Source organism: Homarus americanus, unplaced genomic scaffold (genome assembly GCF_018991925.1).
Source record: "Homarus americanus isolate GMGI-L3 unplaced genomic scaffold, GMGI_Hamer_2.0 scaffold32583, whole genome shotgun sequence".
NCBI lineage: Eukaryota > Metazoa > Arthropoda > Malacostraca > Decapoda > Nephropidae > Homarus > Homarus americanus.
This window is the reverse complement of record NW_024713129.1, coordinates 10,293,756-10,365,844: the sequence shown is the minus strand read 5'-3', so window position 1 is coordinate 10,365,844 and position 72,089 is coordinate 10,293,756. Positions and strand designations below refer to the sequence as shown.

The 72,089-nt window shown below is 38.3% G+C and overlaps 2 protein-coding genes across 11 annotated transcripts in view; one reads left to right on the top strand and one right to left on the bottom strand.

Annotated features, from left to right (window-relative positions):
- Window positions 1–17,968, bottom strand: part of LOC121866829 (protein SREK1IP1-like) — a 20,721-nt gene extending 2,753 nt beyond the window's left edge. The window contains exons 1-3 of one of the 8 annotated variants that reach the window (XM_042366604.1): window positions 17,947–17,968; window positions 11,629–11,756; window positions 7,940–8,047 (exon numbers count right to left, since the gene is read on the bottom strand). In XM_042366604.1, coding sequence (XP_042222538.1) covers window positions 7,940–8,047; window positions 11,629–11,745 — 225 coding nt within the window. In that variant the 5' untranslated portion in view covers window positions 11,746–11,756; window positions 17,947–17,968. The other 7 variants (XM_042366599.1, XM_042366613.1, XM_042366581.1 and 4 more) reach the window with 7 other exon arrangements.
- An 8,754-nt stretch (window positions 17,969–26,722) lies between these two features.
- LOC121866799 (CDK2-associated and cullin domain-containing protein 1-like) lies at window positions 26,723–71,640 on the top strand. Of its 3 annotated transcripts, XR_006089029.1 has the most exons (7): window positions 26,732–26,950; window positions 30,658–30,896; window positions 31,651–31,746; window positions 36,187–36,289; window positions 43,472–43,587; window positions 47,016–47,139; window positions 52,312–52,424. XR_006089029.1 is itself a non-coding variant. In XM_042366538.1 (6 exons), exons 1-6 carry the CDS (start codon window positions 26,878–26,880, stop codon window positions 71,350–71,352), a joined length of 972 nt encoding a protein of 323 aa, XP_042222472.1. In that variant the 5' UTR covers window positions 26,723–26,877; the 3' UTR covers window positions 71,353–71,640. The 3 variants fall into 3 exon arrangements, 2 of the variants coding, with proteins under 2 accessions (XP_042222472.1, XP_042222478.1); XM_042366538.1 differs by lacking the exons at window positions 47,016–47,139; window positions 52,312–52,424 and adding an exon at window positions 71,008–71,640 and having other exon boundaries at window positions 26,723–26,950; XM_042366544.1 differs by lacking the exon at window positions 47,016–47,139 and having other exon boundaries at window positions 26,733–26,950; window positions 52,312–52,587.
- Window positions 71,641–72,089: the final 449 nt, after the last annotated feature.

Genomic DNA, 72,089 nt, shown 5'->3' with positions numbered 1-72,089 from the left:
GGGCTGTGGGTTCGAATCCTGGCAGGTTGAGGTGTTGATTGTGTGTGTGTGTGTATATATATATATATATATATATATATATATATATATATATATATATATATATATATATATATATATATATATATATATTAAATATTTTGTACCAATATTACTTACTTCACAGTCAAATACAGTTGTACCCCACTTAACGCGGTCAATTGAACCCAGAGGGTCCCGCGTTAAGTGAAATCCGCGTTAAGTGAACAACAGAACATATGGGATTAATTCCAATAGAACCCAGCCCGACCCCCAAACTCCACTTTTTGACGACACATAACTATGTTGTAGTAAAAATTCTATCTTAACTTTATGATGGTATGAAAAACAAGTAATATAGAAGAGGTTAGGTTAGGAAAGATAAAGGTTAACATAGGAAAAATGAAGGTTACCTAAGAGAAACTAAAAGTTAGGTGGAACACTTACGGTAGTAGAAGAGATGGGTCGGCATACGGGGATGGAGGCTGGTTCCGAGGCAGAGGGCAGATTACTGGCCCTCAGGTGAATCACCATTACTAGGTGAATCAACATCACTGTCACTTACAGTTGTCAGGGCTTCCCTGACAAATCCCTCAAAGTCAACTTCACTTTCACTATCACTGGCTTGGGCTGGCTGTGGTGGGTTGCGGGCGAAGAACTCGGTTATGCTTTGCTGACGGCTGGTGTTGATGTTGTCGTGATACACCTTGATGTACGGCTCCATAGCCTGCACCAGTCGGGTATGGAAGACTTCATAGCGTTCATCGTCATTGTCGCGGGAAAGGACGGACTTAATTTTTTCTGTAAACTCTATGACACACTTAATATCACTATGACTTAAACTAGGTTCTTCGGAGAATGACGCACCTTCTTCCTCCTCTTCACTGGCGTGTTCTTCTTCCAACATCTCGTCGGCAGTCACTTCAGGATCTTTGATCACCTCCAGGATGTCTTCGTTGGTGGTCTCGGAGAAGCCTTCAGCTGTAATATTGAGCGCAGCTTCTCTGGCAAGGTCCACTGCTACTGCAACAGTCTGAACCTGACCAGTCACAGGTTCACTCCTCCTCTCACCTGGTATGCCATGCAACACATGTCTCCATGCGTGACGAATCGTAGCAATAGTCAGCAGATCCCATGCCTCCACCAAGAAGTCTACAGCTTGTTTAACGTTAAACTTCTTCCAAAATTGTTTGACGAGAAGTTCTTGAGTCGCCGCCTCTTGTTCCTTGTCCTCGTCGCTTTTGCTCTCGCTGTCGGTGTCACCCAGCTTACGCAACTCATCCTTGGTGTTGGTAGAGTCGTTCAGGAGCTTGAACTTCTTTGCAGAGTACGCAGCTTTCACATTGCAGATCAACTCCTGGTCCATGGGCTGGATTAATGACGTAGTGTTGGGAGGAAGGAAGACCACTTTTACGTTGGGGTGACGATCCATAAGTAGGGGCGAGTGTCCAGGTGCGTTGTCAAGGAGCAACAAAATATTGAATGGAACATTCTGTTGCTCGCAGAATTTCTGCACGTCAGGAACAAAACAGTTGTCAAACCAGAAGAGGGACAGAGAAGAGGACATCCACGCCTTACGTGCGGTTAGCCAGTGGACATTAAGCTTGTTCATGTCCATATTCTTGTAGGCGTGCGGCTTGCGGGCTTTGTGAATCACCGATAACTTTGGTTTACAGGTACCGGAGGCATTGGTGGTAAACAGGACGGTGATGCGTTCCTTCTGCAACTTCCGACCCCTTACCTTGCTGGCAGACTGGACAACGAAGGTCTTGGAAGGTAACTTTTTCCAGAAAAAACCAGATTCGTCCATGTTAAACACCTGGTCGTCACTGTACTGTCCTTCCTCCATAATCTCACGTAAAAACGGAGGAAAATCTCTAGCCGCCACACGGTCAGCACTCGCTTCCTCACCACCAATGTTGATGTTGGTGATCTTGTTCCTCTTCTTAAACCTATGCAGCCAACCAGAGGAAGCATTGAAGGGTTTGGGCTCTGCAATTCCCAGTTTACGTGTCACTGCTGCGTATAGCTCACGTGCGTACTCCTGCACTGAGCGCGTGTCCACCGCCATGTTGCGTCGCGCCTGACGCACCAAATAACTCACCAGCAAATTTTCCACTTTTGCCAGCACCCTGTTCTGGCAATACCTGATAGATGAAGCACCTGCAGACTTTGTGATTTTCATGTGCTCTTTGATCTTGGCTGCATCCTTCTTGATCGTACGAATCGTAGATTCGTTGACGCCATGCTGGCGCGCGAGATCAACTTGCCGTCTTCCTTTCTCCAAATCTTGAACAATTTGGTACTTCATCTCGTAGCTTAATGAACGTCGTGTCTTCTTTGGCTTAGTGCCGCTGGGTCCAGGTAAGGAAAGGTCTCTCTCTGGGGGCGGTGGTGGTCCGGCGGAAGCCATTTTAGGGAACAATGGATGCGCGTTAACCCGGGGTGGCCTTGAGGGATGAAACTGCCGCGGCTAGGTCAAGCGTCGTCTCTCCTCCCTCCCCCCCTCCCCGGGATGGTCACGTCATAATACTTTAAGCCAATTACAGCTAGCAGCAGAGGGGGGTAGGGATGCATGGCCAATCACAGTCCGATACGTCCTATGACGTCAGTGATAACGCAACAAAGACACACACTGCGCAACCTTACCGCGCGGCTTGCCCAAGCGGAGGGAGGAGGAGGGAGAGGCAGGCAGGCGGGCGGGCGGGTGGCGCGTGGGCAAAATCTAAAAATAGCATCTCGAGCCGGACACTCACCGCGTATATGTGGAAAAATCCGTGTTAAGTGAAAGTTCAGCTCTGGCAAGGCACCGCGTATATGCGAAAACGCGCTAAGTGAAACCGCGTTAGGCGGGGTAATACTGTGTGTGTGTATATATATATATATATATATATATATATATATATATATATATATATATATATATATATATATATATATATATATATATATATATATATATATATATATATATATATATATATATATATAACGAATATAATTGGTTCTAGAACCTCGTTCGTTATAGGATCAATCCGTCCCAGGCCCCCAAATACAACCACTTAACACTGAAAAAAAATGTTGGAAAATGTAAAAAATACGGTACTTTATCTTACCTTAGTGTTGTTCAACATGCAGGACAGGAGGCAGAGGAGGAGGGGGAAGGAGAGAATTATGGAGAAGAGGTGGAAGGAGAGGAGTCATCCTTCCTAGCCCTCTTTGGTGACTGTCTTACAGGCACTTTGTGTGTAGGGTCTTTTGTTACTTTTTTAAAGAAGGAATCCAGGGTTGGCTGCTTCAACCTTGATTTCTGGACCTTCCAAAAGTAGTTCATCACAGTGTCATTAAAAATACTGATGCCCTTTTCCACAGCACCAACATCAGGATGATAATCCTTCACAAGCTTAGACAGTTTGCTCCAGCACCAGAACACATCCTTGAGATCTTTGGCTGGAATGATGCGGCTTTCCTCCTTGTCCTCATCCTCCCCTGACTCCTCAGAAGTTAAGCTCCGCTTCAGTGTCTCGTTTTCCTCTTTGTGAAGCTCAAGCAGCTCCTCAGTGGACAGCTCATTACTGTGCTCATCCACCAACTCCTCAACACCATCATCATCCACTTCCAGGCCCATGGAATTGCCCAGACACACAATTTCATGTACAACAGCCTCTTCCTCTAACTCTTCAAAGCCTTCAAAGTCTCTTTGAAGCACACATTCAGGCCAAAATGGCCTCCAAGCAGCACAAAGACACCTCATAGAAACCTCTTTCCAGGCTGACACAATTAAAAACACAGCGTCTGCTATATTGAAGTGGCTCTTCCAAAATTCCTTCAAACTAACATCACTGGAAGAAGTGGACGCAAAACGTTTTCTAAACAGTGCCTTTGTGTACAGCTTCTTAAAGTTTGAAATTACCTGTTGATCCATGGGCTGGATGAGAGGTGTTGTGTTGGGTGGCAAGAAGTGCACAGTGATGATGTTGAACTCCTCTGGCAATTCAACCATCAAATTAGGAAGGTGGGCTGGTGCATTGTCCATCACCAATAGAGCTTTCAATGGAAGATTATTCTCCCAGAGGTATTCCCAAACACTGGGTTCAAACACCTCAGTCACCCACTCAGAGAAAAGACTCCTGGTCACCCAAGCCTTTGGGTTTGACCGCCACATAACACCAAGGCGGTTCTTCCTAATGTTTTTGAAAGCTCTGGGGTTTTCTGCATGGTACACAAGGAGTGGTTTTATCTTGCAGTCATCAGAAGCATTCGCACAAACAAGGAGGGTAAGCCTGTCTTTCATCGGCTTATGGCCAGGGACAGAAGTTTCCTCCCTTGTAATGTATGTACGGCGAGGCATTTTTTCCCAAAAAAGTCCAGTTTCGTCACAGTTAAATACCTGCTGAGAAATAAAGCCTCCCTCTTTAATCACATTTAAAAAAATGTCATGGTGTTCCCTAGCTGCTTCCTTATCTGCACTAGCAGCATCACAATGTCTCACAACACTGTGTAACTTGTTTCTTCTTCTGAAACCAGTAAACCACCCCTTGGTCCCCTTAAACACTAGCACAGCACTATCACTTCCACTGGGAGTCTTGCCTTTAAGGTCCTCAAGCAATTGTTTAGCCTTCTCACAAATTATAGCTCCACTAATGCTATCACCTGCCATTTCTTTCTCCTTTATCCACACTAAGAGTAAATTTTCCATCTCTTCGATCACATTACACCTTGCTTTGCTAAGTCTAGAGATTCCCTTAGCCACTTGCACAGTTTTTAACTCCTCTTTATTCTTGAAAATCGTACATATAGTCGATTTAGCCATCCCATATTCATCACTAAGTTTCGCAATGCTTGTTCCATTCTTACGTTTCTTCATGATTTCTTTCTTAGTTTCAAGGGTTATTAGCTTTCTCACTCGCTTTGGACGATTCATTGTTACAATTGTACACTTGTATAACAAAATAGTTATACAAATAACACGAATTTCCACATCAAAAGATGAAATTTCAACAAGTTCAGTGGTGCACTGACTACACAATGAAACAATGATGGTGCCTTACACTCTTGCTGTGAGCCGCGGTACATCAATATTCATGCGCCAAACGAAATAGTCCCGTATTCATCCGCGTTCGTTGTAGGAGTTGCGTTCGTTATAGCATACCCCACTGTGTATATATATATATATATATATATATATATATATATATATATATATATATATATATATATATATATATATATATATATATATATATATATATATATATATATATATATATATATATTACACCAACGAGATTTTTGTTTAAAAGACACACTTTTTATGACAAAAATATACTCAAAATTACCACATGCTTCCAGACACTAGCCGATGAGTTGTAGCAAAGGTTTTGAAATCAGCCCTTAAAGACTGTTACCTCATTACAGTACTTAACAACTACAAGTATTCTCTATACAGTACTATAAAACTATTGATTTAACTAATATTGTTGATATATTAAAAAAAAAAACTCCTGTACAGCGGTTTGTTGACTAATGGCAGCGGCAGCGCCATCTATTGAGGAATTGCTAAAGGTTGTCTGCTGGTCTCAAATGCAGGAATGTTTGTTTCTTTATATGTAGGCTCTCATATTTGGACACCTATTTACAGTAGGCTCTCATATTTGGATACCCATTTAGACTGTAAAACCCCACAAAATTAAAATCTTCCAAATTTAAATACAACTTCGTCATCCAGAAACATTAATTAAAACATATATGAACAGTAAATAAGTGTTGCTTTCATATTCTTATGTAGAGTAATGATGATATGTTTACACATGTGCTCACTTATCTACATGGATCTCACTTTATTTTTACCCTTAATTGTTAGCTACTTCCATTGTTCCATTTATTAACATTAAATAACATTACTTAAAACAACCATACTAATTTTACTACAGCTACAACCAGGGTCTTATTTTTTTCAGTTTTATATGTAGAACCAATCAGTCACTGGTTTGTAAATAACAAAACAATGGCGGTTTTATTCTCAGATATTAATGAATTGTATTGTTCAATTTGCACACATAAACAATAATTCAATCAAAAAGAAATTCAGAAACATTAATTAAAACATATATGAACAGTAAATAAGTGTTGCTTTCATATTCTTATGTAGAGTAATGATGATATGTTTACACATGTGCTCACTTACATACACGACCTCACTTTTTTTTACCCTTATATGTGCTGATAACCACAAGGAAAAAAGAAAAAACACATTATAGAATCTAGTCTCATTAAACACACCGAATCCATTAACATGAATTTGAGTTATGGTATGTACAAATTGGACAATTTTGTAATTAAGAAGATTTGTAACCAGGTGAGAAGGTTGGGTCAGTTTTTCCCTCTGACCTAACTACCGACCGCTGTGTGCTTTTGTGAAGATTAGTAGGGTCATTACCTATACTTGACCTCTGTGGACTTGATCTCACCCTCCTCTGTATATATATAACTTGTTCTGTACTTCTCCTTAGTTTGTACTCACCCCTGAAGATGTGAATTACACCAAAGCGCTTGGTAACTTCGTGTTTTTCCTTGTGTTATCAGTATATACCTGGATCACGTGACCTACAGTGATTTATTTTGTATATATATATATATATATATATATATATATATATATATATATATATATATATATATATATATATATATATATATATATATATATATATATATATATATATATATATATATATATATATATATATATATATATATATATATATATATATATATATATATATATATATATATATATATATATATATATATATATATATATATATATATATATATATATATATATTAGTGTTGTACATTGATTTTAATTTAACGCTGTCAATGGATGGCAGCAACTTTTTGATAACGCTGACACCATAAATTTTTTGGGTAGGTGACTTATAGGTGATGCAGTCAACTTTTCACCCGAGCAGAGCATCAAGCGTCAATTTGTTCGTCAACTTCTAAAATTTTTTTATTTTTCCAAGTTCGATTTTCAATTATCTTGTTATAAAGACAACCGACAAGGCCATGAGGGAAGATACATTTCTAATGAAACATGCTTCTGCTCATATAAGGAACAATAATCATCCAATAGATTGGGAAAACAGTTTAGAAGCATATAAATCATCATGTGTCACAGAAAGACTTCGAGTTGAAGCAAGAAATGTATTTTTTAAACCTTAGTGATGGTCAGTACAATACTGATAATATGTTACACAAATTTATTTGTCAGTGGCCCAAGTTTAAAAATGCTTTGAAACCATGAAAGGTAGATAGATGATTAGTGGGTCTCATATTTTTTACCTGACGTTACATGACTAGTTATGTTGCCCGTTCATATAATCTCTTCTTATGTTTGCTGTGTGGTTGGTGTGTGGATTAGTGGATGTCATGTTTTTGACCCACCCCATGATTTGTAAGGTCACCCTGTGTACATAAGCTCTCTCCTCAGTCTTTGTAATTCAGTTGCCTCACTGTGTTCCTCATGTCTCATATATATATATATATATATATATATATATATATATATTATGATAATATATATATATATATATATATATATATATATATATATATATATATATATATATATATATATATATATATATATATATATATATATATATATATATATATATATATATATATATATATATATATATATATATATATATATATATATATATATATATATATATATATATATATACTGTTTCATTATATTAAAAATCTAACAATAAAAGCAAATTTATTAAGAGTACCTTAATATTTTTAATTCACATACATAATCATTCCTTGAATTGCTTATGATACAGTTAAGCAGAAATAAACTTAATTTTTCTTAAGGCAACTTGGTAGTGGAAAATGAAGGATTTACCTTTGCTAAAAGTTCTTGAGTGTTGAGTTGTGTAAGAGGTGTCTCATGATCACTCTCCTCTGATGATGTTGATGAAACATCTAGTACAACATCTTTCTGAGGATCAACCTATGAAGAAAAAAAATGGTTAGTCTTTTAACATGCCATTTTGATAAACCTAAAATGCAGTACTTTTCAAATTTATAAAAGTTAACATGAATAAAATGCTGTATATTACAAGTATCACACATTTAGCATTAACTTGGTTTAGTGATAACAATATTTGACACCTTCTGATATAACATTGGGTCAAAATGCTTAAGCGATAGCTTGACTTAGCTACTAGGAGGGAAAAACTAGAGATGAGATAACCTGTGAGATGGCATGTTGCCTTTTCTATAAGTAATGAAACTACAAAGTTTTTGGAAAAAATCATTACAATAATACTGGACAGTACACAAACATGGCTATAAACAAAACAAAAAATGAAGAGCATGGGTGAGTTGTGTGTGAAGTGAACGTATTTGTGAAGGCAATGGGATGTAACAGAGTCCTGACTCCTCCCAATGTGATGTCATGGCATTCACACAACGCAGCACGGCAGCAGCCACATGTCTCGAAGTCAACTGGGTGACTGCCTGGCTGAACTGTGTCGCGTTGCCAAAAGAATGGTTTGAGTATGGAAGGAGCTACTTTTTGTACAGTACAGTCTGGTTTAGCGGTTAATTAAACCCATGGAGGTCCACGTATAAAGCGAAACGCGTAAATAAAATAACAGAACATATGGGATTAATTGAAATAAAGACTGGGCCGACCGCTAGACTACCCTCTCGGGGTGGGGTCCATGAAGTCTTGTGCAGAAAGAAAAAAAAGCAATGGTTCCTGAGCACGAGTGAATATACGCGGAGACAGTGAGACTTGACGCGGCGGTGGAGAGCAAGGGTGGCAGGGGGGGCAAGGATGCCGAGACCAATCACAGCTCACGGCAGAGAGGGTGCGTGGTAAGGATACGTGACCTTTCTACAGTCTGCAACGTCACCGCACGAGTCTGACATCAGCACCCTGCCCTGCTGCTTGCGCGATACATGATGGAATTTACCCTGTAAATAATAATTCTTCTGACAGGTGCGCCGTAAATGGCTTTCCACATAAAAAATATCCTCGTAAAACAAGACTATACTGCACATAAAATATGGTATTGTATTTCATAATATGCGATGTATCAATTTCATCGTTCATCATATACATTTTTTTTTCATTTTTGGCATACAGTATATCTCGGCCTACAAGGCGACGGGGTGTAAAAGACGGCCCCCAAAATTTCCATTTAAAAAGTAGCTTTTGAGCCCTATTCGCTGTATAAGACCGGTACCCCAAATGTGACACTTACCATTGGGAGCTTACTGACCCAGTAGTCCTTTACCAACCATCCCATTGACCAGTGCTGTTTACACATCCTTGGTTTTTTAAAATAAAGCCAATTCACTTCAAGTAATGGCATCAAACGTTACCGGTTGATGTAGTGTAAACACGTGACTCACTTAAAAGTTTGTTATTTAACTTGAACTAATGTCGGTGTCGAATACAATTGTTTCATTTACTTAAAATGGATTTACCGATTTATTTGTTTATTTATATCATACTGTAATATATTAAACACACTGGAAGTATTTTCTTTAATTTATAAGCTTGCTTCAGCGAGCTACAGTATTCTAATTCAATAGTGTTTCATTAGGATTTGAGTGAAAAAGATTACTGTACATACTTACTACATACATTTATTACACATATATATATATATATATATATATATATATATATATATATATATATATATATATATATATATATATATATATATATATATATTCACAATATTTTATAATTGCAGTCATGTACTGAATATTCTATGTAAAAAATATAAATTTTAAATGAATTATTTCTAGTGTGGTCGACTTCCTACACAAAGACGGGCTATAAATAGCCGTCTTATCTCCCCTCTGTTCTGAGAGAGAAGGTCTTGGTAAATAACTTTTGTTTGTTTATTTTCATTGTTTGTCAAATTTATCATGTTGTATCAAAGTAATATTACTAAAAGTTTTAGGCAGCTACCAAACAGGGAGATTCTACTGCCTGGGAAGATATTGGAAGCATAATGTATAGTATTGTCTAATGGTAGACCCTACTTCCATATGGCATCACGAAAATTGTGACCAAGTCTTAGGTTGCTGATTTATCTTACTGCCTCATTTACACACAATTGCTGAGTTTCAATTGTTTCTCTTCCTTTGACAACACAACATACATACAATATAATGTTTCACCTTTGATCTTTTTTCCATTTATTTATGGTTGGTTATTTAAAATAATGCCAATTCACTTCAAGTATTGGCATCAAATTTTACCTGCTGTTGTACACTAGTGACTCACTTAAGCGTCAGTTATTTAACTGGAACTAATGTTGGTGTGAGTAAAATATTTCCATTTACTTGAAATAGATTTGCCGATTTATTTGTTTATTTATTTAGCTATAATATATTGTAATACATTAAACACACTGCAAGTATTTTCTTTAATTATATACTTGTTTCGCGAAAAAGGGAGGCTACCATTATACCTGGTAGGTGAAGTTGACCAGACATTTATGATCATTAAGGACCAAACTCCGAATCCATGACGTGACTTCTGTTAATCATTCTCATCCTAAATTTACCACTGTCGGTAGTTTCAAGAATTAACGCAGTCATTTACTGAATATTCTTTGTAAAAAAATTAATTTTAAATTAATTATTTATAGGAGATAAGTATTATGATCAGTAAATATACAGATATGCATTACTGACCACCTCCGAACACAAGGACGGCTAAAAATAGCCACAGGCGGTCACTGTCAAGGTCGCTTTCCCTTTCTCGTTACTGGCAAATAGGGGGGGGGGGGTGATGATGATAGCAGCTGTGTTTATTACCGGGGTATATTGTTCTTTTACGGTATGTTAGACTGGTTTATAATACATTTTTATTATTTTAATATACCAGTAATCTTCATTTTAATCCAGCTTCCCAAATGTAAGTTTCAGTATAAAATAATTAGTGGTAGGACCTTGTGAGTGGTTTACCATGTTTCCATCACCACTCTTGACACGCTAAACCGCAAAATTTAAGAGGTAAGAATTTTATCTCTGGTGCTTAAGACGACCCCCTAACTTTGGGCTGATTTTCTTTTTGTTCAAATTCCGTCTTGTAGGCCGAGATATACGGTATGCAATTTGCTCACTAAATTGTTTAACTCTGAACTACATCATCTATATAGAAGCTTGGTGTTATTAAATCAATTATTTAACTTTGAAAACGTTTAGAACTCATTTATTATTATTGTTAGGGAGTACAGTACTGCATTTACCGTCCTGCCGTTTGAGCCTGTTTGCCCTCCATGCTTTGCTGTTATCCTTCGTTTAGCGATAATTCACTTAATGTTACGTTTTTCAAGAACATAACCCACATCATTAAACGAGGGATACCTGCACAGAAATTTACAGCATAACATACTGGATAGAATAAAGTACATAACTACGTACACTTGATGACTAACTTACAGTGCTCCTCTGGGTGACTATTACTGTTTACAGTAATGTCTAAATTTATTTCCAAACTTCACAATTTCAAGATACCGATGTAAATTCTTACACAACAAAACAGGGAAATTTACAAACCTTAACAAAATTTCTACATTGGTATGTAAGATGACCAGGATATCCACATTTCTTACATGCTGCTCTCACATCACCCCCACCTGTTGGCCCAATGCGTGCCAGTAGTCTATCCTCCATGGCTTATAGATCTGTAATACATAAACAACAAGTCTTCAATATTTCAATACATTCTCATACTTTCATCCTTTTACCTCTGTCATATGCAGCATATTGTTTCCCTTAATCTAAGTTAAATTAATAGACTACAGTACCCTGTACCTTGATTTTCTTAATATAAGATTACTGTTCACCAAGTACCCAATACTACAATACAAAAGAAAGGCTAGTGCAGCTACAGAAAAACTCATTTAAATCAGGCATGGGCAACCTGCGGTCCGAACCATGTCTTTGCGCAGCCCGTGTAGTGATTGAGAAATTCTATTTTATGTGGCCTGCAGTTCAGGTAGATGCAGCCAGTTTATGGTGAGTAAAGCGATATTTACTAAAAGAATACTGTAATCTTCACACACAAATCATTACTGATTCATCTCCTAAGCATAATTAACTATGAAAACGTAACAGTGAAATAAGTATAAATAGTCAACAATATACTGTACACATTTCAACCTGGGTACGTTTACGGACAAGTTCGGCACAGTCTGTGTGACGGATTAGCTGCTATGTGGCAGTGGGTCACTTGGGAATTAACTAAAGTTGGGTAAATCCAAGTGGGGTTCTATGCGGTGGTCACACGGGTCAAAGGTAAAGGTCTCTTCCTTGTTGACAGACTGTCTCTCTTCTTGGTACTTCATCCTTCATACCTTTTATGCCTGGCTGTCTGTTCTCTCTATTTATTCTTGTCTGATTAGGTCCACACACACACACACACACACACACACACACACACACACACACAACAACGTCAGCTAGAGAAGGTACAGAAAAGGGCCTGCAGAATCATGATCGGCGCTGACTACTCCGGCTACACCAACGCTCTCTCCATCCTGGAAATGCCATCCCTCAGTGACCTCCACCACCAAGCACTGGAAAGGTTTGGCAGCCAACTATTGCACCACCCTCATCATCGCCGCCTCCCACCCACCTCGCGCAGTCCGCCACTACAACAAAATACAGCCCATAAGAGCCCGCACCTTTAGATATACGAATAGCACCATCCCATCCATTGTTAAAATAATAAACAATGCCTGATTTATGTACTGTACAGCCCTGTAAATGTATTCAATGCATATTTCTAAATCAAATGTAAGTGTATATTTTCAGCCAATGGCTGCAACTCTATTAATAAACCGTTTATTATTATTATCATCATCACACCCCCCCCATCAGTCCTTATAGCACGCGGACTTCCATGTACAAACAATACCTCACTAGTCGGGTATCGAACCTTGGACCTCTGCGTGTGAACAAGAATCGCTACCACTGCGCCACAAGGACAACAAAAACAATCCTAGGCTTTGTTATATTCCACGCAATGGCCTGTTCATCATTCTTATTAAGCGCCATGAACTTCCATTGGGGATTGCCCGTGCCAACTATGTGGTCGGAGCAGCATTTTGCAGAATCCAGCTAGGAAACACGAGGCTAAATATATATTTCATCAGTCCATATAGCACGCGGACTTCCATATACATAGATGTGCCTATAGGTTGTTTCATTGTAGTTCCTCAGGCGTCAAAGTTAACAAACGTATTCACAGACTGCTTCACGCATCTTCTGCTAAAAGCCAAGAAACATTAACATACTACTTAAAAAATTATTATGTTGAATTTGTTTCATAAATGGGAAAAGAGTGTTACCTGCATTGTTAACTGAAAATATCGTAAGGTAGACGTCACGGTAAACTACGCTGTATTTCAATGTCCGTGCTAATACAATATTAACATTACTTTTTGGTTAGGTAGGATAAAAATTTTGGTGAGTAGGCTTGCAGAAAAATACCTAAATCATAATGCAGCCCATGACTGAGGAAAGGTTGCCCATGTCTGATTTTTTTTTTCATTTTTCTCGACGTTTGATCATAAATCACCTGTGGTGAGTGGACAGGGCATGAAAGAAGGGGGAAATTATCGGGTAAAAACATGACAAACAGTGATCATATGACAGTAATTTCATGTCTCTACATGCTTTGTATGCGAAGAAATTGTTTATTTACCGTAAATATTCCGCCGTTCTTTCTCCAGCGGCATCTATTGTTCTCATTTGCTCAAGGTATAAATTTGTGAACCCAGATTTGTCAACAAATACAGTAAAATAAATGCTAGAGGACCTTATCAGGGGTTTTAATACTGTATATATATTGGCTTGATTGTCTTTTGTTTTAATTTAATAGGATTCACTTTCCTGTTTCCTAATCTTATTGTTCTCCCTCAAGGGGACACTTAGTTTCTTATGCAATTATGGCATCATTTTCCATAAGTTATCTCAAGTTACATATCTGTGTTTGTTGAGGATCAAGAGTGTCGTTAAGGACTTAACACTAAGTGATCATAGACTTAATGGAAGGATGTGCAAGTGTCCAAAATGCAGCATGGAACAGACATTAAAGGAAAAAGGTAAAATTTTAGTTTTGGTCATCCCTGTACGTATTTAGATATCCAAAGTAACCTAACCTAACCTTATTTAACCTAAGTGATTCCCCGGATGAAGAAAACTAAAATAATTCCCGGCAAAATACTTGTTTAAGTGTAACAGTTGGATGCCATCAATGCACTCGACCCACCTTAATATTAAGGTATGTGTCTTTTGCTGTTATAGGGGTCCGGAGATGCATAGCCCCCAGTTAGCAACTTAATATGGCTAAACATTTTTACATAGTAGGAGTCTTGGGGCAGACCCCCCACCCCACTTAGAAAGTTAGGTAAGGTTAGGTTAGGTTAGCTGAGGTCAGGTTAGATTAGAGTGTGCATTATTGTTCCCATTTTCTTATAGTACTTCATCATGCAAATAACATCTACAGAAATTTTGGAGGAATTCCATAAGTTTCTTCTGGTGATCACTGTCTCCTCCACCTTTACCATTTTCTCTAAGTGACAATCAAAAAAAGGTACATAAACATAGCTAGCGGCCAAAGTTCAAGAGCTGCTGCTCCTCCTATCATGAAAAGGATACACCCCATTTAGTCACCAACCCAGCTTGTCGCCAAAAAACCAATTTCGTCACCAACACCAAATCTGTATCGTCACCACTAACAGACTGTTAGTCGCTGGTATTAGAGTGATAAATTGTAAGTTATTATTTTACATGAATAGAAATTACACATGTATACAGACAATTCGAGAATTATTGTGTTATCATTATACATGAATATTAATTACTTAATAAAGAAAATTATTAAAACATTGGTAAATAAACAAAATACAGAACAAATGAAGGTGATTTTTTCTTCTTCACCACCTTGGTTGATTTGCAATTACAACTAGTTGCTGAGCACAAGCTAAATCATGCACAAGAATAGCAAATCATGACAAACAAGTCCACGTCTGGAAGCTGTGGGATGAATATGAAGAAAAAAATATCACCACTTCTAATTTCCTAAAAAAATCAGTCTTCTTCCAAGCTTACATATGTAATAACAATGTTTCAATTATTTTTTAATTTTAGTCTTTCACATATTGTTTAAGTGAGATGATTGCAGGCGTACGCATTAACAATGTTTTTATTTTTGTTTCATTTTAGTCTTTAAAATCTTTTTAAAGTGAGATGCTTGAAAGAGAAATAATGTTTTATTTTTTTATTTTCGTCTTTAATAAATTGTCTTAGTGAGATGCTTGCATGATCCAATGTATTGTTATGCCAAGGCATAATTTTGAAATACAATTTTGTAATCTCGGTGTTTTGATTATTTTCTATCTCAAGCAACAGTTATTTTGGCAAATTTTTGTGTATACTGTATATTGATGTATTAATTATGTAAGAATTTTCTGGAATGTATTCCCCTTTAAATGGTGATGGGAATGAACACGGTGACTAAATGGGTAAAAATAGTGGTGACGAAATGGGTAAAAACAGTGGTGACGAAATGGGTAAAAAATGTGGTGATGAAGCGGGTTGGAGACAAAATGAATTAAGAAAGCTTTTCTATTTAATGGAAATATTTCCTAAAGTTCCTGGTTAGTGTGGAGTACTGTCATCAAGTACTGAAGATCTAGGTAGCTACTGTACACTCAGGAGCAGGGTCATAATAACCTGGTTGACAGTTTTGTAAAAGATTCTGTTTAACCAGTTGCCCACCACATTTCCACCATATCCATCACATGTCCACAAGATATGGACCAGATGAATAAGGGAGACACCCGTCGGATATGTATAGTAGGTGATCATGGTGGTCGTCTGGAGTACATTTACTATACTGTAACTGACTAGAATCATTTACAATATAGAAAAATGTCCATCACATTAGTTTGACCGTAAGTGCCTGCCAAGCGATCCGACTAATTACCCAAATGTAGCCGCAATGAAGTCAAATAATGGTCCTACATGAATAAATCGGACTGCCAATCACTTCTCGACTAGTATTTGGTGTCACGAAGTCACAAAAAATTGGTAAACTTAATTTAATCTGAGTTAATAGATCGAGTGTATGTACCTAACCTAACACAACTGAGATTAAATTAAGTTTACCAATTTTTTGTGACTTTATGACACCAATTAACAATCGAGGTGATTCACAGCCCGATTTACGCTTGTAAGGCCATCATTTGACTTCATTGTGGCTACATTTGGCTACAATTGGGTACATTAGGGTAATTACTCGCTCCCTCGGTACAAGCATGCGATCTATTAACTCAGTTTAAATTAAGTTTTCCAATTTTTTGTAACTTCGTGACACCAAATACTAGTCGAGAAGTGATTGGCAGTCCGATTTATTCATGTAGGACCATCATTTGACTTCATTGCGGCTACATTTGGGTAATTAGTCGGACCCCCTGCCAAGTCATATAAGTGACCTAAATAGACAAACTAGATCTATATACTTGACAGTGAGCTGCACCAGCAGTACATCACCTTCTGACACTGCCCTTACTGACAGTTCAGTGCCCTTACCTGGGAATAAGCATCTCATGGCCATGTCAGCAATCCTTAGTAGGGATGCTTTGCTGTTTACTATTGTTGTATACCTCCACTGTCTAGCGGTCCGACTAATTACCCAAATGTAGCCGGAATGAAGTCAAATAATGGTCCTACATGAATAAATCGGACTGCCAATCACTTCTCGACTAGTATTTGGTGTCACAAAGTCACAAAAAATTGGAAAACTTACTTTAATCTGAGTTAATAGATCGCGTGCATGTACCGACGGAGCGAGGAATTACCCAAATGTAGCCGCAATGAATTCAAATGATGGTCGTACAAGCGTAATTCGGGCTGTGAATCACTTCTTGATTATTATTTGGTGTCATAAAGTAAAAAAAAATTGGTAAACGTAATTTAATCTGAGTTGGGTTGGGTTAGGTTAGGTTAGGTTAGGTACATGCACTTGCTCTATTAACTCAGTTTAAATTAAGTTTTCCAATTTTTTGTAACTTCGTGACACCAAATACTAGTCGAGAAGTGATTGGCAGTCCGATTTATTCATCTAGGACCATTATTTGACTTCATTCCGGCTATATTTGGCTACATTTGGGTACATTTGGGTAATTAGTCGGACCCGTCTAGGATACATTGGAAACTGTATACACTACCTTAGTCTATACACACAACTGTATACCTGCATTGTCTTAGCTAAACTGCATACTTTACATACATGCCAAACCAACTGTAAACTTGTATGACGACCTTAATGATATTATTATTATTACTACAACTTACAGAAGCTTTTTGGATCCTTTTCGTCCAATACCAGAGACGATAAGTAATACTGTACACGTGTACCTACACACCTAACATTACCTGAATAAATATATATTTTTTCCTCACTACAACTGCACATAACTCTATTATTACCCGACGGCTTATTGGCCAGGTCTTACAGTAATAATTACCAGACTCCTTGTTTCCATTCAGTCCCTAGTGCAACGTCTTGTGATTGAACGTTTAAATATTAAATACACATAGAACTGGCGACGTATATCACTAACAACCGACTAGTTGGCAGTAATTTGGTTGAGATTTCAGTCAGGAGATGGCAGGGATGACGCCTTATTGTGTGACTTTTTTACTTACCCCCGTTATCTACATTGTTTATGTGCATTACTTGTATACCTCCAGCCTATGTGTATTGTTTGTATACCTGCAGCCTATGTGTATTGTTTGTATACCTTCACTGGCTGTGTATTGTTTATATACCTGCAGTCTGCTGAATGTGTAGCGTTTGTATACCTGCAGTCTGCTGAATGTGTAGTGTTTGTATACCTGCACTATCTATGTGTATTGTTTGTATTGAATGGATGCTTGCAGTCTGTTTTTATATACATGCACTGCCTATAGGTATTATTTTTATACATGTCGTACATGTTGTCTATGTGAATAGTTTATATTCCTGCACTATTTATGTGTATATTTTGAATATGTCAGTGTATGAAGCATTTTTTTACGGGGATTAGCTCACCCCGACATAGGTCACTCGGGGCCTCGGGGCGAAAATGTACTACTACTACTACGACTACTATTACTTTTTTTTTAAATGGCCTCCATCCTCCCCTAATAGCCATACCTTCGCTTCCATTTTATTGCCTTAAAATTAATTATCCTAATACATAAGTAGCTATCCTAGCTGTGTTGAGTTAGTTGAGCCACAGATCTATGCGGCATTCAGTGACTGTTGCCTCATAGTCAATATCTGCAACTGTTGCTGGCTTTGGGGCCGATGCTCTCGTTCCCCTGAGGCAGAGCAAAGCCGACTTAAGGAGAGAGAAGGACAGTCGACATCTCATCCAGGCTGTAACATAACCTCTGGGCTGCTGCTTGTGTTAGGATAGAACCTCCGTGAGTCTGGCATAGAAGTATCTTGCACTTGGTCCCATCCCACCAGAGGTTGTGAACACTAGCGGAGTGAAGCTGCCTTGATCAACGTTCTGAATTCTCTCCCCATATGCCCTTATCTTGTCGTTCCCGTTCCTCCTGTGTGCAGCATCGAGAGCTAAGTTACGGTGACATGCGGCCATGGGGTAAAAAATCCTGATGTCGAAGAAGGCTCGCTGTCCCTGCGTCCAGTATCCTCGAGTACTGACGTCAACACGGGCATCGTTGGATGTGTTTGAAGTCCTATGTTGGAAATTCTCACATTCCACTGGAAGGAGGGTCGGTTCTACCCTGACATCACGGCAGATTTCCTTCAACATATTTGCTGTGACATCCCTTACTTCTTCATGCCGCATGCATATGAAGCCCCCTTTCTTGCACACCATGGCGTGATCGACGTCATAAGAAGAGCCACACACACATTGGGAGGGCAAACCTTCTACTGGCCTACTGTACCTTTTTTTTTTTTACTTTTTATCCTCTTCGCCACTCATCGGCTTGTTAGCCGCCCGGGCGATCGGTCACGTTTCTGTCACGCACTGTTGGCATCCACCGGTTCCTGAAGGTACCTGAACACGCTCCAGTGTTGATCAAGTCTTGTCTTGAAAGAGCTCACACTCGGTGCCATCACAACACTTTCTGGTAGATTGTTCCATGAGTTTACAACCCTCACTTCGAAAAAGTTTGCCCTCACCGTTTTCTGGCCTTGCAGCTTCTTCAATCTTGAGCTGTGACCCCTTGCGGGGCGAACGTCCGCCAGCTCCAAGTAAGGACACTCAACTGAGTAGTGCCCCCTGAGATGATTATACACCTCAACTAGGTCCACCCTCGTCCGTCTGTAGTATAAGCTAGGCAAGTTCAGGCGCTCCAATCTCTCAGGGTGGCTGAGATGCCGAAGTGCAGGCACCAGTCTGGTGGCCCTCCTTTGAACATTTTCAACCAACTGACAGTCCCTAGCATATCTCGGGGACCAGATGGGGTGACAGTACTCCAGATGGGGAAGCACTTCACTTCTGAAAATCGTTACGAGGGACGGACCGTCTAGATATCTGAACGACCTTCTTATAAAACGCAATAATTTATTTGCCTAATTTACCTTCTTCTCGCAATGGCCCGAGAACTTCAGCTCATTGTCAACATACACACCTAGGTCCTTCTCACATACAGTGTCAACTAGTGCAGTTTCTGCATCCCGTTGGGACATATGATATGCCTCCTTACCGTTGGTACGCCCCAGGTGCATCCTCTTACACTTCGTGACATTGAATCTCAGCAGCCATTTCTTCGACCATTCCTGGAGCCCACAGAGGTCCTTCTGCAGCTCTTCACAGTCCGCTTGGTTCTTAATTTCCCGAAATAACTTGGCGTCATCGGCAAACATTTGTATGGAGGAATGTACTTCGTTAGGCATGTCATTTATGAAACAAACAAACAACAGCGGGCCCAATACACTGCCCTGTGGTACCCCACTTGTGACAGGTACAGATGACGACATCGTACCATTAATCACCACACACTGCTTGCAGTTCATGTAGAAAGCCTTCTATCCACGCTCGGACATTTCCCCGAATTCCGTACCCTTCCAGTTTGATTTTCAGCCTTTCGTGGGGTACAATGTCGAAAGCCTTGGCAAAATCTAGGTAAATGTTGGCGATATTAAGAGCCCGTTCCAGAATATGGGTCCAAATATCCAATACCTTGAGCAATTGTTTTAAACAGGAGCGCCCCGGCATAAAACCGTGTTGGCAATCTTTTACAAGGTTGTTTCGTATTAGATATTCCATTCCGGCATCTCTGATAACACTCTCAAGTACTTTACATATTATGCTGGTCAGGCTCACCGGTCTATAGTTGTTCGTGGAGTGCCGATCACCCTTCTTGAAGATAGGACTCACATAAGCCACTTTCCATTCACTGGGGACCATTTGTTCATCCAGGCATTTGCAAAACAGGATCTTCAGGGGCTCTACAAGCACGTTGCACAACTTTCTTAGCACTCTAGGATGCACCATGTCAGGGCCGGGACTCTTATGAACCTGTAGGGGTATCGAGATATTAAAGTTGTCTAGCACTCAGGATGGAAGAATGGTCAGAATGAGAGTTGGTTGGTGAGGAAGCTCAGAGAAGGACATGCTCGCTGGCGGGAGCGAGGACCGCCAGGCAGGCGAGGAGATGCGAGGGGCAGCCAGGCAGCGGCGGAGGAGGAGGTGTTGCTAGTTCAAGAAGAATGGTCTGACTGAATCTCAAGGCAGAGACAGAGCTTATATACCCCGCAGCAGCCGCCATGAGTCATGGTGGGAAAACCTGAGAAGTAGCCGGTGAATAGTTTCGTTGCTAAGATACGGTAACATCTGGTTGGTTGCTAGGGAAGGCGGCACATTGGAATGTGATGGCAGGTGGTGGGCTGCTACGCAGTTAGTTTGTAGGGGAGACATCCACTATAATACTCCCCCTCCCCTCCAGGCGGTGTAGGAGACTTGTTGTTTGTAGAGTTGCTTAGCACATGTGAGGAAGACCGGGCGGTGCATGCCTCATGTGAGACAACGGCGATGGCGTGATGAGCCGATCGCTGAAATACAACTGTCTAGATACACACGATCTGTGGGAGAAGGGAGAAAAAGGGTGTGTGGAGGCGATGAATGTTCTTCCCTCACGACAGGTACAGGGTCGTCAGATGCGCCTGCTGGGGTGTGTGTGGGCCTGGATCACTAATCTCCGGTAGTCACCATTGTAGGGGTATCGAGATATTTAAGTTGTCTAGCACTCAGGATGGAAGAATGGTCAGAATGAGAGTTGGTTGGTGAGGAAGCTCAGAGAAGGACATGCTCGCTGGCGGGAGCGAGGACCGCCAGGCAGGCGAGGAGATGCGAGGGGCAGCCAGGCAGCGGCGGAGGAGGAGGTGTTGCTAGTTCAAGAAGAATGGTCTGACTGAATCTCAAGGCAGAGACAGAGCTTATATACCCCGCAGCAGCCGCCATGAGTCATGGTGGGAAAACTCGAGAAGTAGCCGGTGAATAGTTTCGTTGCTAAGATACGGTAACATCTGGTTGGTTGCTAGGGAAGGCGGCACATTGGAATGTGATGGCAGGTGGTGGGCTGCTACGCAGTTAGTTTGTAGGGGAGACATCCACTACAAACCTTTAGCCTGGACAGTTTATTTCTAATACCCTCTTCTGTGAACACAATGTGGGTCAGTGCTGTGTCGAACCGTCTGTCCTCAAACGCAGGAAGGTTAGTTAGACCAGACTTGACCAACACAAGCGCAGGTACATACAATATACATTCTGGAGCCAGTACATGCCTGTGGGGTATATGATGTTTGGTTCGCACTCAGGATGGGATGGAGAAAGGAAACTCACGGTGTGCTCTCTGTATACATGTTGTATTGGATGTACAATGCAGCTTGATGCTGGGAAGGCAGCATGGTTACAAGCGTGATGTAGAGAGAGTTGGTTGGTGAGGATGCTCAGAGGAGGACAAGCTTGTGGGTCGCCATGCTCTCCGGCGGGAGCGAGGGCCGCCAGGCAGGCGAAGGAGGTGGAGGTGTTGCTGGCTGGTTGGTGTAGCTTGCTGCGGCTGTAGCCAGAAGAGAGTTGGTTGGTGAGGATGCTCAGAGGAGGACAGCTTGTGGGTCGCCATGCTCGCCGGCGGGAGCGAGGGCCGCCAGGCAGCGGCGGAGGAGGAGGTGTTGCTGGCTGGTTGGTGTAGGTAGAAAGAGAGAGGTCACCACGAGGTCAGGTCCTAAATAGCGGAGGTAGGCGTGGCTTAGTAGTTGACCTCCGTCATGTAAGGCGGCGCTGGTTGACCTAGACCACGAGGCATACACTGGGGAATTCGTGGGGTCGGCTACTCAGCGACAAACAGCGTTTGTAGGGGAAAAATCCACGACATGCCTAATACTTGGCAGCAGTTAGTAACAGCCAAGACCGACCGCCCAAGCATATAGGGAACCGGTCAGTGGTGAAGAGGATAAAAGTTAAATGTAAAAGTAATAGCTCTAAGACAGACATACAGTGGATCTCCACTCAGCTTAATTAGCAGAAAACATATTATAGAAATATAGAGATAGATTATATTACCAGAAGCTTCAGAAGCATACCTTTCCGAGTAAATTTATGGTATAAAAAACTAAAAAATTTATCAGATAAATGCAATTATTTTCATATAATTATTACACAAAAATATTTTTGTTAATTTCAAGACAAAATACCGCAAAACACCTCGACAATACATTTACCAACCGCTTAGACAACTCTTGTTAACTGTACATCAATTTATGAATTAATATGCATGATACTTTATTTAAACGCCAAGCCAATGAAAGTATATAGGAAGAAAAGTGTCTCCCTTTGCTTTGAAACCTTAGTATGGCTTGCCATCTGGTGGCCAATCTTTCCAAACATAGAAAACGATTCTTTCCCTTTTACAGGATAGCTATGATTTGGCGCATCCTGTGAATAAACACGTATTTTTTTTTACGGGAATTAGCCCACCCGGGCACAGGTCGAACGACCCACAACAGGGCCTAGGGGCCGAAAAAATAAGAAAAAAAAAGAAATTAAAAATAGGAAAGAAAAAGGTTATACTGTATTAAACTACACCACGAAGATGCCGGAAAACTAGCTTTTTAAAGTGAGACAGATTGTATGAGGATGGAAACACAGAAGAAGGCAGAGCATTCCACAGTTTGGCTATGTGAGGAAAGAAGGATGCATTATAACGGGTTATTCTAGTGTGACCGACATCCACAGAGAAACAGTGAGCATCGCGGGCACGACGTGTGTTACGAGCCCACGGCCTTGCCGGCGGTACACAGGATGCCAAATCCACCAAACATTGCCCGTTAAAGTACCTGTAAAAGGGGGAGAGTGAAGCAACATTACGGCGAAGAGAAAGGGAAGAAAGATTGTCACGAAAGGAGAAGAATTAATAAGATGAAACGCCTTTGATTCCACCCTATCTAACAGTTGGACAGAAGAAGAGCCACCCCAGATATGAGAGCAATACTCCAAGTTAGGACGAATGAAACCCTTATATACTTGAAGCAACTACTCAAGAGTGAAGTAGCTACGGCCAAGCCAAGGTGCAAATATAACAAGGGAATTTACAACGGGATGAGGGGTATCCACTGCCCTGACTCATTGAGGCACAAGAACACAGACACTACGCTGAATATCATAACTAGTAAAGTGACCCATTTGCTCGATAAATATACACCCAAGACCAAACCCAATGCCTCTAGGAATACGAGGGGATCCCTAAACATGAACCATGCGGCGGTCGACAAAGTTAAGAAGAAAACCCATAAATTCAAGACGGGGGTTGAGTCAAATGATGAGCAGGACAGGAGGATGTATGCAAGAGCCAGAAACTAAGCAAAGATAGAATGTAGGAGGGCTGAAAAGGAGTTCCAGAGGCTGGTTGCAAGCGAGGTCAAGTCAAACCCAAAGGCGTTTTACCGCTATGCAAAGTCGAAATTAAAAACACGAGTAGAAGTATCAGACCTGAGGCTTGAAGATGGTAGTTACGCAGATTCTGACCAGGATAAAGCTGAGGCATTGAACAGCTTCTTTTCCTCGGTGTTCACAAGAGAGGATGCGATTAACCTTCCTGCGTTTGAGGACAGACGGTTCGACACAGCACTGACCCACATTGTGTTCACAGAAGAGGGAATTAGAAATAAACTGTCAAAGCTAAAGGTTCATAAGAGTCCCGGCCCTGACATGGTGCATCCCAGAGTGCTAAGAGAGTTGTGCAACGAGCTTGCAGAGCCCCTGAAGATCCTATTTTGTAAATATCTGGATGAACAAAAGGTCCACATTGAATGGAAAGTGGCTTATGTGAATCCTATCATCAAGAAGGGTGATCGTCTCTCCACGAACAACTATAGACCGGTGAGCCTGACCAGCATAATATGTAAAGTACTTGAGAGCATTATCAGAGATGCCGCGAGGGAACATCTTCTACGTAACAACCTTGTGAAGGATTGTCAACACGGTTTTATGCTGGGGCGCTGCTGCTTAACACAATTGCTCAAGGTATTGGATATTTGGACCCATATTCTGGAACAGGGTGGTAATATCGAAATATATTTACCTAGATTTTGCCAAGGCTTTTGACAGTGTACCCCACGAAAGGCTGAAAATCAAACTAGAAGGGTACGGAATTCGGGGAAATGTCCTAGCGTGGATAGAAGACTTTCTACATAACCGCAAGCAGTGTGTGGTGATTAATGGCACGGAATCATCATCCGTACCTGTCACAAGTGGGGTACCACAGGGCAGTGTATTCGGTCCGCTGTTGTTTGTTTGTTTCATAAATGACATGCCTTACGTTGTGCACTCCTCCATACAAATATTTGCCGATGAGGCCAAGTTATTTCGGGAAATCAAGAACCAAGTGGACTGTGAAGAGCTGCAGAAGGACCTTGTGGGCTCCAAGAATGGTAAAAGAAATGGCTGCTGAGATTCAATGTCACGAAGTGTAAGAGGATGCACCTGGGGCATACCAGCGGTAAGGAGGCGTATCATATGTCCCAACGGGATGAAGAAACTACATTACTTGAGACAATGTGAGAAGGACCTAGGTGTGTATGTTGACAATGAGCTGAAGTTCTCGGGCCACTGCGAGAAGAAGGTAAATCAGGCAAATAAATTATTTGATCTTATAAGAAGGTCGTTCAGATATCTAGATGGTCCGTCCATCGTAACGATCTTCAAGAGTGAAGTGCTTCCCATCTGGAGTACTGTCACCCCGTCTGGCCCCCGAGATATGCTAGGGACTGTCAGTTAGTTGAAAATGTTCAAAGGAGGGCCACCAGACTGGTGCCTGCACTTCGGCATCTCAGCTACCCTGAGAGATTGGAGCGCCTGAACTTGTCTTGCTTATACTACAGACGGGCAAGGGGTGACCTAATTGAGGTGTATAAGCATCTCAAGGCGCACTCAGTCGAGTGTCCTTACTTGGAGCTGGCGGACGCTCGCCCCACAAGGGGTCACAGCTCAATATTGAAGAAGCCGCAAGTTCAGAAAACTGTGAGGGCAAACTTTTTCGGAGTGAGAGATGTGAACTCTTGGAACAATCTACCAGAAAGTATTGTGACGGCACCGAGTGTGAGCTCTTTCAAGACAAGACTTAACCAACACTGGGGCAGGTTCAGGTACATTCAGGAGCCGGTGCATGCCCAGTACTTGCCAACAGTGCGTAACAGAGACGTGACCGATCGCCAAGCGGCTAACAAGTCGATCATTTGGTGAAGAGGATAAAAGAAAGGAAAAGTAACAGAAACGTGACCGATCGCCCAAGCGGCTAACGAGCCTATCAGTGGTGATGAGGATAAAAGTAAATACAAAGTCTATGGTAGACCCTGCTGCCATATGGCATCACGAAAATTTTTGCCCCCAGGGCCCGGTGTGGGTCAGTGACCTGTACCCGGGTAGGCTAATCCCCGTAAAAAAAATAATAACCTAATAACCTGAGCAGTGATTGCACACAGGTTGATATATGCTGTTAACCTAACTTGACTAGACTTAACCTAGCTTTATTAAACCAGCCTAACCTAATTTCGTTTTCTTTTCCCTTGCCAAATATGCAAATAAATTTTATAGGAATCAAATAGAAAAAAAAGTTAGTGAGTTTAACTGTGTTTGAAGTAAGAACTGGGTTTGTTTACCTTTTTGCGTACACGTAATACAGTACGTACAGTACAGTACCTAAAACAACTATCTGTGCATACTTTGTGGGAAACAATATGAGACCATGGACGAAATGTTTTGGAATATGAGGGCTGTCACTAGTCACACGTAAAATTTCGTTGCATATCGACCCCCACCTGCACAGATAGTTGTTTTAGTTACTGTACGTAGTACGTACATGTACAGTATGTTATGGCGGTGAACTTCAAACTTTTGTCATGTTTATTAAATATATCTACTTACGTTTTCTTGATCTTTGGGATGTAATGAAACTCAGATCTCTATTGTTGCCTTTATTCTTCTCGCACACAACACACCGGTGTACCCTCCCTCTCCTTCTCGCCCAAGTTTCAAATAAATAGCCGACGCAGCTCTTGATCAGTGCCACCTAGTGACCAGGCGGCGCACGACGGGACCTACACAGAGTAGCTTTAAGACATACTTCCTCCTATACTGTATATTGTCCTTGCTTCAGCAGTGGTAAAACGGCCTAACCAACATTACTCTATCATGAAAAATTATTTTTAGTGGTTGAGCAACTTGTGCACTGCATGAAAGGCCAAGAGGAACCAGAGAGATCATATAGCACATTAAAATGGAGGAGACGATGACGTCCACCTCCCCAGACCACCACCAACATATAGCAGACGTACCCAAAAGAGCATTAGGTGTGTCATTATTTGATGTGTGCCAACCATTGACTCCCCCATCCCATTATAGTCAATAATACTTTGTATTATTTCAATCGAGTTTATCAGAATAAAGTCTGATGAAGTAAAATGAGAAGTTCGTCACCTTGACCGCGTTATAGGCTGTGCAGTTGAAGGACTATCACATATGTGATAGAGTGGCCCATCTGCTATATGAACAAATTATGTTTAATTTGATCATAAAAGCTAGCCACAACTATTTTAGAGTTCAAATGTTTTATTCTTGTTTCATAATTTATGTGAGCCAAGGGCAATACATGAGTGTACTACCATAATACACAACATATTGTCCATTAGAAGAAACAAGTGTAAAATTCAGTTTTAGCTACACATTTGTTTGATTAACGTGACCATGAATTTCATTACATACAAAAATATATTTAGATTACAATTTTTACATGTTTGCAGATACAGAATACCATGGTTAATGATTCATATTTATCTATTGATTACCATTATAAACTGGGAGATTCATTCCTCAAAAATAACAAATTCCTCCAACACCTAATGAAATGACACTTTGCAATACAACTTGAATATAGCTGTAGTCCTTTCACCAGCCCCAGTGCTCCATGACATTTAAATTGTTGATGGTTTATAGTGGCCACTTACCACTAGCAGTTATGCGGATGATAAAGATTTGTTTTAGGTCAAACATAGAATTTCATATTTCTGTTCATATAGGGAGAAAGAGCAAAAAATAAATAAAAATAGTATATTCTGTTACGTTTCCAGTGAATCTTTGCCTTGCTACTGCTCATTTCACTTGCTGGTTGCTATCCTGATATCTCTAAATAGGATAAATCACTTGGAAAATACAAGAAAATGCTGGAGTCTTCCGTTACGTTTATTCTCTTCTCCACTGATCAGCTTGTTAGCCACTTGGGAAGCTGGACTTGAAAGAAACAGTTGGCTTGTAAACTGTTTCATGATGACATACTGTAGACAGCCAAACAACTTGGTACAGGTTTTCTGTTTTTTTTTTTTTTTCTTGCTTTACTTTTATCCTCTTCATCACTGATCGGCTCGTTAGCCGCTTTGGCGATTGGTCACGTCTCTGTTACGCACTGTTGGCAAGTACTGGGCATTCACCGACTCCTGAAAGTACTTGAACCTGCTACATTGTTGGTCAAGTCTGGTCTTGAAAGAGCTCACACTCGGTGTTGTCACAACACTTTCTGGCAGATTGTTCAAAGAGTTTACAACTCTCACTCTGAAAAAGTTTGCCCTCACAGTTTTCTGGACCTGCGGCTTCTTCAACATTGAGCTGTGACCCCTTGTGGGGCGAGCATCCGCCAGCTCCAGGTAACGACACTCGACTGAGTAGTGCCCCTTGAGATGCTTATACACCTCAATTAGGTCCCCCCTTGCCCGTCTGTAGAATAAGCTAGGCAAGTTCAGAAACTCCAATCTCTCAGGGTAGCTGAGGTGCCAAAATGCAGGCACCAGTCTGGTGGCCCTCCTTTGAACATTTTCAATCAACTGACAGTCCCTAGCATATCTTGGTGACCAGACTGGGTGGCTGTACTCCAGATGGGGAAGCACTTCTCTCTTGAAGATCGATACAAGGGACGGACCGTCTAGATATCTGAACAACCTTTTTATAAGACCTAATAATTTATTTGCCTGATTTACTTTCTTCTCGCAATGGCCCGAGAACTTCAGCTCATTGTCAACATACACACCTAGGTCCTTCTCACATTCAGTCTCAAATAGTGTAATTTCGTCATCCCGTTGGGACATATGATACGCCTCCTTACCATTGGTAAGGTGCATCCTCTTACACTTCATAACATTGAATATCAGCAGCCATTTCTTCGACTATTCTTGGAGCTCTCAGAGATCCTTCTGCAGCTCTTCACAGTCTGCTTGGTGTTTGATTTCCCGAAATAACTTGGCATCATCGGCAAACATATGTATGGAGGAGTGTACAGCGTCAGGCATGTCATTTAACAAACAAACAAACAAACAACAACGAGCCCAATACACTGCCCTGTGGTACCCCACTTGTGACAGGTACAGATGACGACTTTGTGCCATTAATCACCACACACTGCTTGCGGTTATGTAGAAAGTCTTCTATCCACGCTAGGACATTTCCCCGAATTCCGTACCCTTCCAGTTTGATTTTCAGCCTTTCGTGGGGTACACTGTCGAAAGCCTTGGAAAAATCTAGGTAAATATTGTCGATATTACCAGCCCGTTCCAGAATATGGGTCCAAATATCCAATTCCTTGAGCATTTGTGTTAAGCAGGAGCGCCCCGGCATAAAACCGTGTTGGCAATCCTCTACAAGGTTGTTACGTAGTAGATGTTCCCTCGCGGCATCTCTGATAATGCTCTCAAGTACAGTACTTTACATACTATGCTGGTCAGGCTCATCGGTCTATAGTTGTTCGTGGAGTGACGAAAGCCTTTCTTGAATATAGGACTCACATAAGCCATTGGCTATTTACACAGTTCCACCAAGACAAAGGAAAAATATATTTAAAAAATATATAGTGTTGTAAAAGTGACCAAAAAATATTATAAATAGAAATAAAGGGTTTAGTCATTTGGAGGGGGCCTGCAAAATGCCATGAGGGGCCTCTATACTGTGACTCTACAGGTAGTTAGCTAGAAAAACAACAAGTATTTTCTGTATCTTTGTACTATATCTCCATTCTTTTAACTTTCTCTTGTGCTGCTTTTTGCTCTTCATGACCACTTGGGTAGTTCCACTTCATATTTTGTAAAATCTGTATCACATCCTGGTAGTATTGTTAGGCGCAAAGAATGAATACCTCGCCCACTTAGTGAAAAGAACACACATTTTTTTTTTTTTTTGCACTCCCCTACATCCTTGTGTTAGGTGAAGCGCAGAAGCGTTTACAGCACCCAACAGGGAAGCATGCTAAGTTCATGCTTGCCTTTATGTCTCATGAGTTTAGGGCGTAGAGTGTGCTGTGGACGCAAAAATTTAACCAGAGAACAAAATTTTGGTATAGGTTAGGGGAATTTTGAGATCATCCAGAAAGCGTTAAGGTTGTTGGGAAAAACCCGCGATGCAAAGTTTTGCGTTTTGATTATCTTGTGACCACAACACATTGTGGTAGTTTTTCGCGAAGTGAGCGAATTCGTTATTTGAACCTAACTTATACAATGCAAATATCACAATTGTCATATTGATAATTTAATCATTATAAAATAATTACCCAGTACAACACTTCTGTACATGAATTATTAGTACAGAATTCCTTTTTCAAATTAATAATCTTGAGTCTCACAGTCTTTAGTACATAATAAATAATTGGACTTAGTTACAGTATCATCATCTTCATCACCATCAGCTTATGTTAGCCTCTCCCAACTTCTTTCACTTTGACCTATAGGTTGTTAGCCTGTTCCATCCTACCCAGCAAATTTATGGATTTCATCTCTCCATCTGATTCTCTGCAAAACCAGATGCAGAGCTACAGTATATAGTAACTAGTTGCTTAGTTGGACTTTTCTCAGTGTAACTTAGGCAAATATTGATTTATTGATAGTTTGGAGCCTCAATGTCTTGGGCCCATTGCAATTGCAGGGGTTGTAGGCCCTTAAGGCTGTCCTTGGCTCTGTCTACTTGTTATAATACTAAACTTTTGTTAAAATACTAAACTTTTGTTGATATTTCATTCTCACAGCAATGACTAGTATGACGAATGAAGATTACAGAAACACTTATTGGCCACAGCTGCAAACGGCCATTGACCGACTGTTACAGGGACCTCCTCCTCCACACCACACAGGACCTGTCATTGAATTTGAACCCATGTACTCTGCAGCATACAAATGTGTGTGCCAGCAGCACTCCGAGGCTCTCTATAATGATCTAATGTCCCATGTACACAAGCATTTTGTCAAGGTTGCTGAGGAGATGCAGGTAAACTATATATAGTACTGTCCTAAACACAGACACACACACACACAAAATATATATATATATATATATATATATATATATATATATATATATATATATATATATATATATATATATATATATATATATATATATATATATATATATATATATATATACTGTATATATATATATTTATATATGTATATATATGAAATCTACCGAACAAGCCCTGTACTTGAAAGATACTTAAAAAAGAAAGTAATGAATGTGAAATGCTTTAAAAATATTTCAACCTGTGTAAACTGTACAGTATTTCTTCAAAGGATGTAACTTCAGTTTATATAATAATTACGGATGTTCTAATAAATTACTACGTACAGGTGCTCCACTACTTAAGAACGTTCAACTTACAAACTTTGCGAGATACAAACATCGTCACTGATGGGGGTCACCTACCAGAACAGGCGTTTACTGTGGATGAGACTGGATTATTTTGAAGAAAATTCCAGATAGAACAAACATTACATAAGAGGAGAAGAGTGAGCCAGGTTTTCAGGCTGTATTAAAGGGTATAGCTGTTTTAAACATCCATAATCTTTTCATTTTTTACAATATGTTTGGTATCTACAAGAGTAAAGTTGGACTTACAAACAATCCTCAGGAACGTAACTTGTTCGTAAGTAGATGAGCACCTGTGCTGTATTATGTACAGCACTAGGTAATCTTTAGAAAGTTTTATTACTAATATGTTTGTAATGGTGTTTTCTTGCAGCAGTTGGATGAGTTTCAGTTAATTGATAACTACTACTGCGTTATTCATCGTGTCATGTATAGTCTAGATGGCATCATTCCAATATTTACATATCTGGTAAGTGTACAGTACCGGGTAAATCTGAAATTTCTCGGAGATTTTATGAATTTGTGTACAGTACAGTATTGTTAATGAAATTTATATACCCCCCTATATATATATATATATATATATATATATATATATATATATATATATATATATATATATATATATATATATATATATATATATATATATATATATATATATATATATATATATATATATATATATATATTGCTCATTAAATTTTAGTGAACCCTCAATTGTCTGGACTATTAGGGGGGGAGGGGTGTCAAGAGTTGCTTAAAGTCCAGACTCCCCAAAATATAGAAGATAATGTTTCACACGTTTAAACGAAGCATAATACTGTATATTTATTTAACCCAAAATTTACTTAATATTTTTCCTGTGAGTGACCAATACGTATTAGATACACTAGAGCAGTGGTTCCCAAACTTTTTCTGATCATTACCCACTTTTCATATATGATCCTTATCCATGGCCCCCTCTCCCAATCCATATCTCTGGCTGGCTCAGCTGCTGACTGGCTGTTCTAGTGTGGTGGGGCTTGGGATTTTTATGTGTACATAGCCTCAGCTTATGGCCCCCTAAATTTTGCTGGGGGGCCATGGCCCCCCAGTTTGGGAACCACTGCACTAGAGAATAATAACTAAAATAATAAAGTTAACAGCTTCTTCCAGTCATATTTGTTATCAATTACCAGAACTAGTATAAAATTATAAAACACACTGCATTATTTAGTCTTTGCGTTTCTTAACCCTTAAGCCTCAAGTTAGGGTGCTGTTGGCAGTAACCCCCCTATGATAAATCAAGAACAAATAATAAAAAAAAAAGTGGCGGGAATAGGCGGACGTTCTGGAACGTCACCCAGGGCCTAAGGGTTAATATCCAACACCATTTGCTTAAATGTGCCAAAATCCTGCATGATCTTTGCTCCAGAAATGCCACTTTGAAGCTTCTTTCTTATTTCAACTTCCCTGCAACAGTTTTATTTTTCTTTCACTATTTATTTATTTGGGACCCATTTTAAACTTTATTGGGGTTAAATAGTTAGAAAAAGAAAGAGGTTTTTGAATGCTTACTCAGAGCTGCTTACTGCCTGACAGATAAACACCAACCGAAGAACAATATGAGGTCACCATTTCAGCTGGCTAGTTTGGATGAACTGAAGTCCAGATGACTGAGGGTTCACTTGTAGTTTTATACCTCATTGTTCATTAAATTAATTACAACACAAGAAAATGTGTGGCCCATGCAGAATTGATTTATATGAATAGGCCACTATCCATCTCAGTTAAAACACTGGTCAGAAATCCAGCAGTGTTGATTGTCAGTTTTAGTGGTGGACAGTGATACACTGTGCTATGTGGGGATTAAGATAACAACAGTGTAATCACCTGTCATTTGCATAGGTTCTGGAACTTGTACTACAGTGATTTTTAAAACTGATAAGGTTGCTGGGACACATTTACTGTCCAACCCTCTTTAAAAGAGTTTTCTTTTTCTTTTTTGTAATAACTGAAATATTCTCAGCCAATAAAAGAACCACCAATGGGAAAAACGTACCTCACTAATTCTCCCACAGTAATGCTTCTTTGGATGATGGAGACTAACCAGTTTGTTAGCAGAGTTGTTAATGATATATTTTTAATTAATTTTTACTTTTGTTTACAGTATACAAAATCATGTGGAATAATGCAAAATAGGATACAGGTTATTGATTTCACACTAAGTATAGAAGTGTGTATTAAATGCTTTGAAAAATAGTCAAATTACATTCAGTATGACAGGAATAATACTTTATGAAACTCTCATATATAAGGTTTGTGCAATATGATATAAAGCCGTAATACAGTAATTACAAAAAATAAAAAATAAATAAAATAAATACATAAATAAATGTACTTCTGCTTTAAGCTGGGGCATAAAGTTTTTCTTATCTATTTTTCCAACTGTTCCATCTGACATTAGGGTGCTCACTTTGTGAAATTTGCTTCTACAGTTTTCCATGGAAAATTCTGATTTATTTTTTAAAGTCTTCAGAATATAAACTACTGTATAATAATTTTATATTACAACCCAGGGCTCATAGCTATAACTCATGATTGGTTAAATGAGGGGTGTCAGCCATAAAAAAAAATTCATGACTTATCCCTTGTTGGGCACATAAAAGATAATTACATTTAGTTCTTAAATTTATTTCATAAAAATTTTCTTATCTAATCCATTACTTGCCTGGTAAGTTGCATAGCTTTTCACTAATACCTCTTTCATCAGAGAACAGTGACCTTATGACAAAGAAATGGCACTGTAGGTTCCTCTATGTACTTTACAAACCTTAGGCTTGGTAGGGGTTTGAACCCATGATAAAAATCTCTATTTGAATGATATGTAATAATAATAGTAGCTGGTCTTTTGTTTCTCAAAAGTTCCAGTTCTTCTAAAGAATTCACTTGCACTCAAAATACTACAAAGTGGAGGATCTGAGAATAAAAAAAAAATATTAAAATGAAAAGATTACAAAAGTGACAGTTCGTATATCCTTAATTTGTAACACTTCCTGTAATTCTCCATCATTGTACCCTGTTGAGGATCATAAGCTTTCAAAAAAAGAAAGGTCTTTGTTTCTTAAAGGCCTTCACAAAAGTCAACTGCTTCATGGATGCAGGCAACCGAATGTACAATCTGAGTGCTGTACAGGAAAAGAACATTCCCATACTGCTCTAGGCTCCTCAAGGCGTGAGGGATCATCTCTACTATGCAAAATCATTTTGGAATGTGTGGTCAGAGGATTTAATAGGTTGACAAGTACTTAGGGTCATCAAACATAAGTGTCATAGATCATTAGGCAGAGTTTGAACTCTATCTAGCTTTAATTGGAAGCCAGTACAATTCAATCAAGAATGGGGTAGTGGGAGTGTTTGGTGGGAGAGCAAAAATAAGCCCCCTGGTAACCCTGTTCAACACTGTCTATGCTTTCTTCAGTGGATAATTAGTTAGGCAGACTCATAAATAGTTACAAAGTCAAAATATATGAATGTAATAGTGTCACAAGACACTGTCTATCCAAAAACTGTCACAACATACAGTATAGATTTCGAATATGAAAGTTGCAACTCTTAACCACTGAATCTATATGCTCTTTAAAATTCAGGTATAATTGAAGTACAATCCAAGATTACGAAAATTACGAACAGAATCAACAGGACTGAGTTGTACTTCACAAAAGTTTAAAGAGCCAAAATAATCTGTGCTGTCACCCCTCCTATATCCTCAGATGACAATAATCATCCAGCTTAAAGTTTTCTTCTAGCCTTCCATATCTTAATATCAGACATCAAGGATTTCATTATCTCCTCAAAATCCTCAGCATTTATCATTTGTACATAAAGCTGTGTACTATTAGCCTAGAAATGGTAGGCAACACCATGAACATCCATCAGTGATGCAAAACTACTGGTATAGACTGTAAACAGAAGTGGTCTCAAAACAAAACTGATCTCTGTGGCCTGTAGGACTCCAAACTGCAAAGCGACCAGGTATGAAATGGTTCCACCAACCATCACACATTGATATTGCTTTGACAAATAAGACTCGAGCAGTGAGAGTGCATCGCCACGGACTCCGAACGATCAGAAGCATGAAAAAGGCATGTTATTAGAATTTTGCTTTTTATAACTCCCATTCTGATGTTGTTTAATTACCAGTAGGATGTCTGTACAGTATTGTCTATTTTGTATGATAAAGGAATTAATGGAAAAAAATTATGCAGTTCAGCACGCTGTAAAAAATGTGAGTAAAATAGGAACGTTTACTTAGAAATGTTGAAATGTGCAGAGTTCTTGTTCAATTAAAAGATAAAGTGTTTAAGTGATATACTGTACAGCACAGGGACTTCATTAGAAAATGACTGAAAATCGAATGCGGTAAATAGGAGACGTAAAGAGATGAATAGAGGAAATATGATTGTGTAATGGACAATAAATGATGATACAGTACAGTGTGTATATGAAACAGTAAGTTGAAATTTGCTACTGTTGTGGTGTATGTGAAAGATTCTGCCTGGGCCACTCTTCTTTGGTTTCAGTTGTTTTACAATTAATATGGATAGAAAGTTCAATATAATCATCAAGTTCTTAATGAATTTTGAATGAAGTCTCCAAGATTTAGCCAAAGTACATTATGTGAGGTAAGTAAAGCAGTGTTAGGAAAGCTATGTGTAAGACACAGAGCACTGCTCATAATTCATGTTTAGCAATGAATAAATATCAGATAAGACTGTCTTTCACATTTATTTTTATTTATTTGTAAGGCTGAACTAACATAGAGGGTTATTATGCAATATTCATTACTTTTGTCATTACTCACTGTGCTTTAAAAATTGGTTGGTAAAATTTTACTGAAAAAAAGTTTTCATGTTTTACTTTTCAGAATAAGGTGTATGTATCGACAAAATTATCATCAAATCTACGAACAGAATTGCAGACTTTATTTTGTACAGATGTCATAGATCCGGTTATTGAAAAATTAATGGGTAAGAAAGAACTTGGAATATTTATTTGAGATTTTTTGCATATTTTTTTATTGGTCTGAATCGTTCATTGAAGCACAACTGTGGGAGAAGTTGGAAGATTATTTTTTGCCATTAAAAATTCTTTTGTTTAGTCCTATTGTACAGTATTTGTATTACTTTTCCATATGGTGGCTAGCCTCACATTTTTACACTATTCACTGTGCTTCACATATAATGAAATTTTTATATTTCCCTAGCTTCTATATATTATTTATTTTGTTTTACAGGCCCTGAGCAAAAGTTTTGCTTTGCAATGACCCAATTATTTGAAGGTCAAACTCCCAGCACAAAATTTACAATTATCTTGGCAGAAGCTTTTTTTTTTTAATTCTTCTCCCTCCTCATCTTTCTTCCTCTTTCAGACCCTGTTTTGTAATTTTGTATTTACAAGGGTCATTCATCAAGTAACGAGACAAATGAATATAACTGCATTAGTAATGATATATTATTTATGTTCACATACCTAATTTTCCACATAATCTCCCTCTACAGCTATCCACTTGTCTCATCTTTGTGGTAAATAATTCTTTAGGCTGACTCCGTAACTAGTTTCAGAATTTTCTTCACGTTGTGTACAATGTTGTGTACTGTACCAACACTGGCATTCAATTCTGCTACAATTTGTTCAATTGTGATGCATTAGATTCCCAAAAATTTCTACTCAATGTTCTGGTATTAAGAGGGTGGCGAAACTTCGAGAAGTCGTCCTGCACGATCTTCATGCACAATGCTTGTTCGACCATTCTTAAATTGTTCAACCCACTTGTAAATGTTTGTTTGACTGATGAAATTGCTTCCGTATTGAAGTGATATTCTGCGATGAATTTCGCCTGATTTTACCCCTTCCAAATTTAAAAAATGAATAACATATTGTTGTTCTTCTAAAGTACAAAATTTGAGTGGAGCGCTCATCATTAATGCAACACTTACTCGAGACTAATAGAATGAACAGACTAAACAAACAGATGAAGATGTAACTTATGCATGTCTAAATATGTCGTAACGTTATCGCTGCGTTTGCCTCACCCCTTTGCCATCTACATCAAAAAGTCTCGTTACTTATTGACTGACCCTCCTACATGCTGTCAAACTTTCTAGTCATGCTTATTTGCACTAATCTAAAGGAAGTGTCATATTTTTTTCCATTTGTTTACTGTATTTAATACAGGTAAATGGTGAAAGTTTCACCTCAGTGATAGTAAAAATAACATGAAAAATTCCCAGTGAAGTGTATTACTCTTAGATGTTAGTAATGTAGCACTTGAAGACATTGTATGGTCAGCAAGTGAAGAGTTCAGGGATGATGTACATATCATGAATGAATATGAGAAAAATAGATAAGAATTAGTGTTATGTCCTACAGGTATACAGTATAGTCTGCATTTACGAGGTCAATTGAACCCGTGGAGGCCTGCGTAAAACGAGAAACGCGTAAATGAAATAACAGAACATATGGGATTAATTGAGATAGAGACTGGGCCGACCCCCAAACTCCACTTTTTCCGACACAAAACTTACGTTGTAGTAAAAATAACATCTTAATTTTATGATGGTATGCACACATAATTAATAATTAAGAGAAATATCAATAATATTAGGTTTTTTAACACTTACATTAGTAGAAAAGCTGGGTCGGCACATGTGGATGGCGACTGGTTCCGAGGCAGAGGGCAGATTAGTTGCCCTCCGGTGAATCACTTTCACTACTCGCAGAGGTTTGCAGGGCCTCCCAGACAAACCCCTCAAAGTCCATATCCTCACTGTCAATATCACTATCACTGACTTGGGCTGGCTGTGGTTGTGGTGGGTTGCGGGCGAGGAAGTCCTCAATACTACGTTGACGACTAGCATTGATGTTGTCGAGATAGATGGATATACGGCTCCATAAATTTCGTCAGATGGTTATATGCTTGTCTGGATCGTTGCCAAGGATGAGCTTAAGTTTCTCCCCCAACTCGATGATTTCCTTCACATTATCATGGCTTGGTTCAGGTAATTCAGTGTTTTTCTCTGGTGGTGGGGGTCCCGCAGCAGCCATTGTGAGTTGTGAGGGGAATAGCGGGCACGAGAGAGAACTGTATACGCGGACTGAGAACAATGAGACAGGCCCTGCTAGGTCAGCGACTTCTTCTCTCCCGTGGCAGGGCACGTCATATTACATTAAACCAATCACAGCTAGCGGGGGAGGGAGGTAAGGATGCGTGGCCCAATCACAGTCCGATACGTCATATAACGTCACCGATAACGCAACAGCGTACCCCTCCCCGCGCCGCTTCCCCCCCGCTTGTGGTAAGGCATGGTGAGAGATGGCGGGAGGTTTGAATCCAAAATGGCACGCGGCTGGACCGCCAGCTGCTCTCCACGTAAATGACCAAATTTACCGCGTAATTAAAGCATTTCAATTCTGGCAAGGCACCGCGTAAATGACAAAACGCGTAAACAAAAAACGCATAAATCCAGACTCAATTGTATTACATTAGAGAAAAAGTATTGGAATTTTCTGATGGAAAGGGGTGGGTTCGGACCCTGAGGACACCCCTGGATCTGCCCCTGCAGTACTGTACTGTACAGGTATATCTCTTTATCTGAATAGGTTATGTTCCTTAAAAATCCTTTGATTATCAAATTTTTGGATAGCAAATAACAAAATACAGTAAATGGAAAAAATAGGATTCAGTTCCCACCTCCCCCCCACCAAAAAAAAAAATATTCTGTACAGTACTGTACCTGAAAAAAAGGAAATCAGTTCACAAACAACAAAAAATCACAACATTATACCTAAAACAACTACTCTGTATTGTACTTTGTAAACGAACAACAAAAAACTACAATACTGTATACATGTACCTAAAAATTGGTAAACTAAATAAAATACATACACTATACCCTCATTAATGCTACAAAAAAGGGGCACTGGGTCACTCGAATTTCCGAAAAATCAGAATTAACCAAGTTCGGAATATTTTGACGTGCAGTACAGTATTCGACAATTTCTGAATTCTTATGTTCAGTTTTGGTACCTTTCCCTGGCTGCCACATAACATAATGTATTTATAATTACTGTGCAAACATAATTTTTTTTTTAAATGTACATACTTCAGTAATAATAAAGTAAATAAAACAGTAATAAATAAATGCCCCTGTATAACACTGCAAAGTGAGGTGACATGACAAGGCACTTACACAGCATACACATTAACATCACTACTAAACCATTGTCTGATAACATTTTAATTTCTAATTTGTTTTAAAATTAATTGATACATGATGGCTTAATTTGGCTACTTTTGCACTTAAACGACTGATCAGTAAAAAAAAACAGGGAATATGGAGACATATTATTCAGTACAATAATATTTATTAAGTTCTCATAAATATGCTGCAATATTATTTACTGTACAAAGTGCTCAAAGACAGATCCTGTGGTAAGCACCAACCCTCTTGAGCAGCAACAACAACGGTGCTTGAGAGATGGCGAGTGCTGGCAACATTGTTAGGGAGAGCGGGACTGATCAGCTGTTACCGCTTTGTAAACGAGATTGGGAATATATTGCAGCACAATAGCTCATCTGAGATTCAGTGTGCGATTTTTGGGTGAAAATTAATTATTTTTCAATAATGTTTTATTTACCCCGCACCACATACAGTATACCTACAGTATTTTACGGCATATAAGATGCACTTTTTTATCTGAAAAAAGGCTAAAAAAATCAACATGCATCCTATATGTGAAGTTGAGGTCTCTCATAACCTATTGAATCCCCCGGTTACTGTCTCCAGTAGGCTAAATACTACCTAAACCAACTCCAGAATTAAAAATATGCTATTGCTTACTTAAACACATTATTATTATTATTTTTAATTAATTAAAAATAATTATTGTAAATATAAAAGCTTAATTTATAACTACTGTACTAATGATGATAACCTGAGACGATTAACATCCATATGGCAGACACCCACCTCTTCAGAAGTAGCTAAGCATTAACCATTTCTGAACTCTTACAAGCATTACAATTTATTAATTCCATATCTGCAACATTTATTTTTAAATATACAAATACCTAATACAAATGAAGATTTACATATACCTGTACCCTGTAACTTTCTTTTCACATTCCGTCTGTTAACATTGCTTGCGACGTTGTAGCCAGGTTAGAATCATCACTGTAATCACCAGGCTACTGGGCCAAGCTATGATGTGTTATGGTTTTTCAGCTTGTATTTTTGGGTAGATATACATAACTTTCTTCATTCATTTTTACTTAGCTACATGCACACACCATCATACATACATATTGTGAGAAAAAGAAAAGAAATAATTGTCCTAAGGGCAAACACATAAAAGGGGGGGGGGGGCATTGCGAGGGAATCGGTGGAGGTGGCATCTCCATTACTATGGTGAACCAGGAAGTACATGCAAATGGCAACTGTTAAACTTTCATTTGGCTTTTATTTACTGGTTTGGCAATACAGTATTTTTTGTTGTAAGATATTTTATTGGTATTATTTTTTATCTATTGCTCGCATTTGCTGGAACTGTATATATTATTTTAAGAAAAGTATGGCAACAGGAAGAAAATCCACACAAAAGTTTTTCCTAAATACTCCCTGCTAAAATGAGGGGTGGGTCTTCTATGGCTGTACATCTTATATGCCGTAAAATGCGGTAAATAATATGGAAATTAAGGTGAAACTGCATTCTGTCGTTATAAATGGATCGCGGGAGGTCAGCTTTCCTCTCCTCCCTCCTCCTATGCCACCCACTACCTCCTCTCCCTGGCTACTCACCCAAATGTAGTTTTGTACAGCATCTGTCTACCCAGCAGTAATTGGGAACCTGGATGTTAATTGATTTGCGGATCGTGTTCCGGGATAATGGTTAGCCAGTGCAGTTGGCAAGTTGTCCTGTCTTCTCGGACTATTCCTTGACACTGGGTCATGCAGCTCGTTCACACAGGGTGTGGTTGTTGTGTTGGTGACGCCTAGGTGGCCGTAGGGCCGGCCATCCTCGTTACAAGAGGGGCAACCATTATATTATTGCATATCTTTAATATAATTCATATTACATTTCTATAATTCATTCAAATTAATTCATAATATATTCCTATAATAATAAACGACTTCGGAACCATTCGATTATTTCACATTCATTCCGAATTTAAATAGTTTAATGCCTTTTTCTTTTCTTTTTTTTTTACTTATGATTTAAGCCAAAATCCGAATAATAATGATCTGAATTACCAAGAATACTGTACAGTGTGTATACAATTGGTACATTACCTTATGTGAGGTAGTCTCTCCTTATCTTGCTTGGGCCATCATGCTTTCATCGTATACTTGATTATTTCAAACTTGTTTTCAATTATCACAGGCTTATGCGGTCTCTTGGCAATGGTGGGGGTAGCCAAGGAATCAGCACGTTTGGATTCCATTGCGTACCGATTCACAAAACGATGGCACGAATACACACTAAGCAAATGGTGCAAGACAACATGGGCTGAGGGGGATGTGAGAGGGAGGGGGTTGATGTGTTATACTGCACATGCAATTTGAGTTTTTGATTGGACCATTTTTCATATAAGCAAAAATCGTTTTTAGATACTTAGTAAAAATAGAATTTTCATTTACAGGTAGTTCTGCTATAACGCGATAATTGTGTTCTTGTAAAATATCGTGTTATAGAAAATCGCGTAATAGAAATAACAGGGCTTATGGAGAAAATAGGGTTAGGTGCAGATTACTCGAAATCGAAAAAATTTAGTAGTTAGCCTAACACAAAGGATAGCACAGTCTAAATAAATGTTACATTCATATCTAATAATGAAATCATACAGTAAATGTAACACTTTACTTGATGGGGGAGAAGGGTGATTTTGAGGTTGATAAAATCGAGCTTCTCTTCAAGTGTTATATCCTTTCTTTTACGATCATCACCGGGAATTCTATCACCAGAACGCTTCTTGTTGATATTCTTCTTTACTATATTCACAGTTAATACTGTACCACAAAATTGGAGAAATAGTAAGCAAAAGTCGCGTTATAGCAAACAAGCGTTCGCGTTATACAAATATCGTTCCTTATTCATAAATCGCGTTAGAGCAAATTCGCGTTATCAAAACACGCGTTATAGCAGAAATCACTGTACCTGTAGTGATCATTCATATAGCAAAGGGACACCTGTACTCTAGTTTGTACATTACTGTTAATCGTTTCTCGGGAAAAGGTCTTATTGTTTTCCATTAATGCATTTTCAGTTTATACTGTAGCTATATTGTACCCGTTTTCCTTTGTATTAACATATAATGTACTGTTCTTACATGTGTATATCATGTATCATGTATCGTATCAGTATAGGAGGAATTTTTTCACTTGACTTTAGCTGACCTGCTGTGGTTCAGAAATTTCTATGATACTGTACGTTAGTGGTCAGGTTCAGGATTATAGAGGTTTGACCTGTATTCTGATGAGATGTCAGAGTGAAATCATGCAAGGAAACTTAAATATGGAAGAAAATGTGATTGAATCATTGGTAGAAAACAAGGAACAGTACATTGTACATAAATAGGAAGAGGCTTGCATTGGTCATGAAACACAAAATACTTGACTGACCAAACATCCACAGAGAGAGTTTGCTCTAGTATTTCTCAAGGTGTACTGGATAACTTTGCAAATACTACTTTTCTTATATTTTGTCTCATGTTGCTCTGTGCATCCTTTATGTTTTTCATTACCTTATTTACATGAAAATTTTTACATTACATTCTACTGTACAGTATTTACATACTGCATAAAACACAAACAAAAGGTAACTAACATTCAGATTTACTCAGTAATCCTCACGAACATTTCTGTAAGGTGTTGTTAACTAGAGTTTAAATCTTTCAAAGATATTAAAATAATTGAGGAAAATTATCCTGATACTGTTGTGTTTAGATGCAACAAATTGGCTTTTGACAAGTGAATACTGTTCATTGGTAAATTAACTGTAATAAAACCTTTCTGTAAAGTTAGAGGTAATATTTTGACAAATCTAATCCATAGCACTGTACACTTTAAAGCCTATTGAGTTGATTTTTTTATTATGATGAAATCTGGTACTTAGAATAACAAGGAATTAATTTTAACTGCTATACATTTCAGCCATGGTGAAGCAAACAACGGAAATGACTCCCTTCACTATAGCACCTCATGTTTTAGCTTCACTCATAAAGAGTCTTCACAAGCTTAATCAAGCCTATGCTCAGAAGTATCCACAGGTATGTTGTTGGTTTATGTCTACCATTACAAAATCATGATATACAGTGGTCCCTCGGTTAAAAAAAATTTCGGTTAACGAATTACCTTCCATAAGAATCTTCAATTCAGTTAATGAACAAAAATTCGGTTAACGAAATTCCTACGAATACATGTCAACATGTTTTGGCTTGCTCACCAGCTGGGAGATTAGCCCGCAAATACAGTAATCGGTTCTAGGGCTTATATTCGTTTCCATTGCAGTAAATATCAAGAAGGTTGTGTTATTCAATATTTTTCCAAGTTTTATATTAAAATTATTAGTCGTTTTAACACTTATTTAACATAATTGCAGTACAGGAAACTAGTTTTTGGTGCGCCCATCAGCCACTTCAGTGGAGGAAACATCTTGCTTGTGGGTCTCTTGACCACAGAGTATTTTTACGTTTTTATAGTACAATTATTGGTCATTCTGAATTTTATTTAACATATTGACAATATATAGTGCAGTGCAGTGTTGATTTAAAGAAAATAATCCTAAATTACACAGCATCAAGTATGGGGTGATTTCTCTTCCATCCCCACTTCCTTCTCTTCTCCCTTCTCCTCCACCCCCACTTCTAATTCCCATCATCATCATCAACAACCAGGAGCCTTCTACATGCACACCTCAAAGTAAGTACTTTACTGCATTTTTTTTTTACTTTGTATGTACTTTTCGGTGAGCTGGAACCAATTACCCAATATCTCATTGAAACAATGGATTCGGTTAATGAACGACCTTCTGGAACGAATTGTGTTCGTTAACCAAGGGACCCACTGTAGTTCCCAAAAACCGAACTAACAGTTTCAGTAGCAAATATCCATTTAGAAGGAGCCCTATAGCACTGTGGCATACTAGATTGAATTAGAGTGACATTACTTTAGACAAAATTTATAGTGGAGTAATTTGATAATGTTTAGTGTTGTGGGTGCACAGTACAAATTGGTATTCTTGATATAACCCCAAATAAAAAACAAATTGAAAAGGTGAACCTTGCTAATATACTATAGTTTACCTTCATTTATACCAGCTTCTCAAGAGCTGGATTTGCATGTACACAGTTAACTTTCGACCACTTAAATTTTTTTTGTACCGGACTGCCAATCTCTCTCCTTATCTCATTTTATTCAGCCTAATACAACTATGCCACTCAAGGAGCTGAAAATCATACCTTTTGTTTTATAAATTCAGTTTCACTAAATAAAGTACAATAACGTACTTGTACGTATGGAGGTTTACTGTATAGTACTGTACATAGTAAAGTTGTATTTTGTATATACAGTACTGTACCATATTACAGTAACATTAAAATACAGCACACGACCTAGTAACCTGACTGTCTTCAATGACCACAGAGTAAATACTGTACATTATTACTGTACTTGTTAATATTTTTAATCCATACGTATAGAGCAAAACTAATACGTAATCTAATGTATTAATACTTTTGTTCAACATGAACATAAAGAAAATATACAGGTTACCCTTACAAATGCCAGAGTTGTGTTCCTTGAAAAGGCTGCTTTAAAATGTAGTATAAGTACAGTACTGAAGCTTTATTTTTTAACTACAACACTAGAAACTGTGAAAGTGCTCCTGCATGGCTTCTGCCCGGCAATAATTCTGTGGTGGTCAGTTCCGGGGAGGGACTTGTCTCATTTTGCTTAGAGGTCTTTAGCAAAGTATATCTTGCTTCAAGTTGGTGTCCACAATTTCATGCACACTGGCTGACAGATGGGATCCAAGTAAGACTTAATATATTTTTTTATTTTTTGCAATAGAGATGTGCCTTTTTTTTATTTTCCCAGGGTATGGCATTAATTTATCTGCATATACAGTATGTGTTTGTATGTAAGTTAGACTGAAGGTTAGGAAATATGGTAACCATATTATTTTGACAAGCCTTAGGTGTATGTACTTAACTGTACTCATATTCTGGATGCAGTTTCTTCTTCTTGAAACATTTTGTTCAAAACTTCACATCTTAAGAGTGTGAAGGTTGAATAATGTTGCTGGAAAAAATTTACTTTTACTTTACTTTTTACTTCTTCACCGCTGATCGGCCCGTTACCCGCTTGGGCAGTTGTTCACATGTCTGTTACACATTGTTGGCAAGTACTGGGCATGTCCAGGCTCCAGAATGTATCTGCACCTGCAGCAGTGTTGGTCAAGTCTCGTCTTGAATGAGCTTACACTCAAGAGTTGTCACAATACTCTCTGGCAGATTGTTCCAAGAGTTTGCAATTCTCATTCCAAAAAAGTTTGCCCTGACAATTTTCTGAACTTGTGGCTTTTTCAGCATTAAGCTATGGCCCCCCAGTGGGACGGGCAACTGCCAGCTCCAGGTATGGACACTCGACTGAGTATTGCCCTCCGAGATATTTATAAACTTCAGTTAAGTTACCCCTTGACCGCCTATAGTAAAAGCTAGACAACTTCGGGCGTTCTAATCTCTCTGGGTAACTGAGATTCCATAGTGTAGGCACCAGCATGGTGGTCCTCCTTTTGACATTTTTAATCAACTGACAGCCTCTAGCATATCATGGGACCAAACGGGGTGACATTACAGTAAATCCTCACCGAACATTGTCCCAGTTAATATTGTTTCATTATTACGTTGGCACTGTTTCTATATCAAGGCTCCACACAACATTGTGTAAAATTGTCATTATATTGTCGGTCAGATGGTGCTACTTTTTTCCACGTAACTCTTTCCCTCACCAGCCTAGTGATGCTATAAAATGTCTCACTTACGCATCTGCCAAGTGTCGGTGCGTCTTGTGTTGTGTACCTCGTGTTCACCTTGTTTATGTTGTTGCTCTACATTGTCCATTGAAATGGCTTCTAAACGACCGGCAAGTGATTTTGCTAGTACTGTAGTGCTATTTGCAAGAAGCAATGGAAAAGCATCAGTCTGGCAGTGAAGATGGATCTTTTATGTTGCTTTGAAGCCAGTGAGCATGCTGTTGATATAGGGGTAACATTGAGAATACCTGCTACCATGATGCATACTATTTGTGTTAATGCTGACAAAGTTAAGACCAGTGTCACAAGTGCTTCATCTTTGAGTGCTACTAAGACAAGTCGCATTCATAGTGGAGTGATGGAGAAAATGGAAAAGATGCCCTTAATGTGGACCGAAGACCAAAATCAAAGCAATGCCCCTGTGAGTTTTATGATTATGCAACGTAAGGCCAAGTCTTTGTTTGACATTGAAATGCATGTCTGTAGCATTCATTTGTATAGAAGAGGGACTGGATATGCTGGCTGAAGATGACCCTAATAGAGAACATAACTCTAAAAGTGCACCAGAATCTCGTGGAGAATCTTGGTGCTACTACGAACTGTACAGAGAGAAGTAAACCAGGCAATTAACACTGGATGCATTTTTTTTTTTTTTTTGGAAAGGAGGAAAACAGACAGTAGGAGAAGAAGCACAAGATAGCCCCCAGGCAGTGGGAGGACCCTCTGGGTCACAGTGATTCCCACCACCCTCCCTCCCACTGCTCTCTCACTTCACCTTTGGCCATCAGTGAGTACAATAGATCATACTAAGTGTTAAAAAAAAATTATTTTAGTTTATATTTATATATATTTACAGTGCAGATTATACAGGCACAGTAGAATCCCAGTTATCTGGCACCTACAAGGATTGAGAGGTGCCCGATAAAGAGGTTTTTCGGTTAGTTGAAACTCACTCTTAGGATCCCCCAATAAATCCTACAATGCCAAGTGCTACAGGCTGGCCTTGCAAGTTTGTCTCAGAAAAAAAAGACTTTTAACACTTGTTCCACTCTATATTAGCGTGTGTGGAGGTGGTGGGCTATAAGTATGTTGCCGACTGGCCAGCCCAGCTGCCGCTTTTATTGTTACTTGAAATGATACTATAAAAGTTGACAAAAAATAATTACAATACTCTACTGTGGCTTAGAAATAAATAAAATATAATATAAATGGAGATCATGGGCGTGTATGTGTAAGAAGTGAACCTGTGTGTAGGCAGTTATAGCCAAGGCCGTGGTTCTAACTACATTGCTGATTCGCCAGCCTAGCCGCCTTGTACATTGTTACTTGTAATGATACTATAAAGTAGTGGAAAACCATTACAATATTTTAATGTGGCTTAGAGGTAAAGAAAATATAATATAAAACTAAAAAAAAGGAAAAATGAAGAGCATCGGTGTGCATGTGTGGGAAGCGAATGCGTGTTGAGGCGGTGGGTTACTGGGCTTTAACTGTGTGGCTGTTCTCCTTTCCGATGTGATGTCATGGCATACACACACAGATAGCACGGCAGCCACATGTCTGTTAGTCAGCTGGTTGACTGCCTGGAATGTGACGTGTCGCCCAGAGGATGGTTTGAGTGTGGAAGGAGCAATTTTTTGGGTAAATAAAGTATGTGCTAGCAATAAATATGGCAGTTCATCCCCATTGTGTGCATTATTCCAAGTTCTGATTCTAACTGATTTTGGAGGAATTTTAATTTTGATTATTATTTCATTTTGGCATCGGTTAGTTAAATCTACCAGTTGCCCGGATAACTGAGATTCTTATGTATAAGTATTTACAATCTGTTTACATTGTCTTAATTGTGATGCATGTTACAGTGGTGAAGGGAGGCTGGGAACGTAACCTTATTTCTTTACCCTTGGGTGCACATGGCGATTTCACGGCCATACTCAAGTGATACAATTTTGCCATGAAAACGTGAAGTGCCCCCAGTATTTATCATAAAAAGCCCTGCTAATTATCATTATACAGTGGTCCCTCAGTTAACAAAATTTCAGTTAACGAATTACCTTCCATAAGAATCTTCAATTCGGTTAACGAACAAAAATTTGATTAAAATAATCCTTACGAAAATCACGTTTTGTTGTGAGCATGAGCTGATGGGATAGTCTGCCAATTCAGTAGTCAGTTCTATGTTTACATTCGTTTCCAATGGAGTAAATATTAATAAAGTTGTGCTCTTTAATATTTTTGCATGTTTTATATTAAAATTATTAGTAATTTTAACATTTATTTAACCTATTGATAATATATGCAGTACAGTACAGGGAACTAGTTTGTTGTGCACCCATCAGATGCGTGCGTCGACCACAAGGCGTCAGTTGGGCTTTCAAAACAGTGGAGAGAGCATCTATTTTGTCGGTGTCTTGAATATTTTTGCATTTTTCATTGAAATTATTGGTCATTCTGAACTTTAGTTAACATATTGATAATATATAGCACAGTGCAGTGTTGATTTAAAGAAAATAATCTTGAATTACACCTTGTGAACTTAAAATTTTATTGGTGAAATTACTGCATCAAGCGTGGGTCCCCTGAAAGGTGATTTCTCCTCCATCCCCACTTCCTTCTCTTCTCCTCCACCCCCACTTCTAATTCCCATCATTATCATCATCAACCAGGAGCCTTCTACATACACACTTCAAAGTAAGTGTACTTTATTGCATTTTTTTTTTTTTACTTTGTATGTTCTTTTCGGTGAGCCGGAATCAATTACCCAATACGGTGATCCCTCAGTTAACGAGCGCCTTGGTTAACAAGATTTCGGTTAATGATTTACCTTCCATAAGATTCTTAACTTCGGTTAACGAGCAATCCCTCGATTAACGAGCCGACCTCAATATGTTTTCGCTTGCATTTGGCGGTCCACCAGCTGTAGTATTAGTCCACCAATACAGTAATTGGTTCTAGGGCTTAAATTCCTTACTATTTTAATAAATATCAAGAAGTTTATACTATTCAATAATTTTAAAAGTTTTATATTAAATTTTTTAGTCATTTTAACAATTATTGAAGATAATTGAAGTATAGGAAGCTAGTTTTTTGCTCGCCAAACAGCCTGTCTCTGTATCTTTTCAGTGGAGGTAACATCTTGCTTCAGACTCTTCAACTAAATGCTTTTTTCTGTGTTCCAAGCAAATTATTGGTCAATTTGAAATTTATTTTACATATTGACAATATATAATGCAATGCAGTGTTGATTTAAAGAAAATAATCTTGAATTACACCAAGAGAACTAAAATTTTATTGGTGAAATGGTGCCATGGGGTGACTTCTCTTCCACCCCAATGCCTTGTCTTCTCCTCCACCCCCATTCTAATTCCCATCATGATCATTATCCAGGAGCCTTCTACATACACACCTCAAAGTAAGTGTACCATTCTACCTTTTTTTGTTGATTTTAGGCAATTTTCGGTGAGCTGGAACCAATTACCCAAAAACCCATTGAAACAATGGTTTCGGTTAACGAGCAACCTTCTGGAACAAATTGTGCTCGTTAACCGAGGGACCACTGTATCCCATTGAAACAATGGATTCGGTTAACGAAATTTTCGGTTAACGAACGACCTTCTGGAACGAATTGTTCACTAACCGAGAGACCACTGTATTTTAACATTGTAAAACTGATCAATCATATATTGATCCATCAATGAATAAAATAAAAAATACTGCGTTGCCATTTGGGAATCTTGTCACTATGCACGAGACGGAGAACAGCTGAGATCCCGCACTCCGCTCCCTGTTCCCCCACTCTGTGATAACTCCCACATACTTAAGAAATTTTTACCTATTGCCTTCATGTTTTTGACCTTATAATAAAAAAAAAATTCTTGCACATTCTGTATGAAAAATTGTGTGCATGTAACAGAGTAAGAAGAAATAAATAAATAAATTATGTATGTCTACCTTAAATTACAATTTGAATAATAACTGCTGTGAGTGCTTACTCTGGCTTTTCAGGGTCTCAGGAATGGAACCTATTTTCCCCATAAGTTATTAATATCAATATATGATCAATCACTTTATGATGACCCTTCGAAGTCCCTAACCCCATTGCATAATGGTCAACACCTGTATGGTGGTTGGTCAGTTTAACCCAGGTCAGTCCAACCCATCAACACAACTCCCAGTTAACCGAAACTTTGTCAACTAGACCCCTATTTTTTAATTGGATCTATAAAAGCAATTAGGACAGTGGGACTTGAAAAATTGTGTTCTTTGACCCTTTCAGGATCGGGGGGAGATTGGCACAGCTCCAAAAAGGATAAGAATCACTGTACAGGGGGTCCCCGACTTATGAACACTCGCCGATACGAACAGGATTAAACTTGAAATTTACAGTATTTTATTTCCCCGATGACCTATTTTTTAGTTTCATTTGTATTTTTCATTCTAATTCTTATTTTCTTTTAAATTAAGTGATTTTAGACATATTTAAGGACTTAGGCTATGATATAGTGGGACTGAAGAAGTTGGTGATGGTGGTCTGTGCTTTCTTGCTTCTCATTTCCCTCTGCAGTTCTATATATGGCAACATAACATTTTCAATAGCTCTCTTTGCTTTAAGGGACCTATCAAGGGAGGGATCAATGTCATAGAGACGAGCAGAGAGGGCCTTACTCATTCTTATTACTTCACCAAGATTATCTAAAGTTAAGTTCTTATTTTCATCATCACTCACTTCATCTTCTGTTTCATCCTGCAGCTCCACTAATTGTTCTAGTTCATCACTTGTAAATGGATCCCCAACATTTCCCAATAACTCTTCTTGCACCTCTGCCGCTGTTAAGTCAGAGAACCCTTCACCTCCAACTTCATTTGCCATAGTTATTATGTTGCGTAACTGAGGCTCGGCTGTTGGGAACCCTGTGAATGTTGGGACAATTTCAGGCCACAATTTTTTCCAACATGATCGGACACAGTTCTGCGACAGTTCATCTAAATAATCCGTCGATAATCGAAACCGTCGATAAAAAATCCGTCGATAAAGAGGGAGTACTGTACAGTATTGCATGTGTTCCGACTTACTTACAAAACCGACTTTAGAATGTCCTCAGGAACGAAACCCGTTCGTAACCCGGGGACCCCCTGTACTGCATTAGGAGATGCTTTTCTGTAACATAAAAACCTTCCCATGAACTTTAGAAAATGACACTGTTACTTTCACTGCCAGTCTTAGTTATCATTATCAACATTAGTGGGTTCTGCATCACTTCATTTTCATTGTCCTTCTGTGTTGCACCTATATAGCAAGTACAGTACATATCACAATTGCTCTCAGAATTTTCACCAATTTTTTGTCCCTTCAACACATCTGAAATACTCAGTTATCAACCATTGTCTCTTACATTATCATTGGAAAGATGTAAAATTTTCTTTTTTCTCGACTAATATCTGTATATGTATAATTTTTCTAAGTATATGGCACAAGCTCTTCAGAAATGTAGCTACACGTATAAGGAGCATATTGTAGACTGTCCAGGCTCAGTATGTGATGCTCTCTTATGTTTGTGTCAGCATCTCATTGTCTGCTATTGCTAAGGAAAATTTTAAATATAATTTTTTTAACTTTGGAACTTGGAATTTTGTTAATATAGGAAAGCACAGGACAAAAAAAAGTAATTTGAAACTTTGAAAACTCTTAAAAAGGGTCAGTGTAAATCAGGGTCAGCCTGTAAATGAAAAGAATAAGGTTTCTGCAACACATAATTCTTTTATTGTACAGTACTCCTGATAAATAACTGAAGGAAAATAGAATTTATACTAAAAAGAAAATTACAAAGATTGCATTAATATATTTGTTGTGCATTAAAACTTTACTACTAAATCTGTCAGCCCTTCATTGCCCAAATACTGTACAGTACTGTACTGTGTATCATTAGTATATTTTAGAGACTGTTTTTCTTTGTGGCAGGTGTTTGCTGGTTACATTCCCGGTGTTCTTCCTGCCATGCGTGAACATGAATTGTCTGGGTATATAAGTGAAACTCAGGAGTTACAGGCATCTCTTCGACAGTCCTGGATCACTTCGAGTTCTCAGGGAAGGAAAAGATGTTTGGATGAAGAGATGCTCACATAGTATCCTGTAAGCTTATATATATTAAAAAAATCCCAATGTTTAAGTGCAATTCTATTGTATATTCTTTAGATTTATACTCCTCTCCATGTTTAAATAAAAAAAATTATGAATTTTTGGGGTATTATTATCCAGATACTGTACCTGAAGACATATCTGGTGTTGCTGGTTTTAAGGATGTTGGTTTCCAAACTCATAACTTAACCCTAACTGCAACTTCTGCTAAAAAAATATTCAGTGTCCAAGTTTTCAATCAATGCACTAAGAAATTGATTCCTGGTGTTAGAAGACGGTAAACTTTAGTCACTCATTGCCAACATTACCAAATAACCCAGCTACATCACAGGTCAAATCTAGGTTTATTGACCTTTTGTGTCAGATGCCATTGCATTGGGTGCCTCTATAGTATGTGTGAACTGATCACAGTTTTGAGAACCTGTCCACTGTTTTAGAACACATCTACACACATAGGTGGATTGTATCTGGGTGCTGGGGAAAGTTTTTTGAGAGTCTAAACTACCGGAGTCAGTAAAAGCATTTCTAATTAAGTTACAAACTCCATTTCTTTACTAATATTTTTTTTTTAGAAAATGCACCTGATTTTCAACCTCGGAATTTGTTCCCAAACCCAGAATTGAGAATTTTTCTGGAAAAATTCCGAGCAAATTTAAATTCCAGCTATTGGAGAGTTCCGGCTAACAGAGATATTACGTGCAGTACTGTATACTGTATGCTAATAGCTTCCAAGACAAGGCGGGTCCAGCCAGGGTATATTCCAGTGGGAGAATTTTGTTGGTCACTTGTCATGTGACCTATAGGCTGTAACTGTACTGTACTTTCAGTAACAGAACAAGTAGAGATATTGCTTTCAGTACAGTCGGGGGTCCCCAGATTATGAACGGGTTCCGTTCCTGAGGACGTCTGTAAATCGGAACACATTCCCTATGTGCACTATATCATAGCCCAAGTCCTTTTACACATCTCAAATCACTTAATTTAAGAGAAAGGAAGAAATTGAATGACAAAATACGGTAAAGAAAGGTAAAATTTAAAGTTTAACACTTACATCGAAGCATGGGGCTGGCTTGCATGTAAAGATGGGCATTTGTAGGAGTGCCAGGATTTATTGGGATGAAGCTGAAGATGGTGTAGATGTTAATAGGATTGGAGAATCTGGTGAGGTAAAATTAACTGTTTCTGGAGTTGCTAGGAGTTGCTCTGTAGATGCTGCAGAGGTTGATGGGACTGGTTCTGTAGATGCTACAGAGGTTAATGGGACTGGTTCTGTAGATGCTGCAGAGGTTGATGGGACTGGTTCTGTAGATGCTGCAGAGGTTGATGGGACTGGTTCTGGTTGCCTTTCAACTTTCTTGAAAACTTTTCAATGGATGGTTGAACTGAAACTATCTTCTTTTCTTCATAAATCTCTTTGTAGCATCGTACACATTCAGTAATACCTCTTTGAATACATCATCCTCATGAATATCAAGCTGGAGTTGGTTTCCAAGGTATACCACTGTCTGTGTCACTTGCCCAACGTAATTTTCAAAACCCATTAAATCATGGACAAACTATAGGCAGATTTTTTTCCAAACACCATGAATCTGCACCATTTTTCACAGCATCCAAAATGTTGTAGGACATCCAAAATTCCTTTAAGGTCCTACCATCTTTTCAATCTGTTGCCCTGATAGTTTGAGCAAATGTCCTTCTCAGGTAATATGCTTCAAGTTGGCGTGCCAGCTTCTCGCTTTTCCCTGAATCAATGCAAGACTTAAGAGGCAGATGCCGTTGATTTTGATCTTCCACCCATATCACTAACAATCTTTCTATTTCAATTAATAATCCAATTCTTTGTTTAGTTATCACAGTTTATTGCATTGGTGTAGGTTCTATAACATGTTCAAGAATATTCTCTTTGTCATTCAAAAATGGTTCCGACCATTGAGCAACTGAAGCCCAATGCTTTACCGATCACTGAGGATGTTTGGCCTTTTTCAGAACGTTTAATTACATCAAGTTTCACTTCCATTGTTATTGTTTTCCTTTTCTTGGATGCACTACAATCACTTGCATCAGGTTTGCATTTGGAAGCCATGATGGTGAAAAAAGAGTTAATAAACAATAAACAAAAGTTTGCAGCTGAGGCTGCTTTCAACGATTTAAGAACAGGTGTAATTTCCACAACATCAAGATGACTGGTGAAGCTGCTAGTTCAGATACGGTTGCTGCTGAGACATTCCTGCCTGAATTCAAGCAGATTATCCAGGAAGGAGGCTACTCATCGAAGCAAGTCTTCAATGTGGATGAGACTGGTCTCTTTTGGAAGAGGATGCCTGAGAGGACCTATATCTCCAAGGAGGAGAAAAGAGCGGCAGGTTTTAAAGCGGCAAAAGACCGCTTGATGCTGCTGCTTGGCGCAAACGCTGCCGGCGACTTCAAACTGAAGCCTATGCTGATTTCTCGCGCTGCCAACCCATGGGCACTGAAAGGTTACTCTAAGGATCACCCTCCTGTGATCTACAAGGCAAATAAGAAGGTATGGATAACCAGCGCCATATTTAGTCAGTGGTTGAACGTGTACAACGTCCCTGCAATGAAGGAATACTTTGCCAAGGAGAACCTTGACTTCAAAATTCTTCAGATCGTTGACAATGCTCCAGCTCATCTTCCAAATCTCGACAACTTGCATGACAAGTGTAAAAGTTTTATTCCTGCCTCCCAACACAACAGCACTGATGCAGCCTATGGACCAAGGCGTCATCGCCGCATTCAATGCGCATTATTTACGCCGTAGCATGGCCCAGTTGCAAGGCATGGGAAGAGGTTTCAGAAAGTTGCCTGAAAGGTGTGTGGCGTAAGTTATAGCCCTAGTGCGTCAACAGTTTTACGGGATTCACGGACTTAGTCCCAGCTGTGAATAGGGATATCCCCAGCTTGGCTAGACAGGCAGGCTTTGATGAGATGGAATCAGAGGATATTGAGGACGTCCTGGCATACAGAAGAGCTCACCAACGAAGATCTGCAATTGTTAACAGAACACAGTCCAGTTGAAGACGATGACGACGAATAAGAACCTCAACGAAAGCTAATTTCCAAGAGGATGGCAGAAGTGTTTAACATGATCCAGCAAGGAATGCAAATCCTTATACAGGGGGCTAGATGATTACCCAAACAGAGAACGTAGCTCAAAGGTTCAACGCAGCATTGATGACAGTCTTGGTTGTTACACTGAGATCTATAAGGAGAAGAGTAGCACCAAGCAGTCAACACTGGATTAATTTTTTAGTTGTGGGACGGCAGAAGCAGCTTCTTCACAACCTCTGCCCATCGGTGATTGCCAATACTGTACAAACTTAGTACTAGCTGTACATGCATGCACTATTTTCGATAAAAATGGCAATGATTTTCTGTATATGTAATGCATTTCATGGGGCAAAGGGAGGCTCAGGGACGTAACTCCAGTATTTTATTTATTTCTTAGGAGAAAATGGATCTGCTTAACGTTGTTTCGTATAATGTCGCATTTTAGGAACGTAACCCCGACGTTAAGCGAGGACTTACTGTACCTGTATATACAGTACTGTATATACAAAACTTAATAGGCATTGCATCTAGAAAATATCCCACCCTATACACTATCTTAAAACTACTGGAACAGTAACATTATATTCCCATGTGGTAAAATTTCTCATTCTACTGTACTGTATATCTTAAAATCATTACCAGCAGTTTACACTAATGAGATAGTAAACATCCTAGAGTATAAAATTAAATTAAATAAATAATGAAATACTGTACAGTTGATCCTCTACTTACAAATGATGATAGCCACATGATGAGGAAGATCTTTTCTAGTCCTAATAAAATGCATGATATTTTCTCCACCATGCTCAAAGCCATGGGCATCTTTTTTAAACCAGGCAAAGCTTACAAAGAAAATTCGATAGTAGATGAAAGCTAAACAAATTCAATACTAGTGAGGGCAAAAGAAAATTATCTATCCATAGTAGAACCCATAAAGATATTTTTTTCTGAGAGATAAGTACAATATTTTTCAAAATGAAATATTTTAGTCCAAAGAGATGGTATTAGGAATTTATTTTCAAGGTGAGTAGGATTTATGACAATGAAGAGTAAGAAGGTTAGCTTGTTGTTTTATGCTTTTTCCACTCTGGCAATCCTTTTCCTATAACAATGCAGGGTGGCTGGAGTCAATAGCAATACAGATTCCCTCATTTGCTATCACTCATTCCTTCTAGCTGCCTTACTAGATGTGTTTGGCTCTGATGTTTCCCTCCCACAACAAAGGCCCAAAGTATTACTCTGGTCTGCTCTTATTATTTCATACATTACGTTCAACTTACAAACTTTCAGAGATACAAATATCATCACTGAGGATAACCTGCCAGGGACCGCATACTCAAAAACATTTATGGGACTGTATCTCTTTGTTTACCCCGTAACTGGAATTACAGCCTCCGATCGGTATACTCAAAACACAGCCTCCGATCAGTATACTGTACTCAAAACAAATATTTGGCATCGAACTCTGTAAGTGAGCTCGTAATCTAGTGCATAACTTACACCACCTCCTTAGGTGCTGTAACACTCACAACCTGGATATAGTAGTCGCTATTTCCCAATTGCATAAAAAAATAATAATAATATGTTGTAATAATGCTTGTTATACTTGTTGTATCATAGAATAATGAAGAAAATGTTTTGTACATCAACATACTAAAATATAATATTTCACTTTGTCTTTTTCGTACATTTTTTTACGATAATAGGAGGCTTGATTGTTTCTATTTGTCGCGGTTTGGAAGAGACGCATCTTTTGCCTTCTTAAAACTTTTCAAATATTTTTTACCAAAACAGAAGGTTTGTATTGTCCACACTTACGGTACAAATATTTATTATGACTGAGTAAACTTGCAGATAAACCTTATTAATGTTGTATAGCCATAAATATCCCTCAGTAATGAAAGCCAAATACAGTCATGCGTTGCTTTACGTCCGTCCAAACAACGTCCGATTGCATATACATCCGTGGCCCATAAAAATAATAAGAGAATAATGGGAATAAAAAAACCCGTTCAGACAACGAGACGTAGCGGACGTAAGTGGCCTTAGAGTGGGTGCGCTCACGCATGCATCACGTGTTCCTAAACAAAATAGATTGTGCTGCCAGGCATATGATGATACAGTACAGTAACTATATATCCATAATATGTTTTAAGATATAAGAAATGCCTATGTTACTGGTTTATGTTTTTTGGCTATTATAGTGTACAGTACAGTACAGTACTTTTCATTTGATTTCCTTACTTACGAAATAAAAAGTTTACAAACTGTATAACAGTGTACTGTATGCTTTGTTTTGCCTCGTCGGCAACGCCGCAGCATCATCAGCATCCAGTCTTGATTACCCCAGCGTATCGTGAGTATTATTCCATTGTCTTTTCATTTGATTATATTAAAATCAATCCACCCTAAAGTTAATCATGGGTCCCAAACGCAGGCTTAAGGATACGATACTGCATCTACCTCTCAATCAGTGAACAGTGTACTGTTTAATTTTACTTTACTATACAGTAATGTACCTGTTTTACTGTATGTATATTATACCTGTATTTTTTTACAACAGTAATACCCCGCTTTACGCGGTTCTCGTTTACGCGGTACCCCGCCAGAACCGGAATTCCCACTTTACGCAGTGCATCTACTCATATACGCGGAGAGCGGCTGGTGGTCTTCTCGCGCCGCGCCATTTTTGGATTCAAACCTCCCGCCATGTTGGGTAAGCGGCGCGAGTGGGTTGCACAATGTATGTCTTTGTTGCGTTATCGGTGACGTCATATGACGTATTGGACTGTGATTGGGCCACGCATTCTTACCTCCCTCCCCGCTAGCTGTGATTGGTTTAATGTAATATGACGTGCCCTGCCGCGGGAGGGATGAAGCCGCTTGACCTAGCCGAGTCAGTTACAACCCTCCCAGCCACGCCGTGTATACCGGTATCTATTGTTCCATAAGAATGGCTGCCACCGGACCACCACCACAGAAAAACCTTGCATTACCTGGACCCAGCCGCCCTAAGCCAACGAAGATACGACGTGCCCTAAGCTACGATGTGAAGTACAAGATTATCCAAGAGTTGGAGAAAGGAACAAGACAGGTTGATCTCACGCGCCAGCATGGCGTGAACGAATCTACGATCCGGACGATCAAGAAGGATGCAGCCAAGATAAAAGAACACATGAACATCACAAAGTCTGCAGGTGCTTCAATGATCAAGTATTGCCAGAACAAGGTGCTTCTCAAGACGGAGAATTTACTTGTGAGCTACTTGATTCGTCAGGCAAGACGGAACATGGCGGTCGACACGCAGTCAGTTCAGGAGTACGCACGTGAACTGTATGCAGCAGTGTCACGTAAGATGGGAATTGCAGAGCCCAAACCCTTCAATGCTTCCTCTGGGTGTCTGCACAGGTTTAAGAGAAAGAAGATCACCAACATTAACATTGGTGGTAAAGAGGCGAGTGCTGACCGTGTTGCGGCTAGGGATTTTCCTCCGTTCTTACGTGAGATTATGGAGGAAGGACAGTACACCGACGACCAGGTGTTCAACATGGACAAATCCGGTCTCTTTTGGAAAAAGCTACCTTCCAAGACCTTCGTTGTCCAGTCTGCCAGCAAGTGTCGGGATCGGAAGTTGCAGAAGGAGCGCATCACCGTCCTCTTTACCACCAATGCCTCCGGTTCCTGTAAACTCAAGTTATCGGTGATCCACACAACCCGCAAGCCACACGCCTACAAGAACATGACCCAGCTAAATGTCCACTGGCTGACCGCACGTAAGGCGTGGATGTTCTCTACTCTGTCCCACTCCTGGTTTGATGACTGTTTCGTTCCCGACGTGAAGAAATTCTGTGAGCAACAGAATGTTCCATTCAAGATTTTGTTGCTGCTTGACAATGCACCAGGACACTCGCCCCTACTGTTGGATCGTCACCCCAACGTAAAAGTGGTCTTCCTTCCTCCCAACACTACGTCATTAATCCAGCCCATGGACCAAGAATTAATCTGCAATGTGAAAGCTGCATTCTCTGCAAAGAAGTTTAAGCTCCTGAACGACTGTACCAACACCAAGAGTGAGTTACGTAACCTGGGTGACACCGATAGCAAGAGCGACGAGGACAAGGAACAACAATTGGCAGAGCAAGAAGTTCTTGTCAAACACTTTTGGAGGAAATTTAACGTCAAGAAAGCTGTGGACTTCTTGGTGGAGGCATGGGATCAGCTGTCTGTTGCAAGGTATCCCAGGTGGGAGGCAGAGTCAACCTGTGAATGGTGAGGTTCAGACTGTTGCAGTAGCAGTGGACCTTGCCAGAGAAGCTGCGCAGTGTTACAGCTGCAGGCTTCTCCGAGACCACCAACGAAGACATCCTGGAGGTCATCAGGGATCCTGAGGTGACTGCCGACGAGATGTTAGAAGACGATCACGTCAGTGAAGAGGCAGGTGGTGCGTCATCCCGAGAAGAACACAAGTTAACGCATGGTAATGTTAGGGATGCCATCGAGTGTGCAGAGAAACTGAAGCTCCTCCTTTCTGACGACCCTGACAATAACCGGTGTATCACGACAACATCAACACAAGCCGTCAACAAAGCATTACCGAGTTCTTCGCCCGCAACCCACCACAGCCAGCCCAAGCCAGTGATAGTGACAGAGACAGAGACAGTGATGGTGACTTTGAGGGATTTGTCAGGGAGGCCCTGACAAGTGTGGATGACAGTGATGGTGACTCACCTGAGGGCCAGTAGCCTGCCCTCTGCCCCGGAACCAGCCTCCATTCCAGTACGCCGACCCATCTCTTCTACTAACGCAAGTGTTAAACCCAACCTTGATTTTTCCTAACATAACCTAACCTTAGGTAAGTGTTAAACCTTAGAGCTTTTAAAACATAACCTAACCTTACGTACGTGCTAAACCTTGATTTTTTCTAACCTAACCTAACCTGACGTAAGTATTAACCTTGATTTTTCTTTTACCTGGTACAGTATAGTATTCTCTTATTGATATTTCTCTTCTATATTATGTGTGTTCATACCATCATAAAGTTAAGATGTTATTTTTACTAAAACGTACGTATTGTGTCGGGAAAAAGTGGAGTTTGGGGGTCGGCCCAGTCCCTATTTCAATTAATCCCATATGTTGTTGTTCATTTATGTGTTTCCTGCTTTACGCGGCCCTCTGCGGGTTCAACTGACCGCGTAAAGCTGGGTATTACTGTACAATATATTAGCTAATGTAGACATTATGTTATTTTATTAGCCTTCTTAACCTCTGTGTTTCATTAGTTGTGTACGTTATCTTGTGAATTTAGTCAATATTGTACAGTACAAGTACACTGCAATATTCCACATACACGTAAGTATAAATACAAAGTTCACAATGTGATGTTTGGACAATGTCCAATTCGGTTAATGTCACGTTTCCAAGAACTTATCTAGGACGTTAAGCGACGCATGACTGTATGTGGGCAAGTGAACATTCATGCCTAGACTTTGCCTTGTTTTTCTAATATTCAACCAATAGCCTTAGCCTACTTTCATATGTATATGGCTTATGATAACATGAAAGGCTCTAAATGTCCATAGGCTAGCCAAAATTAAATGATATTAGGTGTCAAATATGGATTGCAATTAACTTGATTAAGCTAGGGGCATATATGACTGCTTTTTCAGTCTTGGCCAAATAAATGTTTAAACGTGGGGGCATAGTTAAATTAGTTAAAATGTGAAGAATATTTGAATAGGACACAATGAATATCGTCTTAAAATTGTCTCAACTATACGATAGGTATATTAAGAAAATCCAGAAGTTGTGGGGCAATTATTAACAGTAATAACGACTAGCCTTTGGGTTCATTAATCAGCTGTAAAGGTTTTACTAATTACTCACACGACAAACTTCGAAGAACAATGTTTCTTTTAATGAATGTGCTCATATAATGAAAATTTGTGTATTAATTCACACTGAAGAGCCACCATACACTACTTCCTTTTTAGTTTACAACCACCTCAAATCGTGGCAAGCGTTAGAAAAATCAGAGTCAAGTTGGTTTCAGAGTGGAAATCAATACCTAGGCTAACAATATTAGGACTTACCTGTTCCACCAGTATATTTCTTATCATGTGCTGCTTTCTTCTTCACGCTTACACGTAAATCGGAAAACTTCCGCCTGTCCTCAACAACATTGCGGGGGATTAGAGCCACAACATTTACTGCCTTTACAACTTCTTCCCAGGCATGATTCTTCAATTTGATTGCACATCTCGAGTCCAACTTCCCTAAAATTATTTTCTTTCTTTTGGCGACTTCACACACCATGGTCGTCTCTTCTTTGCAGGTGGTCCTTCCATCTTTTGTTTATAACTAATATCAAGTGCGTCGCTCTCAGCTGATTTCTCCTTCTCTTGCGATTGGTTGATGATTTTGTTAACTGAGCGCCGATTGGCCAACTAGCTCTTGCACTGCCATCTACCTTCCGACAAGAGAACTGAATTTACAAAGTAAACACTAGTTACGTACTACCTATGGGATTGTAATTAAATTTTGAGTATGAGAAATTTATGGGAGTGTAAAGAATCTGCAGTATATAGCACTGAATCTCGCTAATATACGTAACTTATGAGATGTTTTGAGTATGCGGCCCCAGAACAGGTGTTTAATGTGGATGAGACTGGATTATTTTGAAGAAAATTCCAGATAGAACATACATTACCTAAGAGGAGAAGAGTGAGCCAGGTTTTAAGGCTGTATTAAAGGGTATAGCTGTACTAAATATCCATAATCTTTTCATTTTTTACAATATGTTTGGTATCTACAAGACTAAAGTTGGACTTACAAACAAGCCTCAGGAACATAACTCGTTCGTAAGCAGAGGAGCACTTGTAGTATATTTCTTTAAACTCATAATGTGGGTGGACACTACATGTTTACGAGGAACCACAGCCAGAAACCACGTACAACACTCAACCATTCACCATCTACTACTTGTGACTTGTGTTATTTCAAGATGAATTAGAATGTTTAAAAAATCATCCTGTGGGCAGATTCATATGAATTTTCAAGGTGCTTGATGCAAACTAAATCTTTACAATAAGTTAATTCTGCTAACATATAATTTCACTGATATAAGACCATATTTTGCACAGAAACTAAAAAAATTGAGGAGGATTGATATATACACAAATTATATGGTAGTAGGCAGCTATCAAACAGGGAGGTACTACTGAACTGGGAAGATATTGGAAGCATACTGTGTTGTCTATGGTAGACCCTGCTGCCATATGGCATCACAAAAATTGTGACCAAGTCCCAGGTTGCTGATCTGACTTTCTGCCTCATTTACACACAATTGCAGGGTCTCAATTGTTTCTCTTACTATTGACAACACAACATACATACAGTATATTGTTCCTCACTTTTGATTTTTTTTCATTTTGTATTTCTTTATGGTTCTTTATTATTATTATTATTATTATTATTATTATTATTATTATTATTATTATTATTAGTACCTGTAGTAGTAGTATTACATTTTTGCCCCCCAGGCCCCGATGTGGGTCAGTGACCTGTGCCTGGGTGGGATAAACCCCGTAAAAAAAAAAAATAAATAAATAAAAAATAAAAAAACCATTATTGATATTTTTTCATTTTTTAAATTTATTTATGGTTATTATTATTATTGTTTAATTTTTTATTATAATTTTTGTTTTATTATTATTATTATTATTACTATATACTTGGCAGTGATGTGGCTCATTACCTGTGCCCAGGTGGGATAATCCCGTAAAAAAAAAAAAAAAAAAAAGGGGGGTGTGTCAGAAAATGAAAGTATCTGTAAATAATACTCGTGCAATATTTTTATAATGAATAATAAAAGTATACTATTTTTATACAGTACAGTAAAGTAAAACATAAATGTTAGAAAGGATTAGCATAAAAAGGAAGTTAGTTGGAATATTAGTACAGTATTTCAGAGAGGTGTAAGACAAACATGCTGCTACAGAGAATGTCAATATGGTGTTGAGAAAACATTATGAATGTTGTGCAGAGGGCTACAGTATTTCAGACAGAGTAAAATATGAATGCTTCACTTATTGTGAAGTGTATATAAGAATTGAAAAATGTACTTTAACATTACATTACAGTAAAACCCGCATAATTTGAAATAACAGGGACTCTAGTCCTCTAGTCCTTAAGAATCATGAGAATTTATGAGGGGAAAAAAACCGCTACTACAGTACTCTTCTGTCTGCCCCATTCAAAATTTAAACGTTTCTAAGTACAGTACCAGTTTTAGGTGCTTGATCCAGGGTTATCAGACATAATGGCTCAAACACTGGGCAATGACAGAAAAACAAGTGGGAAAAGGCTTGTGCAATAGACCGTAAATGTACACCCCATGACTGACAAACTGACCAACATGAACTAACAGTGACTAACACATGGGACGTGTATACTGTAGTTACTATAGAACTTGTTTACACTGAGGCGGTCGGTCGCATTATATATATATATATATATATATATATATATATATATATATATATATATATATATATATATATATATATATATATATATATATATATATATATATATATATATATATATATATATATATATATATATATATATATATACATATATATATATATATATATATATATATATGCAAATAAATCACTGTAGGTGCGCGTGATCTAGGTATATGCTGATAACCACAAGGAAAAAGAAAACACGAAGTTCCCGGCTTTTGTGTAATTCACATCTTCAGGGGTGAGTACAGACTAAATACAAATCAAGGTGTATATATACAGAGGAAGGTGAGACCAGGTCCACAATGGTCAGAGTGTAGGTATGACCCTACTAATCTTTAAATAGCACGGTTGGTGGTCAGGTCAGATGGTCAAGTATTGACCTTCTCACCTGATCCAAATCTTCTTAATTACAAAATTGTCCAGCTTGTACATGCCGTTACTCAAATTCATGTTGATGCTTCGGTATGTTTAATAAGACTAGATTCTATGATGTTCCTACTATCAATTGAATTACATGGTAATATTGGGGAGGCATTATCCCAGTCAATGCAATGCTTGTTATCCCTCAAATGAACAAACAGAGCATTGGATTCCTGGCCTGTCCTAACACTGTATTTGTGTTGTTTAAGTCTAGTTGCAAGATCTTTACCTGTCTGGCCTAAGTAAAACATATTACATTCCTTGCAAGGAACTTTATAAATGCAACCAATTGTGTTGTTGGGGAGTTCTTGATTAACATTTGTTTAACAGTGCATGAGTTTTTAAATGCCACATTGACGTTCCAGGTTTTTAGCTGTGCAGGAATGTGTAAGAAATTTTTGTGAAATGGTAATATTAAGATATTCTTATGGTCATGGGTGGGCTTGGGATCAGTTCAAAGTTTTCTTAGTAATGTTTAAGCATTTGTCTATGAAAGATCTAGGGTATTTAAGGTTTATATTATATATATATTTGTATTCCTCATCGATGAATTCCGGACTATATCAAGCCTTGTGGTTATATATATATATATATATATATATATATATATATATATATATATATATATATATATATATATATATATATATATATATATACTCTCCCCGACTTACAACCTACTCGACTTACGTCCACCCGCACTTACGACCTGCCTCAGTCGTACCAAAATTTGGTCAAATTACGTATTTTTGAGTCCCAAAGTCAGTACACAAACAAAATTTTCATCTGTAATTCACTTTAAAATGGCTGGCATGCTTAAAAGTGAGTGTTTTATGGTGCTGAGAAGAAAAAGAGACCCCCCTTTTCGATTTTCTATGTGTTATTTAAGCATTTCTAACTTACGACCTGGATGTCGGTCCCTAACCCCGTCGTAAGTCAGGGAGTACCTGCATCCTAATACAGTACAGTATTTTGAAATGTCTCATATTTTGAAATTTTACCAAATATTAAAAAAATTGTAAAACTATATATTTCGTAACAAAACATTATGAATTATTATGAATTATGAGTAATTTTGAATTCGAGGGGTACGAATTATGTGGGTTTTACTTGTACTGTATACACATATATATTTTTTCATTGTAGCATACCTTTTCCTGCTATTCTCCAAGGTGGTCTGAACCAAGGAAAAAGTTTCTCTCTTCATTTACTGTCTTTCACTCACTCTTCCTGCTATAATATATATTTTCTGTTATGATTTTCCTTTTCCACAACAAGGACCCAAGATATTTGCATTAAAATCTTTAATATCTGGAACTTAAAAGATTGAAATTATCAAGAAACAGGAATTTCCAAGGATCCCTTAATATAAATTCACGTTTATGAACCTTTAATCTACAGATGGTATCAAGGATGATTCAGAACACTAGCTTAGTGCGATTGTTTACTACAGTGTTAAACAAAGACTAAAGTCCTCTCTCCAGCATTTGTGAATTCTTAATATAAAAACTTATTTTCTTTGTTATATATAGTATATACAATCTACATTTCTATTTACACAAAGATGTATTAATGTGAGTTTTATTAAAAAGAAATGACAGGAATATTATCTTATCCAATAAAACAACAGATCACCTGAATAGTAACTCTACTATGATTTTCCATGCAAACTGGAGTTCTGTACTGTGTATAAAGTAGATTAAAACATTATTAATCCTATGCTCCCTTCTAGTTTCACAGATAGGAGTTTAACTGAAAATACTAAATACAAGAGTATGAAGATAAGAATAAGTAAATTTAAGCAAAATAAATTCTATGAGCAAGATGTTGGATCTTTTTACAACCTAAATTTAGAAGACAAAGCAGAAAACTATCGTGTGTCTTGTAGCATTTTGAATATGAAAGAATCTACTATGTGTCAAATATCTTTTACTTCTTTAAAATGAAGAACTAATCATCCACAAGAAAGGATGGAACATTAAGCAGAATGCAGCAATAAAACATGAAATGCTGTATTGTACACAATAATTTTTTGCAGGTGAAAAAAGAATTCAATGAATTGTCTTCATTTTACATCCACTTCATGCAGTTTAATGCACATATCAGACTTAACAGTAAAAAATCTATTCTATGTTAAGTTAAAAAATAGTCATTTTGACTATGTGCAGATATACACAGGCATAGAAACATGTACATGAAAAACACAGTCAAAGTAATATTTCTGTAGATAAATGAGCTTCAAGGGAAGACATCTGTCCAATAACATGACATTGGCAGTATGTATATAAAGTGACACAAAGGTCAATTTGTTTAAATCATAAATATGACTTTTGAAGTAGATCATGGTCAAGATGTCATTCTAAATTTCATATAATTACAGTACAGTATATCAAAGCAAAAGGCAAAATTGCTAGTTCTTTATTGAAAATGGAATATTTATTCAAATAAGACAAGAACTTGAGGTTACTGTAATAATAACAATGAACTACTATATCTTCATCTGAAGTAACCTTAAGTCATTATCTTATCATTTATTCCACTTTTTACTTTTAATATATATTTTTAAATCCTTGTCTACCTGCCTTAAATGTATGAGATTCTGAAAAACTGAGAAGTTCAAATAAAATTCTTTAAATTTTTAAAAGCCTCCAGAACTTCAAATATTAAAGTTTAACTATACTGTATATCATTTTATACATCACTATAAAAATATAAATGTCTCACTATCAGTTATGTTCCAGGTTAAGATGAAAATGGTCCCTGGTACAAGGCTGTGTCCCCACTATAAAATGAACACTCTATGTACTCTGTCTTTCTGTGGCTGTTAAATAGTAATTATAAAAACCCTACATAGAAATATTACAACAAAATTCACCAACTGTGCATGAATCAAGAATTGCACCAACTACTTTCAGGTTTCCCAGTAAGTTAGTAAAGATACAAAAGAGATACACAAAAATTGATATTAGGCATATCACAGAGCAAGTCCATCCTATCTGAAAGTTGGTTGAAAAGAAAATGAACAAATAGGAAAAAAATCATGGTAACATTAACACATTTTATAAACTTAAGGTCTAGAATATCTGTATAATAATCTGCTGTAAGTAAAGATTTAACAGGAAAATACCCAGATATCTGAAATTATCATGTATGCATATTTTGGGACATGTGCAAATGTGCTCATGACCCAAATTTCTAAAAAGAGGATATAATTTATTGTAGATTAAACATTCTATTTTGTGATGCAAGTATGTATATGAAACTACAGTTTCTTGGTTGAGTATAATTCATGAAGGTCGACCATGGTGTTAGTTATGGGAATACTGTCCTGTATCTGTTTAATTTACACATGTTAACAGTCCATAGGTCTGATGTTATAGAAACAAAGTTGCAGATCAGAGTTCTGCTAATGTTTCATCTAAGTGTAACACCCGCGATAAAAAAAAAATGCCTGGATGCAGAGGCTGGAAGAAGAGGTAGCAGGTGACAGAGGAAGAGGGAAGGGGTGCTGGCTGGACTAAGAAGATAACTCACCTCCAGTGCTCTTCAGCCCGTAATCCCTTTATATTGACAGTACAGGGGGTCCCCGACATACGAATGTCCAACTTACGAATGCTCGCCGATACAAATGGGGTTAAACTTGAAATTTACAGTATCTTATTTACCTGATGACTTATATTTATACTTTCATTTACTGTATTTTGTCATTCTATTTCTTCTTTTGTCTTAAATTAAGTGATTTTACATATACAGGTACTCCGCGACTTACACCCTACTCGACTTACGACCACCCGGACATACAACCGCCGCAGTTGTATAAAATATTTTTCAAATTACTATGTATTTTTGAGTCCCGACGTTAGTGATCGTACTGTGAACTGACAAAATTTTCATTTTTAATTCCCTTTAAGATGGCTGGCAAGCGTAAAAGTGAGAGTTCTCGTGGTGCTGAGAAGAAAAAGAGACACCCATTTTAGATTTTATATGTACCTGTATTATTTTCGCATTTTCGACTTATGACCTGGTCGTCGGTCTCTAACCCCGTTGTAAGTCGAGGACTGACTGTATAAGGACTTAGGCGATGATATAATGGGATTTTAAACATCGTTCTGTAAGTACGGTATGCACCTAACATGTGTTCTGACTTAAGAACGTCCTCAGGAACGGAACCCGTTCGTAACCTGGGGACCCCGTTTGCAATTTCACCATAATTCCCATACAGTATTGTTTAGGTTCATTTGGTGTCGGGTTAATAAAAAATAATTGTAAAATAATCAATTCACCTCCACAAAAAAAGACCACACTCAACCCTAGTTGAGTTATTGTATCATTTTAAATTCTCAGCTGCTTTGTTTCTATAGCAACAGCGCAAAAAGCTGATTGCCCACACCGTTCTTCACCATGTCATCGTGCTTACCACAAAATCTGTCTTCAGCACAATAAATAATATTGTACTTGTGTATTATGCATCTGCATATACCATACAGTACTTTATTTATAAATCAGTTGTCTTATTGTACAAGTAGCCAAATCAAACCATCGTGTATCACTCAAAAGTAATAAATACTGTAGTGTAGTTAGTAATGAATCTCCATAACAAATAGTATACAGTATATTATGTTATAATGATGCCATTGTAACTGATTTGCTGAAATCTCTCTCTCTAGGAACCCATCCTAAGCTTTCAAGGGGTATTACTGTACATGTTGGAATGCATATATAGCACCCTTAATAAGAGTAAATTAATTCTTATGGGGAAAATTTCCTCACTATAAATCTTTTCACTGTAAGTCACATATCTCTGGAACACATTCCCAATGTATAATGAAGACCCTCTGTACCTGGAAAAATTCCAGGGATGAGAAAATTTGTATCCATGCCTAGAAATCTCTCAAACCCAGAACCACTGTGCACCGATTATTCCGACTAACAAGATTACTGTACTGTACTGTACAGAAATTCTTGTCAACCCTCATTTTGAGTACAGTATCAAAATTTTATATATTACACAGAACACTGTTTAACCATCCACCATATCCAGTTTTAAGTTTATGCAGGTTTCAATAGTCACTGTGAGATGTTTTTAGCCCAGCACAGTGGGAATGTTGTTTGGATTAGGTCTTCTAAGTGGGTTCATCTTGTCTGGTTCATTGTGTACAGTGGTCCCTTGGTTAACGAACACAATTCGTTCCAGAAGGTCGTTCGTTAATCAAAAATGTTGTTAACCGAATCCATTGTTTCAATGGGATATTGGGTAATTGGTTCCAGCTCACCGAAAAGTACATACATACAAAGTAAAAAAAAATGCAGTAAAGTACACTTACTTTGAGGTGTGTATGTAGAAGGCCACTGGTTGATAATGATGATGGGAATTAGAAGTGGGGGTGGAAGAGAAGGGAGAAGAGAAGGAAGTGGGGATGGAAGAGAAATCACCCCATGCTTAATTCTGTCATTTCACCAATAAAATTTTAAGTTCACTAGGTGTAATTCAAGAATATTTTCTTTAAATCAACACTGCACTGCACTATATATTGTCAATATGTTAAATAAATTTCAGAAAGACCAATAATTGTACTGTAAAAACGTAAAAATACTGTGTTCAAGAGACCCACAAGCAAGATGTTTCCTCCACCGAACAGACACACAAACTGACACCTTGGTGGGTGAGGGAAGTGGCTGATGGGCACACCAAAAACTAGTTCCCTGTACTGCAATTATGTTAAATAAGTGTTAAAACGACTAATAATTTTAATATAAAACTTGGAAAAATATTGAATAACACAACCTTCTTGATATTTACTGCAATGGAAACGAATATAAGCCCTAGAACCGATTACTGTATTGGCGGGCTAATCTTCCAGCTGGTGAGCAAGCCAAAACATGTTGACATGTTTTCGTAAGAATTTCGTTAACCGAATTGAAGATTCTTATGGAAGGTAATTTGTTAACCGAAATTTCGTTAACCGAGGGGCCACTGTACTGTATTTGTTCCTCAAACAAAATTTTTTTTATCATTACCAAGCCCAGGTCCTTTTCCATCTCTAATCTATTTAAACCCATTTGCTTATTTTCATCCTTCATATCAAACACTATATGATTTTGTACTGTCTTAAGGTGGAAGTACACTGGGCACTTTCCTCCAAACATGTTGCCCGTTTTGGTGGCCGCTGGCCTGACTGTCCTGAAAGCAGCAGGATTTTGGCTATTGTGAGAATTGGACAACGGTTTGGAAGCGAGATTTGCTGGATGGGTTAGTGCTCAAATGAGCTTCATATTAGGTGTTGAATATTCAAATAAAAATTTAACTAAATCATGAAACAATAATAATTTAAACTATAACAAAATGGTTACATGTTTCTATTTACAGTATTTGTCACTTTAAAACTTCTTTAGCTTTATTGTCATTATTCATGGTCTTCCTTGACCAGCCAGCCACTGCCACTTATAAAGAAACTTCACAACGCAGCCATTGTCTTTTTTTTTTCTTTTTTTGCAGATGCCTCATTTGCTTCAGCAATTGAAGAACTATAGCACAATCCTGCAAGGCTTCAACTGTAGTAATGGATTCCATGGCAAACCTCGTCTAGACGCTTTGTTGTTGTTTTCATTGCATTGGGCAGATGCGCCAACAAAACATCCCAGTGTGACGCAAATGTCTCTTTGTTTTGCTGGCTGGACCGCGTTTACCAAACATGCTGGGAGGAAAAGTGCCCAGTGTCCCGTTGCCTTTAGAAACAGTTATTACTATACAGTACTTAAAACTTGTCCCGAGTCACAATCCTTCAAAAGTGCTTTCACTTTTACCGATAAAATACATTCCAACATAAAAAAATTATTTTGACCAAAATGAAGAAAATTAGTTACTCTATAATAAGTAAAAGTAGTTTAAAATGAAAAATATTATCTAGATTTTCAAGATATCAAATTTTTTATGACAAAAAATTTTCATTAAAAGATACACATATCAGATTAAATCAGTTTAATAACAATAAGTAATACCCAAAAAGCAGATTAAATTAAGACAAAGACATGTGCTACATCCAAAAGTGTGTGTGCTCTGGGATAACTGACAATTTCAGCTGCCAGACGTACAAAGTAAATATGAATGTACAGCCCCCCCCCCCCCCAAGTTTGCAGATTTTTGTTTCGCGGTCCTCTATTATTCGCGGATGACACCCTGGATGTACCCAAGAATGTCCGTGGGTAGTTTTAAAGTTGCCGGCATTTTCGTAGCTGGGACAGGGAGCCATTTTTTCTTGAGACCATAATTTCCTTTACCTGTATTGTAAATACAGCTACTCCTCGATTTACGATCTACTCGACTTACGACCACTCGGACATACGACCGCCCCAGTCATACCCAAATTTTTTCAAATTACGTATTTTCGAGTCCCGTCGTTAGTGATTGCGCTGTGTACTGACAAAATTTTTGTTTCTAATTCCCTTTAAAATGACTGGCATGCTTAAAAGTGAGAGTTTTGTTGTGCTGAAAAGAAAAAGAGACACCCATTTTAGATTTTCTTATGTATTATCTTCACATTTTAGATTTACGACCTGGATTTGGGTCCCTAACCCCGT

Coding starts and splice junctions, on each gene's coding strand:
- LOC121866799 (XM_042366538.1), top strand. CDS start 26,878: ATGGAGGAGACGATGACGTCCACCTCCCCAGACCACCACCAACATATA. Junction 26,951..30,657: donor CGTACCCAAAAGAGCATTAG/GTGTGTCATTAT, acceptor TCATTCTCACAG/CAATGACTAGTATGACGAAT. Junction 36,290..43,471: donor GGTTATTGAAAAATTAATGG/GTAAGAAAGAAC, acceptor TATACATTTCAG/CCATGGTGAAGCAAACAACG.